The sequence below is a fragment of the Spinacia oleracea genome, chromosome 4 (genome assembly GCF_020520425.1).
Source record: "Spinacia oleracea cultivar Varoflay chromosome 4, BTI_SOV_V1, whole genome shotgun sequence".
Lineage (NCBI taxonomy): Eukaryota > Viridiplantae > Streptophyta > Magnoliopsida > Caryophyllales > Amaranthaceae > Spinacia > Spinacia oleracea.
In genome coordinates this window covers 20,515,200-20,587,288 of record NC_079490.1, presented here as the reverse complement: position 1 = coordinate 20,587,288, position 72,089 = coordinate 20,515,200, and the positions used below count along the sequence as shown (strand labels likewise).

Here is a 72,089-nt window from a genome sequence, read left to right as displayed (position 1 = left end):
AAAAGAGATAGAATTTGCAAGAGGGATCCTATTCCTAGTATAATTCGAAAATAAGAGTTGCGTATTGATTAAAATCCTAACGAGCCTAGAGTTCGTAACGGGCCCAGACGCATTCCGTCATAAAGTTAATACGCACTAAAAGCCTCGGATAAGTCTCAAAGACTCCGTATTCCACGAGTCCAAATCTGACAAGGAAATACGGCCCAGACCCTATTTTCAACGCCTGGCTCTGGGCGCTGAAATTACCTGGGTACGTATTCTCTCCTAATTCTTCTTGGATTAGGGCTCTAAAATTCTATCTTTCCACGAACTCTTCCCTATAAATACAGCCCCAAATTCGACGTGAAAAAAACACACAATTCATATTCTGAGTATTGACTCCAACCCCTAAGCCTAAGCCTCACGCTGCGAAATTGATCCCGCGTTCTGTCGCAATCGATCCAAAAATCGAACAGAACGTATCTTGTCCCTTGTAGCTGAAGAATTAAGCACGGAAACTTGAGATTCGTTAAGTAAAAGGAGAAATAGCAAAGCCAAAGTGGTTAGTTTTCTGAGAACCATGACGCACCTCTCAAGGGTGCGTCGTAATGTGTCCCTTCACATGATTTAATCGCTTTCATCGCCCTTTTATAAAACTGTTAAACTGTTAAACTGTTAAACTATTAAATCTGATTGTTCTATCACGCCTAATAAAGATAATATCTTGGGAAATTGAACTATCATGCTAGGTCCCTTAAATCAATTTAAATAAGATAATCACGATCGATCTAGTATTATGTGTTGCATATTGTTAAAATCAATTCAGATTAGTTTAATAGTTAACGCATGTCCCTTAAATTATTTATGCTGAGCTAGTAAGGATATCCTGCCTCTGGAGTTATCGAAGAGCGAGTACTCCTCTCGGTAGTTACAGTCCCCCGAACCCTCAATCTCCACCCTGCGGGTGTACGTTGAGCGATCCCCACACTAGGGATCACAAGGGAACCTATGGCCGTCATGGTCAAACATAATTGCACTCCCTTTATGTCACGATAACCGGGTTTTGTCAGTTTTTCTCATTGTCATTAAAAACTGAATGACAACTCCTATATTACTAGTCAATTGGGTGTAAACTCACAGGAAATCCAATTACACTTGATTTGACAAAAAGAAACGTTACGCCCACGAGGGACGAGGTCACGCATTAGCCTCGTGCTTTTTCGACCCCCTCACACCTACTAACACACCTACATCCACACTCCCTACAAAAAAACAATTAAAAATCCACACCCCCCACTTACCACTCTCAACCCCTTACACATTTCCCATTAACTATATTAAAAAATACCCCACTATCAACTAACACCCATTAAATTAATAAGTCAATTCAAATGTCTTAAACTCCGCACCGGTCAAACCGGTACGAGCATTAAGGGACAAAGGGAGTACATTTTAAATAATGCTAATCGATTTCGCTTTTTAAACACTAAGTGTTCCGGGGTTGAAACAATGGGCTTCGTATGAAGGCCCTTTTCGTTGGTGTGGAATATCTAGCTTGCTTGAATGAGTTGTGTCCGAATTTACCTGCACAATTGACAAAGTCACTCACCTAGGGGGTGTTTCCGAGGAAAGCCCCTCCGATGCCAAAGTAAGAACGATGCTCAGATCTAGAGAGAGATCACTAGAGAGTAGTCTTGAGGCAATAAATTGGACGTACCTTGAGGTGTGAGCCTTGGCGGCTTATTTATAGTGTTTGTGTAGTAAATACCCCATAGGTAATTTATTACTTGTTGGGCCTTGGGCCTTGTTGATGGCTGAATAGCCTTTGGAGGGGTAATGGCTTGGTATGTTGTTGTATGAAGCCATTGGGATTTTAGACTGCTGGCCCAATTGGTATCCAATTGGGAGCCCAAACAACATGCCCCCCAGACCCGGTCCATTTGGAATTAAATGGGTGGGTTTTCATAAGCAGTTGGAAGTCCAAAAGTTCCCTCTCTTTTTTCAAAAAGGGACGTTTTGAATCCATGCATTGAGGACAGGTGTTGAGAATCTCTTCGGATGTGCCTATGATCGAGTGGATTGGAATAAAGTGGAAGTTGGACGGTTTTCAAAGTGGTGGCCTATAAATATCAGATCCAACTCCCCATTTCAAACTTTATTAACTTTAATCTCTCAAAGTTTCACAGAATTCCGGCGATCTCCCCTTGCGAGTTTCTTCAGATCTTTGCAAATTCACTTGGAGCCTACTTCGGGACTTTCCTCCGTTCGACTTGTCGGCAATTTTCGCTTCGGGGAAGGTAATTTGTTTCCAGTTTTTCTTACTTTTCACATTACCCTGCTCTTTGCTCTTTGGTGCTCTAGATTTAGAGTTTTCTCCATGGCTGGGGGTAGATGGAAAAAGAAGTCTGGTGTTGTGTCTTCTTGAAGTGAAGGAGAGGAAAATAGGGTCTCTTTGGAGAGGCTGAGGGAAGCTTCTCCCGAGGTTGACGCCGAGGAGCGCTCGGGAGAGGAAGTTCGTGCTGAATCAAGCCGGGGGGCTGACATCGATCACTGGTCGCTTTCCCGTTCGTCCTTTCTTTCCGAGACGTTGGGAGGAGGCGGATCCCGCAGGGATACTTGTGCCTCTTTTTAATGATCCGTCCAAGGTCGCTGGTCCGGCCGGCACCGCAGTCGATGGGGCATGGTTGGTGGATGCGAGGAAGGGGCACTATCATCGCTTGGCCGAAGACCTGTATTGTAACACCCTGGTAATTCCTCATATTTATAATTACTTTTTCCCCACTAATATAAAATAATTACCAAGATATTATCGCCACCGTGATAACTGCTAAGGCTATTTAACAGAATTACACAGCGGAAATTAACTAACTTTCAAACATATTAAATAGTTAATGGTCATAAAACAACTTGGAACCATCAAGGCCCAAAACCAACATTAAGTAGTTTAGAAAATCCACTAACTAAGGTTTAAAATCATACTGTAGTAATAATGATAGTAGTAATAGTCATGACTATAAATCAGAAATAGAATTTATAAATACGAGAGATGAAATAGTCACTCATCACTATTCCCATGATAACTTCTCCCGCAAGTTATCTCTATTAACCTGTTTATTGAAATCTACTCCCCAACAATGCAAATGCATTGATGGATCATCATAGGGTCATTAAGGCAAAGGCCATGACCGAAAGACATGAAGCACGAAGTCAGCAAAAGCTGAGTACGAATAAGCTAGAATGAAATCCTAGTCTAACATGCTTCACACAACAATAAAGATAATCCACATGCAAAAGCCATTCAAATAAACCAATTAGTCATGAAGACATACTCAAGACTTGACACGACTCTTAACTCATTGATTAATAAGAATTTAGCTTCGAACGGGTAAGAATATAATAACAAAACCCACTGAGGGAAACAAGACCACTGAGGGAAACTGAGGGTGTTGGGAGCCCACCAAACACCAAATAATATAGAGTCGGGCTTTTTACCGACAGTCAGACCATACCGACGGAATTCCTGCGCATTTTATAAGCGAATAACCAAAAAAATGAAACAACGTCTTGTATCATTCAAGGAGTACGAGTTTCTCCGACGCGACTCCCCCCATTGTTCATACTCAAGGTATATACGTTCCAAGAGTTTTGAAGCTCATTCGGGTTACACTTTACGTTACTTAGTATGTTAAGTTCAAGACTCAACCCAAAGACATAACTCACAAGTAATTCAACAATTACACACATGAATACTTAAACAATGACACTTCATTTTAATCCTTTAGGACTTGTGATCAAACATAGGACTCCGGTGAATTTATTCCATAGTTCCATCTCAAAACACTGTTGAGACGGCCCAACATTGTTCTTTTAACATGCGGGATGTGCCCTTAGCACGAATAGTCCTTAGTTCAATTCACACAAACTCTTTAAATGCATCCTATACTTGCGGTAGAATAAATGATGTAGTGAGGCAATATTCAATAGGCTCATTGTATGCTAGACATCCCGTACAATAGCATAATCATAATAACTTGCATGCGAAACACTAATACATGCATACCAATTGAACAACATGCTTGACATAATTCAACGATTATAAAAGTCCACAACATGATAGTTCAACCAAATCTTTAAAGCATTAATCAATCCATAACATGCTCATTTACATAGATTCAATAACAATTCTCACATGCTTGTTCACACATCAAACATGAATTCACAACACTTAAGTTCACATGATTCACAATCAATATACTTCATAAAGTCCTCATGGGATAGGTGGTCACCCTAGTCTTGTACGTACCTGGAATACCTAAATACGGGGGCCACTCTGCGAATCACTACTCAAACTAGAAATCAACTCCTATAAACACAAAGGAGAAACTTAATTATTATTCATGTTTGCTAAATTTCCAGCAACTATTTTAGAATTTAAAACCCTTGGTTTATTTAGAAATTAATCGTTATTCGTTAATTTAATAGTCTCAAATAGTCAACTCAAGTCCTATCATAAAAACATTGAATTTTGACCTTAAAAATCATTAAAAATCAACAATTTAAGCTTTATAATAAATCTGAAAATTTAAGTTGATTCCCATAATTTAAATCGTCATTAAATTATGTGAATCAATCGCTTGAACAATCGAAATTAAAATCCTACTAATAGGTCATTAATGAAACCATGCTTTGACCTCAAAAATTGACACTTTAATTAACCATTAAATCTGAAAATCATAATTCTTTTGAATTAAAATCAATGTCATCAATTCAAATACGAAATATTAAAACATGGTGTTCATAACCGTTCCCAGCAATTTAAATAATCCAAAATAATTAAATAATCGTAATTAAATAATTTAAAACGAAATTGGAAAAGTTAAAAGTATACGGAGATCAACAAAAACAACAACACACACACGCAACAATGGATATGTTGCGTGTGGGGCAGCGATGCACGGCACAACAGCTCGCAGCAGCAGCCACAACACGAGCAGCGCAGGGCGGAGGCTGCGCGCTGCGGGCAGGCGAGGGCGAGGGCGAGTTCTGGGCGAGAGCTGGGCGATATGGAGTGCGGGTGAGTGTGCGGCAAGGTAGGCACGGTGCACGGGCAGCACACGAGCAAAGGCAACGCTCGTTGCCTTGGGGCCGAAGGAAAGGGCGGACGAAAAGAAGGAGAGAGAGGGTGAGAGGGTTTTCTGAAAAATTAAGTGGGGATCTAATGAAGGGAAGAGGGTATTTATAGTTTTTCCTTCCCTCATGGGCTAGGTTTTAGGGTTTTAGGTTGGGCTTGCTTACGAGCTTAATTAGAATTAATTCCTTGCAAGCCTTGTTGGGTTTGATCATGAAATTGGACTGGGGTTGGATTATAATTAAATTTGTTTTCAAAATATGACCCAACAATTCCCGATTAAATAAATTCGTTGAATTTATTTAATAAAAATTCTATTTTCGTAAATAATTAATAATTAATTATTTAAAAATAAAATACATTTAATTCTTATTAAATGCAATTAAATTCGTAAAAATGTTTATAAATACGTACAATAAAATATATTTATAAATTACGAAAACTACGAGGTATTACATGTATGGTATTCAGTATGCCTTGGGTTATTAGTGCGAGCTCCCTGTTCAGAAGCATGCGAGGGTAACTCGCCCTCCTCCTGGCTTCATCGCTGTATATAGGGGTGTTCAAAAATACCCGACCCGCAATACCTGACCCGTTAACCCGCTGACCCGATTAAAAATAACCGGGTAGCTAAATGATTTTTAAAAAAATAACAATCCGGGTACCCGACCCGGTAAAATATGCGAGTTCACGGGTCGGGTCATGGGCCGGTAAGTTGTTCAACCGGGTACCCGAGTACCCGTTAATTTTCAGTTCAATCTAATCTAAATCGTTGCTTTCCAGCTCTTGTTCCCTCATCTATCATCTTTGTCGTTCATTCCCAAGTATCCTAACTATCTTTTTCTCTCTCCTACCTAAAAAAACTCTAAAACGGTGGAACACCCTCTAATTAAAGGTTGGTATCAAGTGTTGTGAAATGCAGTTCTTTGGATTTGTGTATCCAATCACATTTGTAGTCATCATAACTCATCAACATTCATGATTTCTTTTTATTCATGGTAGTTAGTTCAATGAGATTTTTTTGTCAAAATTTGATGAGTTATTAGATTATGTTTTTTGATTTGTTTCTTATTATTAATTATAGTATCAAATTTATATTAGTCTTTTACTTAAAGTTTTGTTTTCTTTGTACAAGAACGCTGAACAGATCGTATGAAATTGCTAAAGTTGGAATTGTTTGAAATTCCGGGTACCGTATGACCCGACCCGGTAAAGTCGGGTACCCGAAATCCGGGTACCCGATTTTTCTGGGTCGGGGCATGGGCCTCTTTTTTAACTACCCGAAGAAGCGGGTACCCGCTTTTACGGGTACCCGAAAAGCCGGGTACCCGGATATGAACACCCCTAGCTGTATACCTTCATCATTTGGACTACGGGCTTCAATCCCCTATGGATCCCTTCATTGCTCGTGTGTTGGATGAATACAATATCTCACTGGCTCAGTTGACGCCGAAGTCTATGCGTCATATTATTGGGTATCGCTGGATGTGTGACTACCTCGGTTACCCGACGTCCATTGAAGTCTTTAAAGAGATGCATGAGCTCGTGAGGAATGTGAATGCTGCTCATGGTTGGTGGACCATAACTAACAAGAGGTCTCGGAAAGGCGAGGCTTGTTATCCGACTGCATTTCCTTACGTATCCTCGGTCCACGAGTGGAAGAAGCAATGGCTCTTAGTTCTCCGAAGTGGTTCGTGAAGGTGAATCGAGCGATGTCAAGGGTTGGTTCAATTGACCCAGGAAATACGGACCACACTGTTCTGCTGGAATGGTTCCGAGCGAGAACGTCTAGGGAGCTTGAGTTTTGGCTTCCGATCTTGCACTACATCACTCAAGGAGGTCATTCTCGCTGCTGCCGGTCTCAGTAGGATCTACAAGAGGGGTGAGACTTTTATGTGCTGAGATCGTGCTTCGGCTGAGGTATTTGCCTCCCTCTTTATAGTGTTGTAGATCTGATCCTTTTTGTTTTCCTTTCTGAGCAGAGCAAGGTGAAACTGTTGTTAAACCTTGGGTGCTCGGCTATAAGAAGGAGGGCAACGATATTCTTCATTGTTATCCACCCTACGACTTTGTCAAGGGTAACCCTCGACAGCCGAAGCTAGAGAGCAATCAGCTTTCGGATCACGCCCTTGCCCATCTTTACGACGTTCGGGCCGACCATTGGGACGCTAGAAACCCTGGAGAGGCGGTTCCGCTACAGACCATTCTCCCCGAATTGGTAATTACCTTTGATCTGGTAACTTTTTCAGTTTGGTCTTGTCTTTGGATCCGTGCTTTCCATTTCTTGTATCAGGGCTCAGACCTCTATTTTTATTCCTTTTGAATTTCAGGGGCCCGAGGTGAGAGTTGCTGCTCCCATCATCTCGTCTGCTTCATCTCCTCCTTCTCTCGCTACGCCTGAAGTAAGCAGTGCTTTCTTCTTTTTGTTTCCACTTGTTCTTTTTATCGACTAGTTCTGATGCCCTACTTCTTTTCGCGTTTTTACCAGAAGAAGAAGTCGAGGAAGAGGAAAGATTTTTGAGGAGAGGTCTCCTCCAAAGTCGAAGAAGAAGGTTTCTAAGGAGAAGTCTCCTTCGAAACCGAGGAAGAAGGTTCCTTCATCTTCTGGAAAGGTAACGCCTAGTCCCGAGGTTCTTGAGTTTACGAGACAACGCCCTCCCCTTACTGGGGAAGTGATTCGACAGGTTGTCGTTGAGGATCCCAACCTTGCTGAAGCGGGTGAGCGTTATCTTGCTCGACAAATGGATCCTCCTAAGGGTCTTCGACGTCTCATTCCTTTACCTGGGCACAAGCTGAAAAGCGCCATGGCTTCGGTTGCGAGCGAACCTGTTGATCAGCCTGTCGTCGAGGAAACTCATATTCCCTCGCCACTGAAGTCGATTAATACCGACGTGGTGTTGATCGAGGATGAAACGAATGAGGAGGTTCGTGCGGCGACTGAAGTTGCTTTGGCTTCTACTGAGGTTGCCATCCCCGAGGGAGGAAATGCTTCTACTGCCAAGCCTTTTATTCCTTCGAAGGTTTTTGTCGACTTGTCGGCCCCTAGGTCCTAAGTGGCCTTTGCTGCTTCTGCGGAGAAGGTGGAGGAAATTACACAAGGCATGGCTGAAGAGGGGGTACCGATCTGAAGCGTCCCTTCAAGAGACCTCGGGAGACTTTGGGTTCGACCTCCACTTCTGCGTTGGAGAGGTTGGTTCATGCCGACCCTTGCTCCAACGTTCTTGTGAGGAGGGTGCCTGCTACAGTTCGGGAGACTATGGCTCGATTCGCGCGGCCTTCGGTCATGGGCGAGGATCCCTCCGCTCAAGCGAGCTCTATGATTGGTCCCGGAGCTGCTCGGGAGAACATGTTGCGGTCCATCCCTTAGTTCCGCGTTCCGGGGGAGGAGGCGAGTCACCCTACCCAAATGTCTCAGTACCACATGAACGAGGTAAGTGAGAGTTTTGTTTCTCTTCATCCATCGTTTTGTTCGTTTGTTTGATTTTCATTCTTTTCCACTCTTTCTCCTTTCTAGGCCAAATTTTGGACTGCCTTCTCTGCTAAATGTCAATATTATGACGAGGTGGGGCTTCAGAATATTGAGGAGCTTTATGCTCGTGACATCCCCAATCTTGACGAGAAGGAAAATGTCCTCGCTTCCGAGCTTGAGGAGGCTAAGCAATTGGTTGCTGAGTTTACCCAGGAAGGGACACTTGCGCTCGAGAAGATCGGTAACGAGGTTGGAAATCTTCTTGTCTGAATGACGGCTGATACAGAGAAGCTTCATGCTCTTGAGAAGGAGAAAGCCGAGGATAAGGCCAACTTCGAGGCCAAGCTGAAGGAGAAAGAGAGTGCCATCTTAAGGATGGTGGAGAGCGCTTAACTGGCGGACGCTACTATTCAAAGGGTTCCTGTGCTGGAGGACGATATTCGGAAACTGGAAGCCTCGTAAGCTTGAACAAGAGAAGGCCCAAATGTATTCTAGCGAGTAGTGCCAAGATGTTTACTGGGATGGGATTTGTGGCGTTCGTCGGATGTTTGCTTAGAACATGCCGAACTTCAACTAGGCTGAGCATGTGCCTAAGTGGCTTGAGGCTCGGGATCACGAGGTTGAATGCCAAGCTGATCGAGACGAAGCTGCACATGAACGTGAGGAAGCTGCTAAGGAGCAGCAGACTCGGAAGGCCGCTTCTGAGGGTGACACTAATGTGGGCACCTCTTCGAAGGCTACCCTTCAGGGGACTTCCAGTGATGTCCCTTAGGAATTCGGCCAGTCGTCTTCTTCAGAGTCGGTTGATTCTAGTTGAGGACTTCCGAACTTGCGCTCAAGTTTCTCCCCTTTTGGCTTCAGCTCTGCATTGTACTTTAATAATTTTAGCTTGTTTTTTGTTTCTTGTACTTCGGTAGGATGATATCATCTGTTGATGGCTGCCGATTTTAGCTTTAACTCATTTCCATTTCAATTTTTGAGGATTCCTCGGGTAATGCCGATTTAGTTGATGTAATCGTACTTTTCTCCCCCGAATATTGAATGGAAAATGGTTTCGATTTGCTATTCGCTTGCTTTGTTTATCTTTGCCTTTTTTGATTTTTGAGTTTCAGTCTTCGGTTTTACCAAATTTCTTCAAATCCGAAGGTCTGTTCGGAAGCTTGTCTTCGCTTTTAGTTCTTCACATCCGTGGATTTGTTTAGAGACTCATTTTGTTTCGAGTTCTTCAAATCCGTGGATTTTTTCAGAGACTCATTTTGATTTGAGTTCTTCAAATTCGTAAATTTTTTCAGAGACTCATTTTGTTTTGAGTTCTTTAAATCCGTAGATTTGTTCAGAGACTCATTTTGTTTTGAGTTCTTCAAATCCGTAGATTTGTTCAGAGACTCATTTTGTTTTGAGGTCTTCAAATCCGTAGATTTGTTCAGAGACTCATTTTCTTTTGTTTTTCCGACTTCTTGCGGTTCGGGAACCTGGGCAAGAAATCGCTAGTCTGCCTCTTAGTTATGACCTCGGCGATTGGTAGACCTGTTCCGAGGTCTTTATAACTTGATTCGAGCGACCTTTTTGCGAACAGAATTTTCCAAGGTATCGCAAATCCAGGGATTTTGGACGATACCTTGCGCGTTGATTTTCGAGTTAACCATTTCTTGGAACTTTTGTCCAAGGAATGGTCACCTCGGGTTGATTTTATCTTCGGTGATCCAGAGATCATTTCCGAAGTTGCATGCATATAATAAAAATGGTGACAAAATAACATATGGAGATACGTTTAATGAAACATATTGGGGCCAATGGCTTTCCTCTTTTCATTAAACAACTTACTTGGATTACAAGGGGGGGGGGGGGGGGGGGTATTTGCTTATAAAAAATATTTCTTGAGAACATTGGCATTCCAATGGTTCTTCAAGATTTTTCCATCTAATTGCTTAAGCGTGAAGGTGCCATATCTCTTTTTAGAGTGAATGATATATGGCCCTTCCCAAGTTGCCAGGAGTTTCCCATGGATCCTTCCCTTCTGAACCGCAACAACGTTTCTGAGCACCAAATCACCGACCTTCAGAGGTCTGACATTGACTCTTCAGTTGTAGTGCTTGCTAACCCTTTGTAGATAGGCTGCGTTCAGAGTTCTTGCGTCGTTCCAAGCTTCATCTAGTGGATCTAGAGCTTCGGTCAGAAGTTGGTCATTGCTCTCTCCATGGATCCTTAACCTTTTTGTTCCGATTTCTACAGGGATGACAGCCTCGGCCCCGTATACCAAGTGGAAGGGTTTTTTTCCCGGTTGCCTCTTTCTTGGTGGTCCGAAGGGACCAAAGTGTTCCTGGAAGCTCCTCTAGAAATTTTCTCTTTTCATCTTCCACTCTCTTCTTGAGTGCGTTGAGGATTAGCTTGTTCGCGGCTTTGGCCTGCCCGTTGCTTTTAGGGTGGCACACTGCTGAGTAAGCTAGGTGGATACCGAACTACTTGCACCAACTTTGCAGTGGGGTGTTATCAAACTGTTTTCCATGGTCGAAAACCATCAGCCTTGGTATGCCGAACCTTGTGATGATGTTTTGCCAGATGAAGTTACAGACTTGTGTTTCAGTGATGGAAGTAACTGCCTCGGCTTCAATCCACTTGCTGAAGTAATCAACTCCTACGATCAACCACTTCTATGATTCACAACCGAGGGGAATGGACCGATGATGTCCAACCCCCATTGTGAAAATGGTAAGGGGTATAGTGTTGATTGTAGGGTTTGAGCTGGTTGGTGGATAGCCGGTGCAAATTTCTGGCACTTCTCACACTTCCTCGTCATTGTCTTTACCTTGGAAACTATGGTGGGCCACCAGTATCCGGCCCGGAGTGCCTTATGTGCCAAGGACCTACCTCTAATGTGGTTTCCGCATATGCCTAGGTGGATTTCTCTCAGAATGTAGTCGGCTTCAGTTGGTCCGACACACTTTAGCAATGGAGCTGAAAATGACTTTCTCATGAGCTCTCCATTGGCATCGATGATGAACTATCTGTTGATTCTTTTTAACTTTCTTTCTTGCAGCTTGTCTTCGGGAAGTTCTCCCCTCTCCTTGTATGCTATGACTGCGTCCATCCAGCTCGGCTCGGGGCGCAGGTTGCATACTTTAAGGGGTGGCATATCAATGCTTCTTTCCTGGTATACTTCCACATGGACCGACCTATTTAAGTCGATGAGCGTTGAGCTTGCAAGTTTTGACAGTGCGTCAGCTTGTGCATTTTGACCTCGGGGGATGAGGATGACTTCGAAGGATCTTAACTTTGACGTTAAGGATTTAATTTTTGCTAGATAAGCTGTCATGCTTGGCATTTGGCCTCATACTCCCCTCGGATCTGGTTGGCTACAAGCTGTGAATCAGTTTTGAGGCAAACATGTTCGGCTTCTAGAGACAGGCAAAGCTCTATCCCTGCGATTGCAGCCTCATATTCGGCCTCATTGTTGGTTGCTTTGAAGCCAAACTTCAAGGCATACTCTATGCTTTTTCCTGTTGGAGGTATCAGCACAACCCCGGCTCCTCAGCCGTTGACTGTGGAAGATCCATCAGTGTAGACCTCCCATGTTCTCTTGGTGTCATCCAACATTTCTTGATATGAGCATTCGGCCAAGAAATCAGCGAGTGCCTGAACCTTAATGGCTTTCCTCGGCTGATACTTGATGTCGAACTCTGAAAGCACGAAAGCCCAAGCAGCCAATCTTCCCGACCTCTCTATTTTGTCTAGCACCTTTTTGAGTGGTTGGTCGGTTAACACCAAGATCTGATCAGAGTAGAAGTAGGGTCTCAGTTTTTGTGCAGCTACCACCACTGCATAAGCTACTTTCTCGATGAGCGGGTATCGAGTTTCGGCACCCGTTAGAGTTCGGCTGGTAAAATAGATTGGTTGTTGCTTCTTTTCTTCTTCCCGAAGGAGTACTGCACTTACAGTCCCGGGACTAACTGCGACATATAAGTATAGGGTCCCCCCTTCTTTCGGTCTAGCAAGCGTCGGCAGTTGGGCCAGGTGGGCCCTGAGTAGTTGGAACGCATCTCTTTGCTCTTACTTCCATGTCAGCTCGGGATCCACTTTCCTCGGGACACCTTTCTTTTTTACTGGTTCTGCTTCTCCTCCTGGGAGGGTTTTTGGTTTGAGAGCTTTGAAGAAGGGAGCCCCTTTGTCCGAAGCTTTTAAGATGAACCTTGACAGTGCGGCTAACCTGCCCGTTAGTCTCTGCACGTCTCTCTTTGTCTTCGGCTCGGGCAGGTCCAATGTTGTCTGGACTTTGTCCGGGTTTGCATCGATCCCCCTTCCGCTCACCATGAATCCGAGGAATTTCCCTAATTTCACCCCGAAGACGCATTTCTTCAGATTCAGCTTCATCTTGTACTTCCTCAGATTGCCGAAGGTCTCGGCCAGGTCCTTGACGTGATCTTCTTCCTTGACGCTTTTCGCCATGGAATCGTCCACATAAACCTCGACGTTCCTTCCCTTCTGATCAGCAAAGACGTGATCAACTAGCCTTTGGTAGGTTGCCCCGGCGTTTTTCAAGCCGAAGGGCATTATTCTGTAGTTGAACACTCCTGCAGTTGTGATAAATGCAGTCTTTGCCCTGTCATCGGGGTGCATGAACACTTGATGGTACCCTAAAAAGGCGTCCATGAAGCTCAGCAATGCGTGGCCACTTGTAGAATTTACCAACTGATCTATCCTCGACAGAGGGTAACAATATTTGGGGCAGGCTCGGTTCAGATATGTGAAGTCTACGCACATGCGCCATGAGCCGTTTGCTTTTTTTCCCATCACCACATTGGCCAACCACTTGGGGTACATGCATGGATCGATGAAACCTGCCTCTTGCAGCTTCTTCACCTCTTCGGCGATGGCTTTGTTTTTCTCCGAGGAATAGTTCCTCTTCTTCTGTTTGATTGGCCGAGCTTCGATATTGACATCCAGCTTGTGACAGATCATCTTCGGATCTATGACTGGCGTGTCAGCCGCCGATCATGCAAAAATGTCTTTGTGATCCCTTAGCAGTTGGATCAAATCGATTTGGAGTCCCGAGCTTAGGCCTTGGCCTATTCGGACACTCCTGTCTGAATCATCTTCGAGGAAGATATCCTCCATTTCTTGATCTGGCTCGGGAGAAGGGGTTTCGTGCCGAGCATCAACCTTTGCGGGTTTCACCAGACTGCTCGATCCGGCCTTTCTCCTCTTCGCCTCTTTTTCCCATCTCGAGGGATCTTGCTTTTCTTTTTCATCTTCAGAATCGTCTCCTAGCCTTGGCTTTCGGATGGCGGTGTGGCAAGTTCTTCTTGCGACCTCTTGATCACCTTTGATTCGCTCCGTGAAGCCTGCGTCCGAGACATATATCATCATCTGATGGTAAGTGGATGGAATTGCTTGCATTTTGTGGATCATGGTTCGTCCCATGATGACGTTGTATACTGAATTGCAATCCAGCACTAAGAAGTCCTCTCGGACATTCCTCGCCGCTTGGCCTTGCCCAACTGTGACTGGCAGGGTGATCTTTCCTCGGGGAATTTCCGCGGAGCCATTGTATCCGATCAGTGGGTAGCTGACCTTCGTTAGCGACTCCTCTCCTTCCTCGAGTATCAACTGCTCAAAGCAGTTTCTGAAGATGATGTTCACGGCGCTTCCCCTATCGACCAATACTCTATGAACATTGTGTTTGTTGAGATCAATGGATATCACCAATGGATCCTCGTGTTTGTATTGGACTCCGAGGCAATCATCAGCGGTGAAGGTCATGTTCGGAGGATGGGGTTCCTTCTCCCCTACAGCGCTGAAATTGACTAGGTGGGAGAGTGCTCTTAAGTGTTTCTTACTGACGTAGTTGGACCTCTGCCCCCCGAACACCACTAAGATGTCATCCTTCTTTTGCCATGTGGCCTCGTAGATCCTTTTTTGGGGTTGCTCCCATGGCTTGCCATTTGAAGCTTTTTCCTTTTCCTCCCTTCGGTCGGCAAAGTGATGTTTGAGGTGGCCTCGGCGGACGAGGTCCTCGATGTTATCCTTCAGCTGATTACACTCTTCTGTGTTATGGCCGAAGTCATCGTGGAACTCGCACCACTTGTTCTTGTTCCTGCGAAGGGGGTTGGTTCTGAGTTTCGTGGAAATTTCCACTTCTCATCATTCTTTTGGAGGTTGAAAATTTCTTTTCGGGGAAGAGTGAGCGGGGTGTAGTTGGTGTACTTGGGTTGAAGTTCACCCTTTCTCCCGTCTTTCTTCGCGCTTTCATTTCTTACACCTTGTTTCTCTTTCCCTTTTCTTGAGCTGCTCTCGGGCTTGCTCTGGTTTTTTTTTTGTGTCTCTCGAATCCGAGGAACCTTTCAACCTTGCAGCAGCTTTGTTGAATTCTTCCGTTCTTATGAACGCGTCTGCCATTTGGAGTATTGAAGGAAATAATGCCCTTGGTCCAAGTATGCATTCAATGTTAAGTCTAATAAATGCGGTTCAGTATTAATTAACAAGTTAATAATTCAGTGAGATCAAGTGAGCTGAATGCCTAGCTAGAGGCCGCTTCAGTTCAAGTGGAATTAATGATATTAATCCACAGCTTACTCTTGACTGAACCCGTAGGGTCACACAAATAGTACGTAAACGGATCAAGTATTTAATGGCATTAAATACTCCATCTATTGATATTCGGAATCGACGGATCTTGGTTTCAGTGGGAGCTGAGATCGTCACTGACAAGAAATGAATACTCCGGAAACGATGATATTGCCGGAAACGGAAATATGGATCGTATCGGAAATATAAATATTATCCAAGTCGTAGATGTTGCCGGAAACGGAAACATGGTATGTATCGGAAAATATTATCGGAAATAGAAATATTGCCGGAATCGGAAATATTCCGGAAACGGAAATATTGTCAGAATCAGAAATATTATCGGAATCGGAAAATAATTCCGGAAACGGAAATATTAAATATTTCTTCGAAACGGAAATTAATTCCGGAATCGGAAATATTAAATATTGTTCGTATCGGAAATGAATTCCGGAATCGAGAATTTAATCGGAAGCGTATTGTACGAATTAGCATCGGACGAGGCCTGCCAGACGAAGGCCCAGCACGAAGCCGGGCCATCGCCCAGCAAGCCAAGCGCAACAACCACACGCCAAGCATGCGACCAGGCCCAGCGCAAAAGCCAGGCCCAGCCGAAGCTTGGGCGCGCGCGGGGCTGCGACGAGTGGGCTGGCGCTGTGCGTGGGCCGCAAGGCATGCGTGCGGTGCTAGCGTATTACTCGAAGTGTGTTACTCGAATCCTAAAGCGTATAGAATTCGTTTAATGATTAAATTCCTAATCCTAAAAGATAAATTAATTAAATAAGAGTTCCACTAGGATTCTAATTTAATTAATTCGTATCCTAGTAGGATTCCGATTCTCTTTCCATACCCCTATAAATATGTGGCCTGGGTTCACAATTTATAACGAGTTTTCAAGTATTCAAAGTGAGTTTTTGAGAGAAAAATTCAGTCACATACCTTGCCTAAAAGTGCCGAAATTATTAGTACCTTAAGGGCGATTCTAGTTGGTCAATCTTAAGGCGGATCCGGACGTGCTGTGGACTATCTACGGAGGGACGACACTTGGAGTCCTAAAGACTTGTTCTTGTTCGGTTCGGGCGCAGCTAGGGAAGGCACGCAACAAAGAGTATGCATCTAAACTATGCTAAATGATTATGTGTAAATAATATGTATTCCTGGCTTAATGGTTGTTTCCGCATGATTTATGAATTGTCATATGTATCATAACCTAACAGTGGTATCACGAGCCTCTTATTATTTTCATAATCTAAATTGCATGAACATGGTTAAATATTACAAATTTGCAAGAATTAAAAGGGGTGATTAATTTTCGTAATTGTTAATTAATTGCAAATTGCGTTTATTTAATTATACGTACGCAGTTTTTCGGCAGTTTCTTCGTTACTCATCCAAATCGAGTGATTTTTGTGTCAATTCCGCATGTAAAAGGCATTCTAAAATTTTGAAAAAAATAATACTTTTCGGCCGAACCTAGAATTCTCAAATTCGAAGCCTATCTATGACTTTTCGGAGGTTTTAGTTTTTCGAATGCAAAATTTCGTAAATTTAAGATGTTAAATTAAATATTTGCAATTCTTGTTGGTAATTATGATTAATTTGTTGAAAATTAGAATAATTTAGAATTAATTTGATTTTCATAATTAATTATAATTTAATTAGATACCTATGATTAAAAACCACCATAAAAATTGTAAATTTATGATAAATTTTAAATTTTTATGACCTAGGCTTGAATCCATGTTAATCGGAAATCAATTGAATAATAAATTTTCGATTTTTCGCCCTAAAATTATGAAATTAATATTATTTATTATTTGTCATTAATTTTAAATATAAATTTTCAAATTTTATGCGATTCGTTCATATAACTTGCACGCACAAAGCAATGGACGCTACGTGTTACCCTTAAGGGGTGTTGTATAGTGCGGGCATGTGACGACGAGCAAGGGAGCTCGTCGCCCATGCGGCACGAATGCAATGAGCAAGGCCATGGTGCACGAGCATAAGGCAGCAGCCCTGCCTTGTGTCGTGGGCTATGAGCAATGGACGAATGGGCATGGGCGAAGGCAAGGCACGGCAGTCGCGTGTGGGCAGCAAGCGAGCTGCGCCACAACGCGCACTGCCTCGCACAAGCGTGCGCAGCCTCGCGCGCAGCGAGCGCAAGCTCGCGTGCCACGAGTGCTGCGCCCAGCGTCGATGCCTCGCGCAGCGAGCGCTGGCTCGCACAAAGCGAGCGCTGGCGAGCGCGCGCAGCGAGCGCTGGCTCGCATCAAGCGAGCGCTGGCGAGCGCGCACAGCGAGCGCTGGAGAGCGCGCGCAGCGAGCACCAGCTCGCGCGATGGCTTGCGAAGGGTAGAAGCAGCAGCTATGCGACGCAGCGCATGGGCTGCGCGCACATGGCCAGCGATGGCTGTGTGCGTGTGGCCCATGGGCGTGCGATGCGTAGGGTGTTTGCGTTGCGATTAATTCGTTTTGAAATTTTAATTTAAAATTTTCAGTTTACGTAATTTTAATTAATTTTAAAATTAATAATTTAAATTATTTTCTTGAATTTTAATTTTGAATATTGTAATTATAATAAATTTTATTTATTCTAATTATTTTACTAAAAATTAAAATCATGAATTAATTTAAAAACAACTGAAATTAAATTAAATTTTTTGGATTCAATTATAAATTTATATAAGCTTTAAATTTTAATTAAATTTGTATGTTTCCGGTTAGACTAGAAATACATTTTTATGTTTAAAATTAGTAAAACATATGAATTTATTGGTTTAAGTGGGAGCGCTTTTAGTCATAAACTCTTGATTAGGTCTACAAATCCTTAAGGTTAAAACAACTTGATTAGAATTAATAAGGACTGAATAATTGGTAGATTATTGGTGCCCTTGATTAATTGCTGCAAATGTTTACGTGATGCATAATGTGTTTTACTAACCAACTATGTGGGCCATTCATGATAATGAATGGGTGAATGGTATATATTGTATATGTACTGTTTTGTAGGTTATGAAGTGACTAGTATGGCCCAAATAGGATAGAAAATATGGTCTGCGTACCATTAATTTGAATGTAATTGGTCTAAAGTACCAAAGTCGTTTTTCAATTCAAATATGGTCTGCGTACCATCAAATAGTTGTAATTAGTTTTAATTATAGCTTATCCTATTTGAAGAAAATGGTGCCTCCCACGGAGATTTTCAAGACGGACTTTGAAGTTAAAGCTTCAAGATGAAGTCGGGCCATACTAGATCACATTTATCTTATGCATGCTTTAAGTTATTTATTGCTTTAAATATGTCTTAATTATGCATGAGATTGTGGCTTGATTATGTTGCATGATTAAGGATTTTAGTTCACTTAAAATCTAACCAACATAGTAAGAGCCTTAAGTTCCAAACTTAAAAATTGAGTTATAAGGTGCCATGCCAAAATATACACTTGCTTGGATATCCTTTACATCAATCTAGTAATAGTTTTCACTCAGCGAGGTGTTACTTATTGGTCCTAAAGGGGCAAGGTACACAAATAATTGTGAGTACATGTTAGTTTTGGTGAAACTCAACGATATAAGTAAGGAGTCCTTTTATGTCGTGGCAAAATCGATAGGTTTACCTAATAAGTTCTTAGACGTACCTATCAACCAAGAATAGTTTCTAGACTATTAGCAAAAGGCTTTTGCTTACCTAAGATGTTTTAGGATTAAGTCGATAAAACTGTGCTTAGTTCTTCAATGATTTTAGGATCTTGGAATCATTTTATTCACACCTGCCGGAACACATAACTTGAATAAAATGCTTGATAAACGTTGAATTATGCATGTATGCTAGAATTTAAGTTTATTAAGAGAAACTGTGAATGGTTATTTATTTGTTTATTCTTTTCAATTGTAGTTTTTAATATGGCAAACAACAATTCATTCAACATTCGATCAATTCTCGAAAAGGAGAAGTTGAACGGGAAAAACTTCCTTGACTGGCAAAGGAACTTGCAAATAGTTCTTATGCAGGAAGAAAAGGAGTATGTCCTAGAAGAGGCGATGCCCGAAGCCGCAGGCGACGGGGTCACTCAGGCAGCCCTCAATCGTTGGATTGATGCCAACAAGGATGTGAAATGTCTAATGCTCGCCACCATGAGTGCGGATCTGCAGAAAACGTTCATCAACTCAGATGCTTTCACAATCATCAGTGAGTTGAAGAACATGTTCCAAGATCTGGCTCGAGTCGAAAGATTCGAGACTCATAGGCAAATTCTTGAGACCAAGCTTAAGAAAGGCGAGCCCGTAAGTCCACATGTTCTCAAAATGATTGGACTCATTGAGTATATGAGTCGGCTGGATCAGCAATTTTCTCAGGAAATGGCTATAGACACCATCCTCCATTCTCTTCATAGCGGGTATGATCAGTTCAAACTGAACTACAGTATGAATAGTCTGGACAAAACGCTCACTGAGCTTCACGGTATGCTGAAGACCGCTGAAAAGACGCTCAAAAGTGATAAGCAGGATGTGCTTATGGTGCGTGGGGGCAAGTTCAAGAAATCTGGAAAGAAGAGGAATGCTAAGAAAGGTGGCAACAAGGCCAGCCCAACTAAGCAAACTGGCGCCAAATCTGTAAAGAGGAAGGTCAGTCAACCCACTTCTGAATCCGAATGCTTCTACTGCAAGAAGAAGGGGCATTGGAAGAGAGATTGCTTGAAGCTAAAGGAAGATCAGAAGAACGGAACAGTCGTTCCATCTTCAGGTATTTTCGTTATAGACTGTATACTTGCTAATTCAACTTCTTGGGTATTAGATACAGGTTGTGGCTCACACTTATGTTCCAATCCACAGGGACTAAGAAGAAGTAGAAAGTTAAGCAAGGGTGAAGTCGACCTACGAGTGGGAAATGGAGCACGGATTGCTGCATTAGCTGTAGGAACTTACTATTTGTCGTTGCCCTCCGGGCTAGTTTTGGAACTGGAAGAATGTTTCCATGTTCCAAGTCTTACTAAAAACATCATTTCAGTTTCTTGCTTAGATGCTAAGGGATTTTCCTTTTTAATAAAAGACAATAGTTGTTCGTTTTATTTTAAAGAGATGTTTTATGGATCTGCTAGATTAGTCAATGGACTTTATTTATTAGATCACGACAAACAAGTATATAACATAAATACCAAAAAAGGCCAAAAAGGATGATTCAGATCTCACTTATCTGTGGCATTGTCGATTAGGCCATATAAACTTGAAACGCTTAGAAAGACATCAAAAGGAAGGAATTCTAGAACCATTTGACTTAGAGGATTATGGTAAATGCGAATCATGTTTACTTGGCAAAATGACAAAGCAACCTTTCTCTAAAGTTGGAGAAAGAGCAAATGAACTATTGGGTTTAATCCATACAGATGTATGTGGACCAATGAGTACAAATGCTAGAGGTGGTTTCAGCTACTTTATCACTTTCACTGATGACTTCAGTAGATATGGTTATGTCTACCTAATGAAGCATAAGTCTGAATCCTTTGACAAATTCAAGGAATTTCAGAGTGAAGTAGAGAATCAATTAGGCAAGAAGATTAAGGCACTGCGGTCTGATAGAGGCGGTGAATATCTGAGCTATGAATTTGATGACCATCTGAAAGAATGTGGAATTCTATCAGAATTGACTCCTCCAGGAACACCACAATGGAACAGTGTGTCAGAACGGAGGAACAGAACCTTGCTAGACATGGTCAGGTCAATGATGGGTCAGGCCAAACTTCCATTAGAATTTTGGGGACATGCACTAAATACAGCTGCACTCACTATAAATAGAGCTCCGTCTAAAGCTGTCGAAAAGACTCCATATGAGTTATGGTTTGGAAAGCCTCCAAATGTGTCTTTTCTTAAGATTTGGGGATGTGAAGTATACGTCAAACGATTAATTTCAGACAAACTTCATCCAAAATCTGACAAATGTATCCTTGTGGGCTATCCAAAGGAAACAAAGGGGTATTACTTCTACAATACATCTGAGAACAAAGTGTTTGTTGCTCGAGATGGTGTCTTTTTGGAGAAAGATCACATTTCCAAAATGACAAGTGGGAGAAAAGTAGACCTCGAAGAAATTCGAGTCGAACAACAAACTCTAGAGAATGCTCAAGATGACATTCAGGATGAAACTCAGAGATCTTTAGAAGAATCTGGTGAGAATCATGGTCAATCTAGAAATGTTACCCCGCGTAGATCGCAAAGATATAAATCTCAACCGGAAAGGTACTTAGGTATTTTGACGAACGAGAGCTATGACGTTCTATTACTTGAAAGTGATGAACCTGCGACTTACAAACAAGCTATGACGAGCCCTAGCTCCAAGCAATGGCAAGAAGCCATGCAATCTGAATTAGACTCCATGTCTGAAAACCAAGTATGGGATTTGGTCGATTTGCCAGATGGCTACCAAGCCATTGGAATCAAATGGGTTTTCAAACTAAAAAAAGACAAGGATGGGAAACTTGAAGTTTTCAAAGCTAGATTGGTTGCAAAAGGTTACAGGCAAGTCCACGGTGTGGATTACGATGAAACCTTTTCACCAGTTGCAATGCTAAAGTCTATTCGGATAATGTTAGCAATCGCTGCATATTACGATTACGAAATATGGCAGATGGATGTCAAAACTGCTTTCTTAAACGGTGTTTTAACAGAAACTGTGTTTATGACACAGCCTGAAGGTTTTGAGGATCCAAAGAATGCTAAAAAGGTATGCAAGCTAAAGAAGTCAATCTACGGATTGAAGCAGGCATCCAGGAGCTGGAATATACGTTTTGATGAAGCAGTCAGTGACTTTGGTTTCATCAAGAACGCAGACGAATCTTGTGTATACAAGAAGGTCAGTGGGAGCAAAATTGCTTTCCTAGTATTATATGTCGACGACATATTACTTATCGGAAATGACATTCCTATGTTGAACTCTGTCAAGATTTGGCTTGGGAAATGTTTTTCGATGAAAGATCTAGGAGAAGCACAGTACATATTGGGCATCAAGATTTACAGAGATAGATCTAAAAAAGATGATTGGACTTAGTCAAAGCACTTATATCAATTAGGTGCTTGATAGGTTCAAGATGGCGGACTCCAAGCGAGGCTACCTACCCATGTCTCATGGAATGACTCTAAGCAAGACTCAGTGCCCAAAAACACTTGATGAGCGTAGACGAATGAATGGGATTCCATATGCATCATTGATTGGTTCAATAATGTATGCTATGATATGTACACGCCCGGATGTTGCGTACGCACTCAGTGCTACGAGCAGATACCAGTCAGACCCAGGAGAGGCGCATTGGACTGCTGCCAAGAATATTCTGAAGTACCTGAAAAGGCACAAAGATGACTTCCTGGTCTATGGTGGAGATGATGAATTAATTGTTAAAGGCTATACGGACGCAAGTTTCCAAACCGACAAAGATGATTTCAGATCACAGTCTGGGTTTGTCTTCTGCCTCAACGGAGGAGCAGTAAGCTGGAAAAGTGCTAAGCAAAGCACCATTGCGGATTCTACAACTGAAGCGGAGTACATTGCTGCACATGAAGCAGCAAAGGAAGCTATATGGCTAAGGAAGTTCATAGGTGAACTTGGTGTAGTCCCCTCCATTAAAGGACCAATAGCCCTGTATTGTGATAATAACGGAGCTATTGCACAGGCAAAGGAGCCTAGACACCACCAGAGAGTCAAGCATGTACTTCGTAGATTTCACCTTCTACGAGAGTTCGTTGAAAGTTTTAGAGTTTAAATCTTTGTAAAACATTATTGGTTAATCATTCACAATAAATGAAAGGAATTCATTTTTCCATTTAATTTGTGGTTTATTAAATGATGAGTCCCTTCAATTTGACGATATATTCAAGATAGACTGTCAGGACCAGTCCTGTGACTAAGAAATGTCTATCAAGTGAACTTGAATGTCAAAGGTTGAAAATGGTCCCTAGTCGGAGTTTTCTATAAAATTGGACGCATAGAAAACGTTAGACGACTAGAATGCAAGATGACTAGTAGTTCTGTTTCTTGAACTATGTGGACATGGCAATGTCATAATCATTTGCATAGATACTTACTTTGGGAAGACTAGTATCGGACAAGACCTATGAAACTTTACTGTAAGAGATGAAAATCTGTCATAAGTAAATTTCATTAAAATTATTAGACACTAAATCCTCAATACCTGAGTGATTTGAGATTACTTGTTTGAGAACTGGTTACTTTGACGTTGACCAACCGTCGCACCGTAAAAGGAGGCTATAAAGGCAACGCTCAGGTAATCACCTATCAAACGAAGTCTAATCTCAAGATCGCAAGATTTGGATTGTCCTCCCATAAATCGGGATGAGATGCTTAAAAGTTGTACAAGGCCACTCGGAGAGCTAGAAACTGTGAAATGCATGGCCGTGCTCGGATGAATCATAGGCTATGATTATCTGTTTATTTGATCAGTTGAACTCTGAAACCGAGGAACACCTCTGGACATAATAAGGATGACAACTCTTACCTTATGTTCAAGAGCAAGCATCGAGCGACAAAGGAATTAGGAAATGCACACTTGTCCCTAAGGACAAGTGGGAGACTGAAGGAAATAATGCCCTTGGTCCAAGTATGCATTCAATGTTAAGTCTAATAAATGCGGTTCAGTATTAATTAACAAGTTAATAATTCAGTGAGATCAAGTGAGCTGAATGCCTAGCTAGAGGCCGCTTCAGTTCAAGTGGAATTAATGATATTAATCCACAGCTTACTCTTGACTGAACCCGTAGGGTCACACAAATAGTACGTAAACGGATCAAGTATTTAATGGCATTAAATACTCCATCTATGGATATTCGGAATCGACGGATCTTGGTTTCAGTGGGAGCTGAGATCGTCACTGGCAAGAAATGAATACTCCGGAAACGATGATATTGCCGGAAACGGAAATATGGATCGTATCGGAAATATAAATATTATCCAAGTCGTAGATGTTGCCGGAAACGGAAACATGGTACGTATCAGAAAATATTATCGGAAATAGAAATATTGCCGGAATCGGAAATATTGCCGGAAACGGAAATATTGTCAGAATCGGAAATATTATCGGAATCGGAAAATAATTCCGGAAACGGAAATATTAAATATTTGTTCGAAACGGAAATTAATTCCGGAATCGGAAATATTAAATATTGTTCGTATCGGAAATGAATTCCGGAATCGAGAATTTAATCGGAAGCGTATCGTACGAATTAGCATCGGACGAGGCCTGCCAGACGAAGGCCCAGCACGAAGCCGGGCCATCGCCCAGCAAGCCAAGCGCAACAACCACACGCCAAGCATGCGACCAGGCCCAGCGCAAAAGCCAGGCCCAGCCGAAGCTTGGGCGCGCGCGCGGGGCTGCGACGAGTGGGCTGGCGCTGTGCGTGGGCCGCAAGGCCTGCGTGCGGTGCTAGCGTATTACTCGAAGTGTGTTACTCGAATCCTAAAGCGTATAGAATTCGTTTAATGATTAAATTCCTAATCCTAAAAGATAAATTAATTAAATAAGAGTTCCACTAGGATTCTAATTTAATTAATTTGTATCCTAGTAGGATTCCGATTCTCTTTCCATACCCCTATAAATATGTGGCCTGGGTTCACAATTTATAACGAGTTTTCAAGTATTCAAAGTGAGTTTTTGAGAGAAAATTCAGTCACATACCTTGCCTAAAAGTGCCGAAATTATTAGTACCTTAAGGGCGATTCTAGTTGGTCAATCTTAAGGCGGATCCGGACGTGCTGTGGACTATCTACGGAGGGACGACACTTGGAGTCCTAAAGACTTGTTCTTGTTCGGTTCGGGCGCAGCTAGGGAAGGCACGCAACAAAGAGTATGCATCTAAACTATGCTAAATGATTATGTGTAAATAATATGTATTCCTGGCTTAATGGTTGTTTCACTACTACAAAAAAGGGCAAAGAAACCCTTCCAAAATGGCTTAAGAGATCTCCTTTCAAGGGGTCTCTATCTCACAGGTCTCTTTGATAAAGAGACCCCCTCATCGAGAGGGGGTCTGTTTGTTAAAAGTTAGAGACCTCCACGTAAGAAAGGGGGTCTCTTCTGTAAACGTTGGTGAAAATATTTTAGAAGGGAAAGAGACCTCTTATTAGAGATGTGAGATCTGTTTGTTAAAATGTTCAGACCCCAAAAGTAAGATAGGAGGTCTCTTTGAATATTTTTATTTTTATTTATTAAAGCAGTTAAGACCTCATATATAAGATAGGGGGTCTCTTTGTTATTTTTATTATTATTATTTTTTACAAATTAAGACCTCGTATCTTAGATATGGGGTCTCTTTGAATTTTTTATTATTATAACTAGAGAGCCTTTATTACACCTGACGGGTCTCTTTGCAACCCTTTTTTTTAAAAAAAAATCGATAATAGCAGAATACAGGCCAGCAACGACAATTCAGAATTAACATACATATTACACCTGCATTTACACCTCTATAAATATCGGGCAGCAGGAATCAAACGCACAAAACCACACCTGCTATAATACATAATTTGTAATAATTCGAGAACAATTCCATAATCCATATATTACCAAAAAAAATATTTCCCACAAGTAATGCTCAAAACGCAAGCTTTACATAAATTGTAATTTGCATAAACGTCAAAGATTTACATCGCAATTTCCAAAAACGTAAAACAAAAATCAATTCCAAAATATAATCATTCATGCCAATTTTACCAACAATTGGAACCAAAACTCGTGGAGTTATTTTCATACCATCAACTTGGTTTTCTTCATCTGCTTCATGCTTGAGAAAATACTCGACCCACATGTCTCTAACCTCATCCTCATTTTCTGATGAATAAGTTTCTTTATAAAACTGTAATAAGTAGCATAATTAGTAGTTAAACAAAGGATAATTTAAGAAAATCGACTCATTTACCGATTTACGATAACACGAATGATGAGAAAAATATAAACAGCTGAATGAAACTTTGAATACCAACCAGCAATATATTAAGGGCAATTTATTTGGTTGCCTAAACTAAAGGGCATCAACATTAAGGCACCAAGAAAACTCCAAAAAAAATAGCAGGTAGCCATCCAACAACACCAACCAACTGAAATTCTAACAAGACTGCAATCCCACTTATCCACAAAAAAAAAAACACCACCAGAGGCCTGTTGCAGCAGCAAACCCACATAACATCACTTCATACCCCATTCGGAACTCATAGAACAAACTGGATGTCCATTTATAAGTTTTCAGAGCCTGGTTTTGAGGTTCATAATTGGACTGTTGGTGGTCAAAACAATTGATGATTGAGGATCAGTGGATATCAAAGTTAACTTTCCAAAGAACAATTTATTTCACAGGAAGTCATCTAAAACGAGAAACATGGATATCTTGTTCATTCACCAGACACTAATTCACACAGAATGGAATACGGCAAATAACATAATCTTTCTACTAAAACAATATCGTATCAGGATTCAGGGGATAATATTGCAGAAATAAGACATTTATAATACTGAGCACTCTCTTTTCAGAAGCTTTCAATACCCCGAGTAGCTTGCACTATTAAAAGTTCCATACTTCAGTTTACTGTATCCAAGTAAGAATGACAGTTAAGGAGTAGAATTACAACAACAGTGTAAGATTTAAGATGTACATGTTTGCAATTCGGTAATAAAAGACAAACCTTTATGAACATGGACGGTAAATTTATTATAAACAGAAAAGTTCAAATTCAAAATTACACAGCAACTATCAAAAGAAAATCAGCTAAAACTCAGGAATTACGGCAACACAAGTATACTTGAACAATACCCAAAGATCTTGCAGAAGCTCCACAAATTAGTTGTCATTTGGCTACAGGAATGACAGGGAATATGTTCGACTCGCTTGCCAAAAGACAAGATAGCAAGCAGTCTTGCAACTAAGTATGAAGAGATACGCAGAGAAACTAGCAGATTCTTCAAACCTACCTTTTACAGTGAAAAAACGCAACCACAGTGTTGGTGCACAAGTCTGCCATAATATATGCCCAAGTGTGCATGGTCTAGGTGGGTATGGAGCAGTTTTAACATCCCCAAGCATTCAATTATTTCCTGGATTGCTGTTCAGGACAGTTGAGAACAAGGGACAAACTGCATAATCTAAGTGTTGTTTAAGTCTGGTATTACACTGATTAAGTTTGGTTTAAACTGGTATTACACTAATTAAGTGTTGTTTAAGCCTTAACTTCTCTGATTATCTGTGAGGTGCAAATAAATTGAATCACAAATCATGTATTTATTCAGAACTGTAATACTTAGTAAGAGGCAATAAGAGCAGATAAGTGATCACATCACTTATCAGTCATGTGTTTTGCAGTTTACACCCAAGCCAGTTGATAATAATAATTGAACATTTACACAATTACCCAACAAGTTTCGGCTTGTGTTTGCAAACTGCAAGGCCAGGATAAACAGGATGAAGGCAAATCGGCAAAAAAAAGAAATATAACCAGTTACTAAACTATTCATCTTCCCTCTGCACATTTGATTCCCAATTCTATCTATCACTTAAAAGTTAAAACCCCAAATCCAAGAAAAACAAAAAAACTGAAATATAAATAAGTTACTAAACTATGCATTTTCCCTCTAGACATCTGATTCCCAATTCTATCAATAAATTAAAACCCCAAATCCAAGAAAACCCAACAAAAGACATATGTAGGAATAATCCCCTCACTCGTGCTACAGAACTAAAACAGTCGGCCGGCCATGGAGTCCAACAATAATGTTAATATATGCCCATCACACAACGTACGCCGCGATTAAAACCTCTCCCGTGGAACAATTCTCCTACTTTAATACGAATTAAAAAGTAATTTAAATATATCACAATATAGGCTAGTGTATTTCCGATAATAAAGAACACAGTGGCAAATCTTCATAGCAATTCATAATTCAGCTCACAAGATGTCAGACAAGATAAATGAAAGAAAACAATGTAGTCAAAGTATTAGAAAGAAAAGTGATCAAATACCAATAAGTCGCATACACACAAACGCAGACCACGCAACATACCATTCAGTAGCCAAACTCTGAGGCTCCGAGGCCCAATAGTAACGTTCTTAACGTTCTTAAAACATGACATTCTTAACTTTCTCTTTCAGGCCAGGAAGAGGTCGCACAATTTAATTAGAAGTAGGAGATCTTGTACTTCTCCCGCCTACTGAAGCGATACCTCCACGACCACCAGCAGCCCCAATTGTCATCGAACCACTATCTGAGGTCTCTGGCTCCATGTAGAAGTGAGCATGAAATGCAACAAGATGGGTATACTATGTTTGTGGGACTGTGTTAATCAGAGGAAAAAAAATTAGAACCAAGACATTGGAAAACTGTAAATAACCACACAATCCAGGACAAACAGATCGGCTACAAATAATCATAAATTGCAGTCACAAATGTTTGGATAAAAATCAAATACTCTGTTTCTTTTAGCATTAATGTGAAGGCTAAGTTACTCGAATTCTTCATTTCCACCTAAAGTACTGGTGTGTTGGATCCTTAACACTAGATATGGCATGGATTCTTGATACTTCATTTCAAACAAAAACAATGGACTTTTTCATAACATAGTCGAGTCTGATACTTGGACTTTTACCCATTTATGACTGAGTTACTTAAAGTGGAAGTAAAACACACAAGAGGATCTCCAGATTCAGACACCAACTTAAATTCTTTACAGGTAAGTTCAAGTATGAAAAATGTATTGTAACTATACAATAAAAGAAATCAGATGCTTATTTTACCATCGAAAGTGAGTTAGTGTCCTTTGTGGGGGTGGAGGAATGGATTAACAACCACAAAGGAAATAGTATGTATTTAAAGCAATATAGTTTGAAGTAATAAGTTTGGCTACATCACTAAGGATATGAAAATTTTAGTAATACCTTCTGCTATTAAGTGACCAAAACCAGTTCCAATATCATATTTGTCAACTCCATAGTCTGTAACCATTGTTTTAATTGCAACACCTTGTTATTTAAGATTCACTACGCACAGAACAAAAATGAGCAAGTATATGGTAGCAAAGGGAAGTCAACAAAATGATAGGTCTATATGTTCATTGAAAAAAGATGGATTTAAAGCCAGAGAGCTTACTGTATGAAAGTTCAACCGTAAAATGTGACTCTTCGGGTCCAAAACCAAGAAAGGCATTTGAAAATCTCTCCTCTGGGATGTCTCTTTTCCGCAATACCTTCATGCCAAGGCACTCCGTATAGAATCTACATTTTTCCCACAATAATTAGTCATCTGCTTCATAATAAGCAATCTGAAATTTGCAGATGTTAAAGTTGGAAATGTACTTTATCGTCTTATCTAAATCTCTAACGCTATAAACAGCATGAAGTAATCTTCTCTTATCATTTTTAGCCCACTGTACAACACTTTCCTCCGTAACAGAAGGCCTTGCTTGAGCTATATTGCCAACTGTACCAGCCTCCAGTGTATTCCTGTCTGGGCTTGGCTGTGTAGATTCCTTTATACCAACTAAATGCGGCTGTGAGACAGCTGTAGAATATGAAATACGTATTAGTGCAAAGTTGATAATATTGACATTAACTTCATGAGATCAACATACATTTCTCCATATTCTTCATAAGATTCCCTCCAACACAAGAACATATACCAAAAGAATACTAAAACATAACACGTATTAAACTCCTGGCAGAACCACATTCTTCCGCAGAAAGTCAGAAACCAAAGTACAGTTATCCACCTAAGCCTTTCTCATACGCAGTTCTACGTCATTGATAATGGATATGAGCTTGCTTAAGAAGTTCTTGTTACCCTTGGGTTTCATCACACAATCATTTGGGAATTTCATCAAACACTTAGTTTGCAACTCAAATAATATAACTTCCACTACTTATTACCAATCAAAATAATCATCTACAATAATTAACCCAAGAAATTAACAAAATTCAGTAAATCCCGAATCAATAAACACACAATGACAACCAATTCGTCCTAATTAGAAAACAATACTCAATAACACATACTGAAACCCTAATTTTCAAAAAAAAACTAAAGCAGAAAACGCATTAAACTTAAATCTATCAGCAACAAATATAACATTAGAGCTAAAAATATCCACAACAATCACAACTTAACTAGAAATTCTGAAAAAATGAACAGATTTTTGCCCTAATTAACAAACCTACACCTCCAACAAATAATACCGTCCAATTGTAACCATAAAGCCTTAAAATTATGACATAACCGGAAAAAGTCAGCAAAAATTGAGGAGAAAGAGAAATACCGGTGATATTTGAAATAAATTTGAGAATGGCAAGGAATTCCTTGGATTAAGAGCGTGGAAAGAAGGTGACCGATATAGAGTTTCTATTGGTACTTCAATTTCTCGATAAATTGCTTCTTTCAATCGCAAATCTGCACCAACATGTGCACAATAGTCTGCCGTTTTTAGGGTTTTTTTTGCTGAAGCTCCATATATTTTTTTCTTGTCGAAGATTATCGAAGATTGGGGAGGATAGAGAAATTAACCAGAGGTTTTCCTGAGAGATTGCTTGCTCGCGTGCAGGGGAGGGAGATTGAAGTAAGGAGATGTGTAAAAAAGAGACCCATGTTTTGTGACAGAAGGTCTCCTTCTTTTTCTTTAAATGGGCCCACGTGATATAAGAGATCTGTGTTTCATGATAGTAGGTCTTTTCTTTTTTTATAAATGGGGTCACGTGATATAAGAGATCCGTTTTTTGGGATAGGAGGTCTCCTCCATCAAAGAGACCCAATATTTAAATAAGGGGTCTTATTTGAGGGATCTCTTTGTCACTTTTTGTAGTAGTGTTTCCGCATGATTTATGAATTGTCATATGTATCATAACCTAACAAGTATGTCATCTATCTTGGTGGGGTTCTTCATCGACAGTTTGTCGCGGAACTTCCCTTATTGAAGCGCGTGCTTTAAAGCAAAGATTGCCACATTGGGCTGCAGATTTGGAATGTAGGTTGATTCTTTCATGAACCTGGCCATGAAGTCTCGGAGACTCTCGTCTCTCTCTTGTTGAATGGAAGTCGGTTCAGCGGTGGTTCGTTCGGGGCGGTTGTTACTCACGAACTGCACGCAGAATTTGTCCTTCAGATCTCTCCAACTGTCAATCGATCCTTTCGGAAGCGATCTGAACCATTCTCCTGCCACTCCAGTTAGTGTAGTTGGGAAATACTTACTCCAACAAGCTTCGGAATAGAGGCTCAGGAACATCTGCTGCTTGTCGGAGATGACATGGTCCCTTAGATATGTGGTTCCGTTGTATGTTAGGTGCGCTGACAGCCTAACCTTTGAGATTTCCTCCATGATCAGCTCTTCTATGAACGGGGAGGATGTTAGGGTCATGATCCTCTTCCCCAGCCTCGCTCTAATGCCTCCACTTGCCGAGGTTCCTGCATTGGAACGCTCGGGGATGCGTAGGGGCTAGGGGTTCGATCATGCCTCCTTCTTCTCCTCCTCGCCGATAGGCTGCTGACTTTGGGTCGATCACTGGATCTGCTTGACTTACCCAACCTCTCGTGAACCGATGGTCTCAACCTGCTGAGTACCGAGCTTCGGATCCGAGTATGCTGACTGGTCGTTTTACTTCAAAGAGCTTGTGGAGTGGGCGATGGCGCTACGAACCATTCTGGCTACTGCTGAGCCCTTTTCTGTGTGTCCCACGTGCTCTCCACCCACCTTGACGTTAGATGCGTTCCTGTCAAATGAGGGAGTGTTCGGTCAGATCTCGCGACTTCTTCACTAGGGGGTGGCATGTTCAGTCGTCGCCTAGTTCTCCTTTCCTCGCGGCGGTCATTCGCTAAGCCTTGCTCCTTCTCGTTGAAGAGGAAGTTTTGCATGATAGTTATGGCTGCGGTGAGCTCTTCCCGAGTAGGGATTGGAGGTCTAGTAATCACTGCGGTGGTAGCCCTGCTCGACTGCGACCTTGCCTCTGACCTTGGTTGCGCCTCTGCTTCGGACTCTGAGTCCGTGTGGACGCTGACATTGTCGCTAACGATGTTGTTATCCATTTTTAGAGCAAAAATGGCTGATTTCTCAAGGCTTTGAAGTGTTTTTCCCCACAGACGGCGCCAAATTATTCCGGGGTTGAAGTAATGAGCTTCGTATGAAGGCCCTTTAATTTTCGTTGGTGTGGAAGATCTATCTTGCTTGAATGAGTTGTGGCGAATTTACTTGCACAATTGACAAAGTCACTAGCCTCGGGGGTGTTTCCTAGGAGCCCCTCCGATGCCTAAGTAAGAACGATGCTCGGATCTAGAGAGAGTTCTCTAGAGAGTAGTCTTGAGGCAATAAATTGGACGTACCTTGAGGTGTGAGCCTTGACGGCTTATTTATAGTGTTTGTGTAGTAAATGCCCCATAGGTCATTTATTACTTGTTGGGCCTTGAGCTTTGTTGATGGCTGAATAGCCTTTGGAGGGGTAATGGCTTGGTATATTGTTGTATGAAGCCATTGGACTTTTGGACTGCTGGTCCAATTATTATCCAATTGAGAGCCCAAACACTAGGTATAGAGGTATAGATTTGTATCTAACACTCGACCTCTGCGTTTTACTACTAATGAATTGTGACACATACAGTACCGTATTAGTACAAACAAGCGAAAATTTGTTATCTGTATTCGACAAACTACCAAAAAAAGTTACTACTCGAAGTTAAGTTTCATCAAAATGGTTAGGCTTTAGATACAACATGTAATTCCAATCACTATTACATATGACCATCTTTCATTCTTTCAACATACTAGAAGTGCAATAACAACTACGTAGTACTCCGTAATAAATTAAATTCTTAATATCACTACTTTTATTTTGATAAATTACATTTTAGACAAAGACGTCGTTAACTTTAATATAGATCAAGAGGAAGAGAAAGAAGAAAATAACTCCTGTCCTAATAATAAAAGAATATATTTTTAATATAAGATACTTGTGTATATATTTACTAGGGTTTGTTGTCTTAAAAATTCTCCTTGTGGAAATCAAACTTGGTGGGAGTTTTCCTCGAAAAATCTTGTGATAAATGTCTCAGTTGCTGTGTCAAACCAGGTGCACCACAATAGAACACTCCTGCAATACATAACACAAAAATTAGCATTACAAAATACATCGAAACGATCAAAACTATAGGTCGTCAATGGACCGGTCCACCCAAGGGCCGAAACAAGCTGGTAGGCGATGAACCATGAATGGCTCACTATACCAAGCTCGAAGTTGGAAGTTATAAAAAGTGTAAGTGTCCTTTAAACTTATTGACCCTTATGTTATCTTAATTATCTTAATTTATTGACCTTTATTTTATTTTATATTGTATTATATTATCATATCTTATTAGACCTGAAATAAATAAAAACAAGGTAAAGAGAACAGGGCCCTAGAACCAGGTTGGTGAGGTGGAGTTCGACCCACTAGTCACCTCGAACCCAAACATTAAAACTCAAGGGGGGAAATGAAATAGAACTAATGCAGGAAATGCTTACCAACTCTCTTCTGAGTGTGGTTAACAGCAACATGCTTGAAAACAGCTCTCCAATTAGGCCTAGCAAAATGAGTCTTCACCCGAGTCCCGGACACAATATCCATACCATTCTTCGCGTGGTGCAAGGACTGAAGCATAGCAATCAAAGCTGATCTTGCATCTCCTTCTTCGTAGACACTTGTGCAGTAGTTATGGAGTTCGATCACATGGTCTCGGTCATTCTCAGCCACCTCATTCATCACACTCCTAAACCACTCGAAAGATCCTTGTTCTCGGGTAACCCAATAGAAATATGCCCGTTTCACAAGGAACGGTTTTCTCCTGTCATCCGGACTTAATCCACTCTCAACCTCTTTTTGTTGCTTGATGTGGTATAGCACATCCTTCACTATACTGATCAACGGTGTTGCCCCGATTCCAAGACCTACTAGTAACAGGACGTCGTATTTTTTATAGTCTTGGGCTGGTGCTCCATATGGACCATCAATCTTGAGCCTTGGCATTCTACACAAACATGTCAGGCAACACTTTTCGTCATTGTCTTGTTTCGCAATTAGCACTTAGCATAAGATTATAGGCTTAATGAATTTTGTAGGTTTGATTAGCATATGCGAATAACTTTGGTAAATGTATGTGATCTTATTCGCCCTACCAGAACTTATTTAGCTACCTGAAATATATTTTGGTTATGAATTGAACTTATTGAGACTTATCTGAACTTATTAAGTACAGAGTATGAATCTTTTAGAAGAGTGGAACTTGAGATTACCTTGGAATAGGTCCGCAGTTTATATCAGCTCTGAGAAGACCACTCTGATCACTGCTTCTAGGAGGCTGACATAATTTGGAGAAGAGTGTTCTCAGCTGAGAAGTCCAGTCACCCGCTGCTCGAATGTGAACACTTATGTAATCGTCCCCAGGAGCTGAAGTCAGAGAGAAGGGATGCCTATATATTTCAAGATCCATATTAGAACGGAAATGTACTAACTCCTTTTACTAAGGTCAGTCAGTTCATTTTATCAAAAGCAAAACTTCTTGAAGTTATATATATATATATTAGTACCATTCGAAAGGAGAAACATCAGCACAGTTAACAAATATGTACTGTCCACTGGTGTATTTGAAATTCTGAGGCTTCGTCATCTGTAACGTCAGTACATTACCGGGGTAGACCGCCACCTGAACATACAGAAAAAAAGAACATTAGTTATTTTGAATAGCGAATTCAGAATTTCAAATTAGTCAGAGTACTGCAGAACACTATCAGAGTAAGAGCATGTCACAAACCTTAGATATCTGTACTGTCTTGTAACCAGACCTGAGTGCCCTGATCAGCCTCTCAAACGCGTACAATAGGACCGGCACAGCAAGATACATCCATGTCTGCATCAAAGCCACCATATCAGAATATATACAAGTTAATTCCGAAAAAGCTTCTAGAACAACATATTAAAAAAACACATTTGTGGCAAATAAATAGCTTACCGATTTCTTGTACCACTCCTTGCTAAGGTACAAGAACCACCCGTGGACTAACAAGAGGGTATAGACTATGACAAACAGATGGTGAGAATACCAAAAGGCATTGAACCCAGTAAGTTTTTTGAGGGCCTTAGGTAGCTTGAGTTTATTCCTTCGAAACCAAGGTTGTGCTAAAATAAACGCGATAGTCATTAGGACTACCATGACAATCCCGGTCCAGCCTTCAGTTCCCCTGACAAACCACCAATAGTTTGGAGGCCTCGGTACCCCAAAATACCTGCCTAACGGCTCATAAGCTTCATCAGTCGCATGTAGCAGCCTCGGAAAGTCGCATGTAAGATGGCAAATCACGTGGATAGCTGCCCCAACCCCGACACCAAGAGCTACAACCTTATGAAAATTGATGTTATCATCAAAGGGAACTGCCATACCTAGCTTAGTCCTGCTCCTAAGCCAGGTGATGGTGTTCCTACAAACAGGTAAAAGGATGAGGGCCATGTTGAATTTAAGGGTCTCGGCTGCACCCTTAGCGAATGTGACACAATATCCCATGACATGGAACACGTAACGATTCTTGTATTGCATGAACTTCCAAGTGAAGAGACCAGCACAAATGCAGAGCCATAGGATAATGACCCATATTCTCTTCCAGTTGTCCTCTACGAAGTAAGTGAACCTACTGACACCGCGCTTGATGGGGTTGGGTTCCTTGGTTGGAACTAGCTTTTGGCTAAGTAATTTGCTCAGGTTACGACTATCTGTGACTGTGTTGTTTGAGTGTGTTGGCGCTTGAACCAATAGCATTTCCAAGTTATGGATCTGCACATCAGGATACATGATAACAACAACATTGATTAGTACTCTATGAATTCCAAGAGAGTAAAGCTTATCTAAGTGTTAGGTACATAACATTGTAACATGTTAGGTTTTTTGCGTTTGAACAACCGCAACGGAAATAGGGAAACGAACCGGGTTCTAATCATAATCGAAAATGATAAAGGTCGCAACATGCGACTTTTAAGCCGTGTCACAACGATGACATGTCATGCTTATGTGTCATGATTTAAATTGGAATCTAAAATATTTAACTTATATATCCTATTATACATGTTTAAAATAAAGGTAGGAAAATCTGAATGTTCTAATTTGTTTCTATCTTTATATCGATTACCTTATTTACATGTTTTCATAGTAAAAATTTTGGATTGATAGTAAAAATATTATGATGACACATAGCATATGTGGCGCCTATATGTACCAATTAAATTTCGACACGTGAGATTGCGACAACTAAATATTGTCGCAACTTGCGATCTTTATCATCACCCAATCATAATTGGGCTAGGCCTACAAATACTTGGGCTGAGATTAAAGCTTAAACTGGGCTTGATCATAACTTTTGTAACTGAAGATTATAAAAAAAATGACCAACCTCAATGAAACCAAGGTCATCAGGATCAAGCTCTTCCATGATGAGGGCAGCATATTCCTCAGCATGGTCTTGAATTGTCTTCAGCTTATTGGCTGTCGCGCTTAGTGAGATAATCTGAATTAGTAAAAAAGAACAGTTCAGTTATCAGAAGATTAATAATTACTTTCTCCGCTTCTTAATATTGTGGAGTCTTGTTAGATTCGTCTCAACGTGTAATTTTAAAATTAAGCAAGTAACATGGCTTAATATCATACCTCTTTGACTTCTACTTCTGTAATCCTGCCATCTGCATCCTTATCCACCCTGTAATTTAGTCATCAACATAAGCATCTTTGTCTAATAACAACTCATTTCCTAATCCAAAAACAGTAACTTTAAAAAATAAAATTGATTCCAAAAGTTAACATTATTACAATAGATGCACGAGCTAGCAGATATATCTGGTCAATTTCTTGATCCAGTCAAGTCTTACTTGAACGTTGGCAAACAGGTCATCCAAATCCATTTCAATTTGAGTTCAAATCAAGTTATCGAATATCGAGTAAAATCCAAACGATAATTCAGGTCGAGTCAATTTTGTCATATATCGAGTAAAACTAAACGTTGCAACTAATAGAAAACTGAGGAACTATATCCTTGAAATTATCTGACATGACATGATAATATGACGAAACCGACACGACCCGATCCGACACCAACCCGAATATGACCCATTTAGCTCATTTTTGTTATATTGTGCTAATATGCTACATTTTGCAAAGTTTTGATAGATTTTGTGAACGACACTAGACACTGGACCAAATATGAAGCATTCCGACATGACACGTTTGTCAGCTCTACTACGGACTTACGAAATACTCCTTCTGTATTTATATAAGGGATACACTTGCCTTTTCCGGCCGTATTTATTTAAGAGATACACTTGTCATTTTTAGTAACTTATCAATCCCACCATCTAGTTAAATATACTCCGTATATCTACACCTACCCCCACTCCCTGAAATGACATGGTCCCCAATTGTTTTTCTTATTAAAATATCTACTCAACCCCACTTGTTTTATTACTTTATTTCATTCAATTCTTTTTCTTAATACTCGTGTCCGGCCAAATATATCTCTTAAATAAATACGGGGGGAGTAATCGACAATTCGACACGTCTTCCTTATCTTTGTTTGTGTAGCGACTATGTATGTACACGAACAACCCTCCCAAAAAATCTAAGGACAGAGAAAAAGGATGGACCGACACATATGAAAGGTGGGTCTTAAATTATCACATGCATGTAACTTTACACTCGTTATTTAATAAAGATGACAACCATTTATGGTGTGCTACAGACTCACAGACTAGAAAGTACAGACTGCATAATTCCGGGCTAAATTTAGTGCCATTTTTTGGATCTTTCTTTCTTGAAATCTAAACATCCTACATGTGCGTCTACATATTCCCATTACTTCTCCTTTTGGCTTAAGGTGGTTAGGTATAACTGCCTGTTAATCAGGTCTTTTTTTAAGGTTAATCTCCATTAAGAATACTAATCAATTCATTTCAATTCCTACTTGTATCAGTTTAGCACCAATGCACCATGAGGCATGATGTTAAGATGTACAATCATATTACTCAATAAATGGGTTTTTTCGCGCAAATGTGTCAGGAGGGACAATACAAGTTACAGATGGAGGAGGTAGGATGTCGTATAATAGTACATGGTAGTCTCAGATCTCTCAGTCATACCCGCTATTCTGTATTATATTATATTCGAGGAAGTATTTTCGGATATCTGATATGTGCTTGCAAATGCATATCATATCAAAAGACAAAATAGGAAAAGACAAAAAAGAAAATTAAATGGTACTCCCTCCGTCCCGGAATACTTGACCTGTTTTCCTTATCGGGCCGTCCCTTAATACTTGACCTGTTTCTAAAAATGGAAATATTATAACAATATTATATTATTTCTCACTCCACCCCTATTAACCCACCTACCCCTTACTCTATACAAAAAATAATTAAAAATTCAACCCCTACTCTCCCCCAACCCCACCTCTTAACCCACCTCCCACTAACTACATTAAAATAATACCCCACTATCAACTACTACCTATTAAATTAAATAAGTCAATTCAAGTCTCTTAAACTCTGTGCCGGTCAAACCGGGTCGAGTATTCCGGGACGGAGGGAGTACTTTTTAATACAAAAATGGTACTTTTTTGTCAGAATGGTACTGTTTTTAACATGAATGGTACTTCTTTTTTCCCTATTTTATCTTTTGGCTATTTATCTTTACTCTGATATGTGTGTTACCAGACATATCAGATATCGGAAAATACTTTCTCATTATATTCTGGATTATAACTTGACATCAACGTACAATCATGAATGTATTAAATGTGACAATAGCTTACTAAAGTACTACTCGTATAAGTTTAGTCAACTTCTATATGCCCATATACCAAACTTTATTTTGACCAATCTAGAACATCTTTGAAAGGTTCTAATTTCATTCACACATATTCGGAATGGACTCATACAATAAATTTTAACAAGTCAACAAGATCGTTATTATCATATACTTGTCAGAATTATTTATGTTATATTGACCAACATTCTATTTATACGTTACTTCTTCTTATGTTACAAAAAAAAAACATTTAGGTCAACATTACAAATACGTATTAACTCTATATTCCAACTTAAAACCGTCACGTCAATGTTATTTTTCCCTTCTAAAAATAGTTAAGGTTCCCATTAATGAATATTAAGTACTACGTAACACTTTAAGGTTGCATGTATCAAAACCATTGATTAAAGATATCGGTAACTTACATGTCGAAAAAAGTTTGGATACGAGCATCAAAACTCTGATCAGCTAACTGCTCCCAAAAATCACGTAATTGTGTTTTGGTAATAGTTCCTGTAACAATGCCTCTCCTACGTGCCAAAGCATCAAATAATTCCCCCGCAAACTCTTTTTCATTCATCCCTGTTGTCCAATTAAAAAAAACACGTTTAGTTTATACGTCGCCTTCTAGTCGGAAAAAATCAAATTCACCTATCAATTCTTTTGATAATTACAAGTATATATGATTGATTTTACGTTACATGACTATTTCAACATTATACTCCCTCTGTTTCAAAAAGTTCTTTACGCTTTGGAAAATGTGTCCAAAGTATAAAAATTTTGACCGTAAATTCTCACCACTATATACATCAAAAAGTTACATGTAAGATCTTGTTAAATTGGTCTCGAAATCTATTTTCAGAATATCAAATTTTTATAATTTGTTCCCATACGACATTGGATATATTAGTAGTTAAATATTGCATTGGATTCCGTGCAAATAGTAACTGTAAAGATCTTTTTAAAACGGGGGTAGTATTACCATTAGAATTGCATGAAAATAGTGCCAATGTTCAATTTTAGAGTAGTAGAGTAGTTGGGAAAGCAAAATTTGTTACTACTATTAGTAGTAGTGTGAATATATGAAAATTGGTAATCCGTAGTAGGTACATGAATATCATGTCATTAGATTTATAAAGTTACACCAAACATATTTCATGACATAAGTTATAAACTAGGGGAGAAGGATTCGAACCTAAGACATATAGTCAGTCAGTCTTAATCTCTAGTTTAATATCTTATTGGTTTTCTTTGACCCTCGATTAGTATTAGGTAGGTAACTGATTCGATTGAAACCCGATAATTATTTGACTGAAAGATAATCGGTTACGTCAAGTATAGATATAATATGGTTCGTATAAGGATAGCGCGCACTATGTACCGGATACGTTATGCACATTAGTACCCACCACTCAATTTTGTTTGTGTAACATATCATTCTATCCTAAGTGATCATAGACCATAGACGTCCAAAAATCATGATTTTTTCAAGATAAAATTATTGAAATATACACAAGCATGTAGCCAAATTGCAATATATTAAGCTCAATATAATCCCTACCAATAATTCCAATATTTAGAATAATGGCATATTACTTTCATGTTATGTAAAGCACCACCTTTTTATATTTTACTCCTACAAAGGCATGTTATATCTTTTTGGCATTATTATAATTATGGATATATTCTGAGCACTAGAAATGAACACACCAAATTTTAGTGATGATATTAGGTGCGCGTGGTTACTTTACCAACTGAGCTGGAAAACGAAATAGGAAAAAAAGGACGTACCTATACACTTGCCGAACCGGGACCGAAGTAGCAAGCCATCAACCTGAAGCTCATTAAACCGGGTCTCAACCTGAGTCCAACCCTCATTACCAACACTCTTATTAAGAAACTGCAACCCTTTAAGAGCACGTGCGGCGGTGGTCTTAGACCGATCGAGCTGCTTAAACCCGGTTCGGTTCGAGGAAGTGACACGCTTGAGCTCGCGTGAGACTTGTTTAATTTTAGCCGAAAGCTGAGAAGTGAGCGTCTGAGGGCGTTGTCTTTCCAAGTGACTGGTAAGTAAAGCAGCCTCTTGATCACCCACAGCACCCTTTATATCCTGTACTGAAACGCTGTCGTCTCGTACATCAAGGGTAATTTCAACATACTCGTTATCATCTTGATCTTTATTAAATCTCCGGCTATTGTTGTTGCGCTTTTTCGGTGATGAATTTAATGGACCGCTGAATGTGACCCGGGATTGCGAGTGTACACTGCTCCCTCCCGCATCTGATCCAACCTCGTTTTGATGACTATTATTATTATCTTGGATCTCCATTGGTTTTCTCATTTCTTCCCTTTTTGCTAGCTTTGCTTGTGTCTATGGCACTCTAGCCTTGCTTGTGTCTTTAAAAAAATAAAAAATAATTAGGAAAATTAAATTTAATTTAATTAATACTCTAACTTAATTGCACACAAGTATTAAGGAGCGTTAAAATCTAGAATACTCGACATAAATGAAAATCCGATAATAATATCGGTTAGTCTCCTATCAGACCGTCTTACACTAGAAACTTACCAAAAACAAAGGCGGTTTTGGGAGATGTTTAGTTTAGGGAGAAATTTAGAGGAGAAAGAATTGAATTCGAATTGAATTGAATGTAAAGTTTGGGGGAGAAAAGTGTGGAATGAATGAGAAGAGAAGGGTGGGAGGGGGAGCTAAGAAGGGGTAATAGTTATATGAGTGGGGTTGTTGAAGAAATAAACAAGTGGGGGGAGAAAAGAAAATGAAGAAGAAAAGGGGAGATAAGTCAAAAAAGGATGAAGAAATAATAAGAATCCAAGGGGCGTTTTGTTTTTAGGGGAAGCATCTAACATAACATTAATACTTTGTTATTTATTACTTTAATTCGTTATTATGGTCTAACTATTTATGCCAATCAGCTAAATTTTATGAGTGGTTTTTTTTTATTTATTATTAATTTATTTAATTTAATGGTTTTGGTCTAAAACAACGTTTTTCAAACATTTTTGGAGAAAAGTCAAAGTGGAAATAGTAATTGATGTTTCTATTGTCAAAAACGCGGGATAGAATTAGAGGATGGTGGGAAAGTCATTCTTGGTCCAAGCTTTAAGCTTTTTACTAGTTAATTGATTATGAATTTTATGACCGTGATTTACCTATGTTTTTGCAAATAAAGTGAATTCGTAATCGGATATGGTAAGAAAATGAAAGATGTAAAGCTCCACTATTTTAGGATTTGTGTATCATTTATCTGTTACCTCTTCTTCTTATTGATTTATATTTGTAATTAGTTAATCACATTTATTTTCATTTCTGAAACTATATTGGTACTAACTAATTAATAGGAAGAAGTAGCATACGAGTGATACATAATTGTAGGATAGAAGATTCAGACTCAAGTATTGGAATGAGAAAAAGCTATGCAAAGCATATTCTGCGCAGTTGATTGATTGACAAAGACGTCGTACTGCTCCAACTTGTAACCTTAAGGTGAATAAGGTCACAACTTTTGCATTAAAAAAAAGAAAAAAGGTCACAGCAGTTTAATTTTTGTTATTCGGAAGTTCTTGTTGATGGATCTCGTCATATATTGCTCTCATCACTTCTAAGGACCTAACTTGGAGATGGTTGCTAGATTGAGTCAATACGCGATCTTTTAGGTGATCTCACAAAAATGTAGGAGTAACTATTTTGTAATAAAAACGCCAAGTATGAGAGTTACTCTCATTGCACTCATCAAATAAAGCGTTACTTAAATGTAATTAATCTCTCTACATGTTGTCTATTCTAAATGTTTACATGCGCCAAACACCAAGTACTTGTATGATACTTGTCATCTCAAATATTTGTACACACATAAAAGGATCAAATGAGTGAGTCAACTATATATTGAGTACCAACTAAACTATGCATTTTATTGTTAATTTGATCAAACTGGACATCTCTATGTACAAAAAGAGTAGAATTCAAAGGATATAGTATGCATAATAATCGTTAATATTTAAGATAGAAGAGCGTTAATTTCTTAAATGTATCTAGGCGGTATTCACAAGAACCAGAGAAAATTTTCGATGTGTCGAGAATGAGAGAAAGTAGTCCAACGTAGTAGATAAAAGGGTTACATCTCACCATCAATATCATGTATTCTTGTGAGTAAGTTAATGAAACTAGTAGCTCTTTAACCTTGTAAATTAACTATCTCTCCCTTTCTTTTTAGGAAAAACATTTTACTTCTTAATGCAATTTTACTCTGAAAGTGCAACTTTTTACATGTGCTTCTTATTTTTTCTTCTTTATGAATTTTAAAAACACCCAAATAATGACCAAAGTCTTGCATTTTTTTTTTTGGGGAATTTTGGTTTTGATTGTTATTACGGAGTATTATTAAAAAAATTGATTAGTTATGTAGACCCGTATAATCTCCGTCTGCCAGTTCACGTACGGTGGTCTATCCAATAAGAAAAGTAAAACCCGATTGGCTAATTTTAAACAAGTCCCAAACTCCCAATTGCATAACAAATAAAAAAAAACAAGATAAATATCGTTCTCACACCTTGATCCAAAATTGAATCAAATTTGGCGTTTGTTACCTTCCTCATGCTCAACGAGGAGGTCACATGTAACCCTCTTATTTGTTTTTAAAAGAAATTAAGAGAGGTTATACTCTTAATTAAGGCCTGCTTAACATAAATATTGTGAAATCGTTGATAAAGTTGCTTTAAAATGTTTACAAGTTACATATATACCATTTAAAAAGTTTATCTAATACTTTATCCATTGCTAATGTTCCTCGGTTTTTCATAATGTGACGTCTTTAATGCATTAATTTGACCATTAATACTCCGTAGTTGTGATTTTGCATTAGTAAAAATTATGAAATATAAAAAATTGATATTTGGAAAACTTATATTGAAGAAATCAATGAGATCCCACAAGTTAATAATTTTTATATTATTTATACTACTGATTATGGTCAAAATTTTAAACTTTCGCAATATGAATAATAAACATGAGGAACGTTAGGAAAAATAGGAAATATAAAAGTTAATCAAAACATGTTATAAGTTAACAAAACTGAATAAAAGCTACCCCGAAATACAATAAAGCGATTATATACCAGACACACATAACACGAGGAAGTATAAATCAATATCTGATATGTATTTCACAAATACATATCACCAACTAAGCGACAAAATAGAGATAAGACAAACGCTAAAAGACAAAATTAATTTTTTTGAAAATGACATCCGTTTTTGGAAAATGACATCGGTTTTTGAAAAATGGCATTCATTTTTCCAAAATGGCATATGTTCTTTGAAAAATAGCATCTGCTTTAATTTTTGTCTTATTTCTATTTTGTTTTTTAGTGGGATGATATCTATCTTAAAATACATATCAGATATTGGCCTCTCCGCTTTCAATACCACATACCACCTTTTATATAGATTATATATGAATAACAGCTTTAAGTGGAGCATCATCTTCAGTAACAGGACTCCCATATGTGCATATTAGTGGACATTAGTTTAAGAAGTTTCAACAAATAGTTATTAAAACAACAGTTTACACCAAAAAAAAAATTAAAACAACAGTAACTTAACTAAAAGAGGGGGGAGTGTCAATTATCTCTATTATATAAGCCAAGAGGGGAGGGTTATTTTCGTAATCACACTTTTGGTGTCCACCAACTAAAAGACGAAAATACCCTCAGCTCTTCACAATTACGTATTAATGTAAATCTGATTACTTATTATTTTAAAAAACTGATTAATTAAATGTTTATTACTTTGATTATTATTTACATACATAGATTTTTTTTTGATTGATGCAATAGTTGTGATTAGTTAAATATGAACTTAGATTGCAAAATTGACCTATAGCATGACCTTCATGTTTTTAAATATGAACTTGTGAATATTTTTGTGCCTAATATTTGTTGTGATTAGTTGTAAGGATGATGATAAAGGTCGCAAGTTGCGACAACATTTAGTTGTCGCAATCTTACGTGTCGCAGTTTCATTGGTACATATAGGCGCCACGTAGGCTATGCGTCATCAAAATATTTTTACTATCAATTCAATATTTTTACTATAAAAATATATAAAAAAGGTAATCAATGTAAAGAAGGAAACAAATTAGAATATTAAGATTTTCCTACATTTTTTTGAAAGGTATATAATAGATTATATAAGTTAAATATTTTAGTTTCCAATTTAAATCATGACACATAAGCATGCCATGTCATCATTGTGACACGGCTTAAAGGTCGCATGTTGCGACCTTTATCATTTTCGTAGTTGTAATAATACAATTTTAAGTTTTTCAAATAATTTCGCACGCATCGCGTGCATATAAGACTAGTGAGAATATATACAAACCCTAAAACGTAACTTAGAATTGTTATTGAAATTGGTATTGATTTTGCCTTTTTGCGCGTAAATGGTATGCAAAATCAATTGATGATGTAACGTATTTACATAGCTGACCCAATAAAGGAGCTCCCTGAAAAGGCCTAATTCAATGCAAAAATATATTACTCATAATTAATTTTTTTTGAGTGCAAATAAGTCATAATGGCATACATTATCATAACTGTATAAGTAGAATAATATAATGGGGAAATGATAAATCCAAGGAATAATTCACTTCTTCCAAGGAAATCATCTTTGAAAAAATGTGAAATTTTTTGGAAGAAGTAAAAATTTCCTTGGATTTATCACTGTACAACCCTCCATTACTATATTGCGATAACTTTTGTGTAAGACCGCCTTACCGGAAAGACCACTTTGATTGCTTAACTAATTGTTTCCTTTGCTTAACTAATTAATTCTAGTGTTTAACTAATTAGTTTCATTGCCTAACTAATTAGTTTCAGTACTTAACTAATTGGTTCGAGTGTTTAACTAATTGATTTTATTACTTAACTTATATGACACCAAGAGAGTCTTTTAGGGTTTTTTGTGTAAGACCTTCTTATATAAAAGTTTGTAACTATACTGTACGTTTTTGGATTGGATTAGTGGTAAGCGTACCAATATGAAAGCTACCTTTTTATCCAAAATTGCGGGTTCAATACCCATTCTTGACATATTTTGGAACATTGTTGTTCTTTATTGTAGGAAAATCATATTTTTATCGGTCTTATTATATCTTATTCTATTCATCTTATTTTTACTTTTAACAAGTTAAAAATCAAGATTGATAAGTTAAGTATGTATCACATCCCCGTAACTTTATCATTTAAAATACCCTTCTCAATCATAATTTATGGGATGATAATTCAAACATGTAACCTATAATATTATATACAGGTCCCCATTATTTACAATTGGACCAAAAACCTCATTGATCTTTTTTCCCCTTATTATATATCGTGGCTGAGTATGTGGTGATAGTTGTTGGAATAGAAATGCATGTCATACATTAAGGTTTTATCATGATCTTATTTTAACTCTAAATCGTCTAATCTCCAACTTTATTACCCTAGTGGCCTAGTCAAATGTTTTAATTGATGTCTCATTATAGTGCTACTCAAATAGAAAATATGCAGACCTCGTAGTGTAAATTCGAAGCACAGTATGAAGTATATAGACCACGTAAGCAATTAGTTGTCGATTGTCATGCATATACACATCGATCATACACGAAGTATATAATTTGCAAAAACATATACTCCTTGGTCTCCCTTTGTCCTTTAATACTCGACCTGTTTTCACCGGACACGCTTGCCAATGCACAAATTTGACCACCAATTTCTTTAACTACACATTATAAAAACTTATCGGAAATGATAAAGGTCGCAACATGCGACCTTTAAGCCGTGTCACAATGGTGACATGGCACGCCTATGTGTCATAAATGTATTTGGAAACCAAAATATTTAGATTTTATAACATATTATACATGTTACAAAAAAGGTAGAAAAATCATAATTATATTCCAAATTTACCTATTGAATAATATAATTTACAAATGCATTGGAATAAAATATTAGGAAAAGTACTTCGTCATTATTGGTTTTGTAACTTTTATTCATCCACCTTCGTCTTTTCCATTCACCCAAATTATAATCAGGCAAACCAATTTCAAATTCAAGCTAAAATACATTAAGAACTGCAAAAATTCGCAGAAATTCATGAACTTTAATAGACCCACATGGAATTTATAGACATAATTTCACACAAAAAAAAAACTAATTTTTAAATCCACTTTCAAAATCAAGCGAAAAACAACAAGAAATACAGGAATACAAAGCACCCGGATGAAATTAAGAGTCATAAATTCACAAAAAAAGCTATAGAAAGAGTGAATTTCAAATTTTAAAATTGTTCTTCAATGGACGTATTGCTAAAGTGCCGTTCTTCCTCTCTAGATGAACTTGAGAACTACTGGCTCGTGTGGCTGGAGAGACGAACGGCATTTTTACTATGAAAAAAACCTAAAACTAACCTAATCATTAAAATTAAAATAATATTTTAAAGTAATGTATAATTATGAATTTTTATTTACATATATTATTAGATTATCATTTAGTGTATTTTTTAAATTAATTCGATTTATTTTTTAATTACACAAATAGATATTATTAGATTATAATTTTTTTTTTTAATTTGTAATTTATAAGATAAAAAGAAATATATATTTACTATAAATATAATAAATATTTATTTCCTTATTTGTATTGACTACCTTATTTATATATTTTCATAGTAAAAATATTAAATTGATAGTAAAAAAAAATTGATGACGTGTAAGTGGTGCCTACGTGTACCAATGAAACGCCGACACGTAAGATTGCGACAACATTTTGTTGTCGCAACTTGCGACCTATATCATCGTCCAAAACTTATAAAAATATTAATATTTTGAAAATTTATATTAAGATGAAACCAACAATATATTATATGCTAACATTTGTTTTCATATACTACAAATAAAATTAGGTCAAAGTAAATTATGTGAATAGTGCAAAAAGTCAAAACAGGTCGAGGATTAAGATAAGAAGGGATTATTATATTATTCGATGTATTTGCGCAAAATAAAAAAAGAATAGATGTAACGAGCACTAAGAACTCGTACGTACGTATTGACATTGTGTCATTGTGTATTAGCTTTGTGGTGATCAAGAATATATAGTTGATAAGGTTAATCAGTGTAGGCGTAATTATCCTTCTTTTTAAGGATTATCTAAAAATATAAAATGAGGGGTCTGTCAAATTTATCATTGTGTTAAATTTAATTTACATATCAAACTTTTCTCCATATAATATGCAACGACTTTGGTTTATATCTCAGACCATTCTGGTGTAAATGAATCACTTGTATGCATACGAAAGCGAAGCTCAAAGAGCTTATCACCCTTTCTTTACTTCCTACTCCATACTCCCTCCGTTCCTAAATAAGTGTCACTTTTTCACTTTTAGCGTTCCATTATAAGTGTCACATTTCTATTTTTGAACATGTATTTTTCCTCGTCTTTTTCTATGAGGGAACTACGTCATGATGGCGTAGCAACAAGCTAAAACAAACAAATGAGTTCACCATCCCAAAGATATGGAGAAGGATAGATATTTTATTATTCATGGAATAGTTATTTGCTGGCCATGGCTCAAAGTTACGGTTAAACATCAACTTATTGTCATTTGTGATTATTTTATATGGTACAAATGTAGGTCCTTAAAAGCATACAACTTTTATTTGCACATGTTAATAATATAGGTCCTTGATATCATAGAAACTTTGCTCACACTCACCATTATTTGGTAAATGTACAGATGTACTGGAGTTAAGGTATCAAAAGCTCTAATTTGCAAAACCTAATTTAACTCACTGCGATGGTTGATTGAAAAAGTGATACGTGATGCCATTTTTAATTATATATTTTCGGAGAACTGAACATGGTAAAAATTACTCCGTAACAAATAAGTAAATGTATTATTCCACTAAGTTTTTTCTCTTTCCGTTTAAGTTTGTTTCATTAAGTTTCTTACTATGTTGTTTTACGGAGTATTCATTTTGTGACAATTGTTTTTACAATTTTAATCTCAAATAAAATGATCCACCACTTAAACCACATCTATTTGTGTTCTAATGAAGCAAGAAATGTTATAAATAACGTAAATAAAGAACACAAAGATTAACCCGTATGGTTCACTAACAGTGTGTTAGCTTTGTCCAGAGGTAGAGGAGAGGAAAATTTTATTGATCTTGAGGTACGTGTATAGTTTACACAATACAACTAGTTATGACCTTAAAAGTTTATATAGTATTCTCTAAACATATGCGGAAAGCCCAGAAAATAGGCCCAAAACAGATAACCCTAGTGTCAATGAGATCCCCGTACTAGGACGTACGTTGTAGTAAGGGGCTTGACCGATTCAAGGCATACTCTAACAATTGGTTTACTTCGTAGTTTGTTTTCTAATTTATTTACGCACCGCTAACTCACATTTCATTTGTCTGTTGTATTTCAGTTGTCTCCCTCTTGCATATGGGTAGACGCCTACATTTGACCCCTTTTGTCCCGTACCATAAGTTTCAACGATGAAACTGTTAGGTTATGATACATATGATATTACATAAATCATGCGGAAACAACCATTAACCCAGGAATACATATTATTTACACATAATCATATAGCATAATTTAGATGCATACTCTTTGTTGCGTGCCCTCCCTAGCTGCGCCCGAACCGAGCAAGAACAAGTCTTTAGGACTCCAAGTGTCGTCCCTCCGTAGATAGTCCACAGCACGTCCGGATCCGCCTTAAGATTGACCAACTAGAATCGCCCTTAAGGTACTAGAATATTCGGCACTTTTGAGCAAGATGTGTGACTGAATTTTTCTCTCAAAAACTCACTTTGAATACTTGAAAACTCGTTATAAATTGTGAACCCAGGCCACATATTTATAGGGGTATGGAAAGAGAATTGGAATCCTATTAGGATACGAATTAATTAAACTTAGAATCCTACAAGAACTCTAATTAATTAATTTATCAAATAGAATTAGGAATTTAATCATTAACCGAACTCTGCACGTTTTAGGAATCGTGCATGAACACAAACTCACACACACACACACACGGCAGCCACGATGGGCCGCCCATGCGCGTGCGTGCGAGCAGCAGCCCACGCAGCGAGGCCCACGCTGCCGCGGCCTTGGCGCGCGCTGGGCCTGCCTTGCGGTAGGCCTGGGCGCTGCCTTGGCTGGGCTTGTGGCGCGCGTTTGGCTTGCTGGGCGATGGCCTGGCTTATCGTACGATGTTTATTCGTACGATACGCTTCCGATTAAATTTCCGATTCCGGAATTCATTTCCGATACGAACAATATTTAACATTTCCGATTCCGGAATTAATTTCCGTTTCGAACAAATATTTAATATTTCCGTTTCCGGAATTATTTTCCGATTCCGATAATATTTCCGATTCTGACAATATTTCCGTTTCCGGCAATATTTCCGATTCTGGCAATATTTCCATTTCCGATAATATTTTCCGATACGTACCATGTTTCCGTTTCCGGCAACATCTACGACTTGGATAATATTTATATTTCCGATACGATCCATATTTCCGTTTCCGGCAATATCATCGTTTTCGGAGTATTCATTTCTTGCCTGTGACGATCTCAGCTCCCACTGAAACCAAGATCCGTCGATTCCGAATATTCATAGATGGAGTATTTAATGCCATTAAATACTTGATCCGTTTACGTACTATTTGTGTGACCCTACGGGTTCAGTCAAGAGTAAGCTGTGGATTAATATCATTAATTCCACTTGAACTGAAGCGGCCTCTAGCTAGGCATTCAGCTCACTTGATCTCACTGAATTATTAACTTGTTAATTAATACTGAACCGCATTTATTAGACTTAACATAGAATGCATACTTGGACCAAGGGCATTATTTCCTTCAGTCTCCCACTTGTCCTTAGGGACAAGTGTGCATTTCCTAATTCCTTTGTCGCTCGATGCTTGCTCTTGAACATAAGGTAAGAGTTGTCATCCTTATTATGTCCAGAGGTGTTCCTCGGTTTCAGAGTTCAACTGATCAAATAAACAGATAATCATAGCCTATGATTCATCCGAGCACGGCCATGCATTTCACAGTTTCTAGCTCTCCGAGTGGCCTTGTACAACTTTTAAGCATCTCATCCCGATTTATGGGAGGACAATCCCAATCTTGCGATCTTGAGATTAGACTTCGTTTGATAGGTGATTACCTGAGCGTTGCCTTTATAGCCTCCTTTTACGGTGCGACGGTTGGTCAACGTCAAAGCAACCAGTTCTCAAACAAGTAATCTCAAATCACTCAGGTATTGAGGATTTAGTGTCTAATAATTTAATGAAATTTACTTATGACAGATTTTCATCTCTTACAGTAAAGTTTCATAGGTCTTGTCCGATACTAATCTTCCCAAAGTAAGTATCTATGCAAATGATTATGACATTGCCATGTCCACATAGTTCAAGAAACAGAACTACTAGTCATCTTGCATTCTAATCGTCTAACGTTTTCTATGCGTCCAATTTTATAGAAAACTCCGATTAGGGACCATTTTCAACCTTTGACATTCAAGTTCACTTGATAGACATTTCTTAGTCACAGGACTGGTCCTGACAGTCTATCTTGAATATATCGTCAAATTTGAAGGGACTCATCATTTAATAAACCACAAATTAAATGGAAAAATGAATTCTTTTCATTTATTGTGAATGATTAACCAATAATGTTTTACAAAGATTTAAACTCTAAAACTTTAAAACATTAAATAGAGACATCAAAGCCATTCTCCAATATGCTTGATTCCCATAGCTGCAGTGTGCGAGTTGTGCTTCGCTTGCGGCAGAGGTTTAGTTAATGGATCTGATATGTTGTCATCAGTTCCAATCTTGCTTATCTCGACTTCTTTTCTTTCAACGAACTCTCGTAGAAGGTGAAATCTACGAAGTACATGCTTGAATCTCTGGTGGTGTCTAGGCTCTTTTGCCTGTGCAATAGCTCCGTTATTGTCATAATACATGGCTATTGGTCCTTTAATGGAGGGGACTACACCAAGTTCACCTATGAACTTCCTTAGCCATATAGCTTCCTTTGCTGCTTCATGTGCAGCAATGTACTCCGCTTCAGTTGTAGAATCCGCAATGGTGCTTTGCTTAGCACTTTTCCAGCTTACTGCTCCTCCGTTGAGGCAGAAGACAAACCCAGACTGTGATCTGAAATCATCTTTGTCGGTTTGGAAACTTGCGTCCGTATAGCCTTTAACAATTAATTCATCATCTCCACCATAGACCAGGAAGTCATCTTTGTGCCTTTTCAGGTACTTCAGAATGTTCTTGGCAGCAGTCCAATGCGCCTCTCCTGGGTCTGACTGGTACCTGCTCGTAGCACTGAGTGCGTACGCAACATCCGGGCGTGTACATATCATAGCATACATTATTGAACCAATCAATGATGCATATGGAATCCCATTTATTCGTCTACGCTCATCAAGTGTTTTTGGGCACTGAGTCTTGCTTAGAGTCATTCCATGAGACATGGGTAGGTAGCCTCGCTTGGAGTCCGCCATCTTGAACCTATTATGCACCTTATTGATATAAGTGCTTTGACTAAGTCCAATCATCCTTTTAGATATATCTCTGTAAATCTTGATGCCCAATATGTAATGTGCTTCTCCTAGATCCTTCATCGAAAAACATTTCCCAAGCCAAATCTTGACAGAGTTCAACATAGGAATGTCATTTCCGATGAGTAATATGTCGTCGACATATAATACTAGGAAAGCAATTTTGCTCCCACTGACCTTCTTGTATACACAAGATTCGTCTGCGTTCTTGATGAAACCAAAGTCACTGACTGCTTCATCAAAACGTATATTCCAGCTCCTGGATGCCTGCTTCAATCCGTAGATTGATTTCTTTAGCTTGCATACCTTTTTAGCATTCTTTGGATCCTCAAAACCTTCAGGCTGTGTCATAAACACAGTTTCTGTTAAAACGCCGTTTAAGAAAGCAGTTTTGACATCCATCTGCCATATTTCGTAATCGTAATATGCAGCGATTGCTAACATTATCCGAATAGACTTTAGCATTGCAACTGGTGAAAAAGTTTCATCGTAATCCACACCGTGGACTTGCCTGTAACCTTTTGCAACCAATCTAGCTTTGAAAACTTCAAGTTTCCCATCCTTGTCCTTTTTCAGTTTGAAAACCCATTTGCTTCCAATGGCTTGATAGCCATCTGGCAAATCGACCAAATCCCCATACTTGGTTTTCAGACATGGAGTCCAATTCAGATTGCATGGCTTCTTGCCATTGCTTGGAGCTAGGGCTCGTCATAGCTTGTTTGTAAGTCGCAGGTTCATCACTTTCAAGTAATAGAACGTCATAGCTCTCGTTCGTCAAAATACCTAAGTACCTTTCCGGTTGAGATCTATATCTTTGCGATCTACGCGGGGTAACATTTCTAGATTGACCATGATTCTCACCAGATTCTTCTAAAGATCTCTGAGTTTCATCCTGAATGTCATCTTGAGCATTCTCTAGAGTTTGTTGTTCGACTCGAATTTCTTCGAGGTCTACTTTTCTCCCACTTGTCATTTTGGAAATGTGATCTTTCTCCAAAAAGACACCATCTCGAGCAACAAACACCTTGTTCTCAGATGTATTGTAGAAGTAATACCCCTTTGTTTCCTTTGGATAGCCCACAAGGATACATTTGTCAGATTTTGGATGAAGTTTGTCTGAAATTAATCGTTTGACGTATACTTCACATCCCCAAATCTTAAGAAAAGAAACATTTGGAGGCTTTCCAAACCATAATTCGTATGGAGTCTTTTCGACAGCTTTAGACGGAGCTCTATTTATAGTGAGTGCAGCTGTATTTAGTGCATGTCCCCAAAATTCTAATGGAAGTTCGGCCTGACCCATCATTGACCTGACCATGTCTAGCAAGGTTCTGTTCCTCCGTTCCGACACACCGTTCCATTGTGGTGTTCCTGGAGGAGTCAATTCTATAGAATTCCACATTCTTTCAGATGGTCATCAAATTCATAGCTCAGATATTCACCGCCTCTATCAGACCGCAGTGCCTTAATCTTCTTGCCTAATTGATTCTCTACTTCACTCTGAAATTCCTTGAATTTGTCAAAGGATTCAGACTTATGCTTCATTAGGTAGACATAACCATACCTACTGAAGTCATCAGTGAAAGTGATAAAGTAGCTGAAACCACCTCTAGCATTTGTACTCATTGGTCCACATACATCTGTATGGATTAAACCCAATAGTTCATTTGCTCTTTCTCCAACTTTAGAGAAAGGTTGCTTTGTCATTTTGCCAAGTAAACATGATTCGCATTTACCATAATCCTCTAAGTCAAATGGTTCTAGAATTCCTTCCTTTTGAAGTCTTTCTAAGCGTTTCAAGTTTATATGGCCTAATCGACAATGCCACAGATAGGTGAGATCTGAATCATCCTTTTTAGCCTTTTTGATATTTATGTTATAAACTTATTTGTCGTGATCTAGTAAATAAAGTCCATTGACCAATCTAGCAGATCCATAAAACATCTCTTTAAAATAAAACGAACAACTATTGTCTTTTATTAAAAAGGAAAATCCCATAGCATCTAAGCAAGAAACTGAAATGATGTTTTTAGTAAGACTTGGAACATGGAAACATTCTTCCAGTTCCAAAACTAGCCCGGAGGGCAACGACAAATAGTAAGTTCCTACAGCTAATGCAGCAATCCGTGCTCCATTTCCCACTCGTAGGTCGACTTCACCCTTGCTTAACTTTCTACTTCTTCTTAGTCCCTGTGGATTGGAACATAAGTGTGAGCCACAACCTGTATCTAATACCCAAGAAGTTGAATTAGCAAGTATACAGTCTATAACGAAAATACCTGAAGATGGAACGACTGTTCCGTTCTTCTGATCTTCCTTTAGCTTCAAGCAATCTCTCTTCCAATGCCCCTTCTTCTTGCAGTAGAAGCATTCGGATTCAGAAGTGGGTTGACTGACCTTCCTCTTTACAGATTTGGCGCCAGTTTGCTTAGTTGGGCTGGCCTTGTTGCCACCTTTCTTAGCATTCCTCTTCTTTCCAGATTTCTTGAACTTGCCCCCACGCACCATAAGCACATCCTGCTTATCACTTTTGAGCGTCTTTTCAGCGGTCTTCAGCATACCGTGAAGCTCAGTGAGCGTTTTGTCCAGACTATTCATACTGTAGTTCAGTTTGAACTGATCATACCCGCTATGAAGAGAATGGAGGATGGTGTCTATAGCCATTTCCTGAGAAAATTGCTGATCCAGCCGACTCATATTCTCAATGAGTCCAATCATTTTGAGAACATGTGGACTTACGGGCTCGCCTTTCTTAAGCTTGGTCTCAAGAATTTGCCTATGAGTCTCGAATCTTTCGACTCGAGCCAGATCTTGGAACATGTTCTTCAACTCACTGATGATTGTGAAAGCATCTGAGTTGATGAACGTTTTCTGCAGATCCGCACTCATGGTGGCGAGCATTAGACATTTCACATCCTTGTTGGCATCAATCCAACGATTGAGGGCTGCCTGAGTGACCCCGTCGCCTGCAGCTTCGGGCATCGCCTCATCTAGGACATACTCCTTTTCTTCCTGCATAAGAACTATTTGCAAGTTCCTTTGCTAGTCAAGGAAGTTTTTCCCGTTCAACTTCTCCTTTTCGAGAATTGATCGAATATTGAATGAATTGTTGTTTGCCATATTAAAAACTACAATTGAAAAGAATAAACAAATAAATAACCATTCACAGTTTCTCTTAATAAACTTAAATTCTAGCATACATGCATAATTCAATGTTTATTAAGCATTTTATTCAAGTTATGTGTTCCGGCAGGTGTGAATAAAATGATTCCAAGATCCTAAAATCATTGAAGAACTAAGCACAGTTTGTCGACTTAATCCTAGAACATCTTAGGTAAGCAAAAGCCTTTTGCTAATAGTCTAGAAACTATTCTTGGTTGATAGGTACGTCTAAGAACTTATTAGGTAAACCTATCGATTTTTCCACGACATAAAAGGACTCCTTACTTATATCGTTGAATTTCACCAAAACTAACATGTACTCACAATTGTTTGTGTACCTTGCCCCTTTAGGACCTATAAGTAACACCTCGCTGAGCGAAAACTATTACTAGATTGATGTAAAGGATATCCAAGCAAGTGTATATTTTGGTATGGCACCTTTTAACTCAATTTTTAAGTTTGGAACTTAAGGCTCTTACTATGTTGGTTAGATTTTAAGTGAACTAAAATCCTTAATCATGCAACATAATCAAGCTTTTGATCTCATGCATTTTAAGACATATTTAAAAGCAATAAATAACTTAAAACATGCATAAGATAAATGTGATCTAGTATGGCCCGACTTCATCTTGAAGCTTTGACTTCAAAGTCCGTCTTGAAAATCTCCGTGGGAGGCACCATTTTCTTCAAATAGGATAAGCTATAACTAATTACAACTATTTGATGGTTCGCAGACCATATTTGAATTGAAAAATAACTTTGGTACTTTAGACCAATTACATTCAAATTAATGGTACGCAGACCATATTTTCTATCCTATTTGGGCCATACTAGTCACTTCATAACTTGCAAAACAGTACATATACAATATATATACCATTCACCCATTCATTATCATGAATGGCCCACATAGCTGGTTAGTAAAACACATTATGCATCACGTAAACATTTGCAGCAATTAATCAAGGGCACCAATAATCTACCAATTATTCAGTCCTTATTAATTCTAATCAAGTTGTTTTAACCTTAAGGATTTGTAGACCTAATCAAGAGTTTATGACTAAAAAGCGCTCCCACTTAAACCAATAAATTCATATGCTTTACTAATTTTAAACATAAAAATGTATTTCTAGTCTAACCGGAAACATACAAATTTAATTAAAATTTAAAGCTCATATAAATTTATAATTGAATCCAAAAAGTTTAATTTAATTTCAGTCGTTATTTAAATTAATTCATGATTTTAATTTTAGTAAAATAATTAGAATAAATAAAATTTATTATAATTACAATATTCAAAATTAAAATCCAAGAAAATAATTTAAATTATTAATTTTAAAATTAATTAAAATTACGTGAACTGAAATTTTCAAATTAAACATTCAAAACGATCTAATCGTAACGCAAACACCCTACGCATTGCACGCCCATGGGCCGCACGCACTCAGCCATTGCTGGCCATGTGCGCGCAGCCCATGCGCTCGTCGCATAGCTGCTGCATCTCCCATCGCAAGCCATCGCACGCTGTGGTGCTCGCTGCGCGCGCGCCAGCGCTCGTCGCACGCGAGCCATCGCTCGCAGTGCGCGCTCGCCAGCGGTCGCTGCGCGCGCGAGCCATTGCTCGCTGTGCGCGCGAGCCATCGCTCCCTGTGCGCGCGAGCCATCGCTCGCTGTGCGCGCGAGCCATCGCTCGCTGTGCGCGCGACATCGCTCGCTGGGCGCGCGACATCGCTCGCTGTGCGCGCGAGCAACGCTGGGCGCAGCGCTCGTGGCACGCGAGCTTGCGCTCGCTGCGCGCGAGGATGCGCGCTCTTGCGCGAGGCAGTGCGCGTTGTGGCACAGCTCGCTTGCTGCCCACACGCGACTGCCTTGGCTTGCCTTTCGCCCATGCCCATTTGTTCATAGCTCGTGGCCCACGACACAAGGCAGGGCTGTTGCTTTGTGCTCGTGCACCATGCCTTGCTCATTGCATTGGTGCCGCACGGGCGACGAGCTCCCTTGCTCGTCGTCGCATGCCCGCACTATACAACACCCCTTAAGGGTAACACGAAGCGTCCATTGCTTTGTGCGTGCAAGTTATATGAACGAATCGCATAAAAAATTTAAAATTTATATTTAAAATTAATGACAAATTAATAAATAATATTAATTTCATAATTTTAGGGCGAAAAAATCGAAAATTTATTATTCAATTGATTTCCGATTGTTATGGATTCAAGTCTAGGTCATAAAAATTTAAAATTTATCATAAATTTACAATTTTTATGGTGGTTTTTAATCATAGGTTTCTAATTAAATTATAATTAATTATGAAAATCAAATTAATTCTAAATTATTCTAATTTTCAACAAATTAATCATAATTACAAATTAGATTGCATAATTAACAAGGCTAGGCATTCAAACTTGTTAAACATATACAGTAGGTCAATCAAAAATTCAAGATTTATCAACAAGAATCGCAAATATTTAATTTAACATCTTAAATTTACGAAATTTTGCATTCGAAAAACTAAAACCTTCGAAAAGTCATCGTTAGGCTTCGAATTTGAGAATTCTGGGTTCGGCAGAAAAAAACTATTTTTGTCAAAATTTTAGAATGCCTTTTACATGCGGAATTGACACAAAAATCACTCGATTTGGATGAGTAACGAAGAAACTGCCGAAAAACTGCGTACGTATAATTAAATAAACGCAATTTGCAATTAATTAACAATCACGAAAATTAATCACCCCTTTTAATTCTTGCAAATTTGTAATATTTAACCATGTTCATGCAATTTAGATTATGAAAATAATAAGGGGCTCTGATACCACTGTTAGGTTATGATACATATGATATTACATAAATCATGCGGAAACAACCATTAACCCAGGAATACATATTATTTACACATAATCATATAGCATAATTTAGATGCATACTCTTTGTTGCGTGCCCTCCCTAGCTGCGCCCGAACCGAGCAAGAACAAGTCTTTAGGACTCCAAGTGTCGTCCCTCCGTAGATAGTCCACAGCACGTCCGGATCCGCCTTAAGATTGACCAACTAGAATCGCCCTTAAGGTACTAGAATTTTCGGCACTTTTGAGCAAGATGTGTGACTGAATTTTTCTCTCAAAAACTCACTTTGAATACTTGAAAACTCGTTATAAATTATGAACCCAGGCCACATATTTATAGGGGTATGGAAAGAGAATTGGAATCCTATTAGGATACGAATTAATTAAACTTAGAATCCTACAAGAACTCTAATTAATTAATTTATCAAATAGAATTAGGAATTTAATCATTAACCGAACTCTGCACGTTTTAGGAATCGTGCATGAACACAAACTCACACACACACACACGGCAGCCACGATGGGCCGCCCATGCGCGTGCGTGCGAGCAGCAGCCCACGCAGCGAGGCCCACGCTGCCGCGGCCTTGGCGCGCGCTGGGCCTGCCTTGCGGTAGGCCTGGGCGCTGCCTTGGCTGGGCTTGTGGCGCGCGTTTGGCTTGCTGGGCGATGGCCTGGCTTCGAGCTGGGCCCTCGTCCGGCAGCCTCGTCCGATGCTTATTCGTACGATACGCTTCCGATTAAATTTCCGATTCCGGAATTCATTTCCGATACGAACAATATTTAACATTTCCGATTCCGGAATTAATTTCCGTTTCGAACAAATATTTAATATTTCCGTTTCCGGAATTATTTTCCGATTCCGATAATATTTCCGATTCTGACAATATTTCCGTTTCCGGCAATATTTCCGATTCTGGCAATATTTCCATTTCCGATAATATTTTCCGATACGTACCATGTTTCCGTTTCCGGCAACATCTACGACTTGGATAATATTTATATTTCCGATACGATCCATATTTCCGTTTCCGGCAATATCATCGTTTCCGGAGTATTCATTTCTTGCCTGTGACGATCTCAGCTCCCACTGAAACCAAGATCCGTCGATTCCGAATATTCATAGATGGAGTATTTAATGCCATTAAATACTTAATCCGTTTACGTACTATTTGTGTGACCCTACGGGTTCAGTCAAGAGTAAGCTGTGGATTAATATCATTAATTCCACTTGAACTGAAGCGGCCTCTAGCTAGGCATTCAGCTCACTTGATCTCACTGAATTATGAACTTGTTAATTAATACTGAACCGCATTTATTAGACTTAACATAGAATGCATACTTGGACCAAGGGCATTATTTCCTTCAGAAACTATAACCCACTTGTTAACAATGCACTCGACTGACTGAAGAGACCATCCGGAGCAGAACCTGTTAAAAATAGTAACTTTCATAAATAGTAAGCTTCCCAAAATAGACTGGTCACGTACTTAATCCCATTTGCATCCCGGTACATCTTTGATACGTGGTTTCACATCATTAGAAAGATTGAATTTAGTTATTCGCGTGCAACAAACCTACACGCGCCACACTGTTCTAGTGCTTGCCTTCAGACCTCTAGAATAACATAGCTTGGATGATAACATTTCCCGGACTCATAGTTCTTGGGCACAACACATGTAAATGTTAACCCAAGTTACTTAAACATGCTCACGAGTGCTTAGAATTCGCTCGTTAGCTCATTAGCAAATGATACATCCTTACAAAGTCAAAGTTAGTCTTATAAATTATTTAAATAATGGTGTAAGCCTTGCAATAAGCTTTCCATAGACTTATCATAAGCCCAAATCCGATTTAAAACAAATTGAGTTATAAGACTTTTACTTAGGCTTTGCCAAAACGTACGAACGACCTCCACTCTTTGGGCCATAACTCGATATTTACTTAGCCCATTGATGAAAGACCAACGACATTGGAAGGCTGCTTTTCGTAACTTTCCAACAAGATATTATTTTCTAGAATCCGTGTTCGTATGTAGAAGTTAGGAGCTATTGAAACACGAAGTTTATGAAATCCGCGAAATAAACCTGCCAGCGCTAGACTTTTCTAGCGCTGACAGGCATGCGACATTTATTTGTAACGCTTACCATGCAAGCGCTAGTTTTTTCTAACGATTGATACATCCTCCGTCGAATTCAAATACGTTTCCGCATACAATTCTATCGGACCTGTTACATTTTTCGTCAGGTGCAAATACGATTCAACTTATAATTCTATCTGGAATAGTAATCATAATTCTATTTGATTTTTACCAGTCTACGCTATAAATATATACATCCCTTCTCCACCCCAAAATATTTATTAACATTCAGTCTCACTCATATGATATCCAAAACTATATTGTAATGTGCATAATATTTTAACCATTTTCCTCACCTTCTACAAATTGCTAACATAATTCAGTTATATTAATCACACCTAACAAGATATTCTGGAAAAATCGGATCTTGCTAGGTACCTTGAATTAATCTAAATAATCATTCGGCACATTGATTAGTTAATTACTTGTGCATTAAAATCAACTCAGCTTAGCAATGTAGTTATGATGCATGTCCCTTTCCTGTTATTTGTTACGATGTTTTAGACTAGTAAGGACCGGTGCATGAGCTAATATTGCTCACTCTCCATATTATTAAATGTCCTTAGAACCCCCAATCTTTACTGGGCACGTGGATGGGCGATGGGCTTGTGCATTAGGGAGCAGGGGCATGCAACGAGCGTTGGGCCCTGCTGCTAATGATCGTGCGTGCGCAAGGGACTGCATGAGCGATGGGGCGATGCATCAAGCACTCAGTGCTGCTTCTGCTCTTGCTACACTGGTGCACGGACAAACGAGCAAAGAGAGAGGGGAGTGCTGGGCAAGGAGAGAGAGCGGAAGAGAACTTCAGGGCTTAGAAAATTGTGAGGGGATTTGTGAGAGGTCATCTAATATTTATAGGTTTCGAAGCCTTAATGGGCTAGGATTTGAGTTTCCCTTTTAGGGCTTTCAATAAACATAGATTGATCTTGCATAATTTATTTGGACTTCAAAATAGAGTTGGACTGGGCTAGGCTAGATAAAATTATTTTTTCTTTTAAACCTAATTAAATTTCCCGAACATAAAATAAAATTATTTTCTCTCTATTTAAAATAATTAATATTTTTTATTATTAAAAATACATTTAAATAAATATTTAAATGCAACCTAAATTTACAAATTCTATAAAAATGCTTTATAAACATAATAAATATATTTATAATTTACTATAAATATGGGGTATTACATGCATCTACCATATTATTTAGTTAATAGTCTGACATAAAACCTTCTCGAATCATATACACTTCCTGCGTTTCGTATTATATGACACCATTTGATTTGGACACTATATACACATGCTGATGTGCTTGTAATTTGCACATCTTTAGGAGCCAATTAAGATCTCTTTTGTGTACATATTAGCGTAGTTTTGTTGCATTTAGAGCTACTCCTACTCTATTGCCTCTCTTTGCTTGTTTTCTATGGAGAGCTCATATCTCTCTATTTTTAGGTCAAGCTACAGCAACGCACGGAGTATGGATGTCCCGTTAATCCATAAGAGAGATTGAGCACACTAATAGGGCTCAAGTTCAAGTTTCACGGCATCCTTGTCATCTCATCTCATCACTATCATTGAAGGCTCCCACGAGAGAAGGAGAAGTATGAGTGGAAAGCTTCCACAACCTAGTGCCTAGCTATGCACTTTAAGTACGTAGCACGATGTTTACTCAACGGAGAAGTGAAGAAGAGAAGAAGGGTATCCAGGGGAATCATCGATGCATGGGTGATGCTGCCCTTACATTGCATTGGGAAGGAAGAAAGCCATGGGAAGCAGCCTTACATGAGTCGTGCATGAGCCGACTAAGGTCGTGCAGTTTGTGGTGCACGACCCTGGAACGGGTCATACAACATTGCTACCCAATTCTAGCTCGGGACCATGCACCATTTGCACGGGAGGTGCAGAGATGAAGAGACGCGTGCGAGTTCTGGCGCCAACCCCACTTTTTGGACACATGTTCCCCTTAGAATAAATAGAAGCCTACCCTAAAGTGTAAGGTGTAGAGTGTGTCTTTAGGTTTAATTTCAGTCATTTAGTTATCTCTCTTAGTGAAACACTCTCACCAACCTTTATTGTTTTCTAGTGAGATTATATGCTTAATTGTCTTTAGATTTCTAAATTTTTGGAGCAAGATCTCCATTTTCGTTTCAAGTAATTGTTTTAGCTTCCATGCTTTTTCATTACAAATTTTATTACCTTGCATTAGTTTTAATTTTTGAGCTTTAGTTCATGATTTTTGGTTGAAGTTCTTTACCAAAAATGGTATATTCTTAGTGTTAATCCTCAATTCCATATCTTAGGTTGAATTTCTTTACCCAAAATAGTAAAATCAGGTTTTCATGTGTAGTTTACTTAGATCTACTTGGTTTAAGTGTAGCTATGGGTAAGTAGTTAGCATGGGCCTAAGGGTTGGGTGACCCCTGGTAGAATTATGGCAAGATTGGTGTTTCACTCTTCTTGTGTATGTAAGTTTGGTGTTTGTTTGTCTTTACTAGTTGTTGTGGTATTATGTCCTTGTTTAGGTGCCTTAGGTTGACCCTTGGTTGGTAGATACCTTAAGTTTGATCGTAGCTTGCATGATATACTCCTTAGGATTGTGCCTTTCTTGTTTGTTTCCTTGTTCCAAAACCCAATGAAATGAGCGATTTATGTGCTATAGTTGTTCTCCTAGATAGGCATTGAGCATGGAGCCGTTGACACTCAAAACGCCCCCTATTGACACGGGAAAGCGCTGGTTCTTCGCGTTGACCCAAGGAGCATGATTATAGTGTGTAATAGGGTGATTAATTATCCTAGAGACAACGAGGAAATCCAAGAAGCTAAAGGAAGTATTGGAGCAAGGATAATATGCCGCAAGGTAGGTGAGTCCACCATCAAACATGGGGGAAGTCTCGTGGAAATGGCATCTCCTAGTTCCCCTCCCGACTAGGTAACTGAGTAAGTTAGGTCAAGCTAATGACCTTAAATAAGCGCTTCATCGGAGGCAACCCATGGTATTTAATGCTTTCGTTTTATAATTTAGGGAATTCATCGTTTGTTGAGTGTTTTGTGGAAGAAACAAGCTTGATCTATGATAGGGGCGTTTGGCACGAACCATCAATGATGCACAGGCCGGGCAAGGAGAATACGCGAAAGAGAGTAAGGAGAAAGAATTTTTCACGCCCCGTGTAATTCCCGTAAGGGGTGTTTCTATAAAGTTTCGAAGCTAATGCCAACACGGGGATAATGAATTTGGCACGGACTGTGCCGTTGTGCACACCCTCATAGGTTCTAAGGAAGCACTGTTATTTTCTCTCTCCTCCTTTCACTTCAACTTTACACACATAGAAGTCCGAGAAACCAAGAGCTTCCTCTTCCTCTCTCTCATCCTAAAACCCCATTATTTATGACAACCCATATCAACACATATTTCCTTTCCCCAAATTCCTCACCTAATTCGTGAAATTCCACTTCAAAGATCCGAACCAACCCCAATTTCCCACGCACGCCTGGATCCCTCTCAACGCACCGCCGAGGAGACTCGTGGGCACCGACAGAGAAACCAATGGTGTAGGGGTGGGTTTGAGTCTCAACTAGTTAGTCTTAGGGAAGGCACAATTTGTTCATTTTATGATTTCAATAAGCAACCCTATGTATTTCTCCACTCTTTACCTTTTCTGTTTGGGAGATTTTGCTAACCAACTCTTTAATCTCACTTGAACTTGTCAATTTGGTGTTGCTATTGTTGTGGTGTTGCTATTGTTGTGGTGTTGTATTGTTTTGGGAAAGAACATGTACTGTGTAGTGTTTGGGGGTGTGAATTTAAGGGGTTCGAAGGATGGACTGAACGAAGTAAGGAGAAAGGACACTCTTTAACTGGTGCGGATTGGGAATTGGATCCCACTAAGTTGCTCGTGGACGACGTGCGAATGACTATCAAAGAATCACTTCTCGCCCCCACAATGTGATTCAATGAAGTCGGTCTTGAGTTAATGGGAATTCTTCAGGAAGTCAAGGATTTACTTAGTGTGGTAAACCTCTGGAAATACTCCATGCTCCGCACAACCACCTTCGATCGACTCACGATTGAGTTTTTTTGGAACAATACACTTCCAATCTTTCGATGAATCTCAAACCCCCTTAGCATCTCCTTTTTCCTAACTAGTGCTTCCTACACAAAGACCAAAACAGAGCTCCAAAACATATTCGGGTGGGAAACCATAAATTTCAGCCCAATTTTCCCTAAACATCCACAATACAACAAACACACCTTTCGGGAAAAGCTCACAAAGATTCCTTACTACAACCCAAACACAACATGTACAACAAAAAATCACAACGCATCCATCCATATGGAATTCAAAATCATGGCCACCGCTTTCTTTCCAAGAGACCTTGAAATAGACTTGATTTATGAAGAAGACCTATACAATCTCTTTCTAATGGTACAAGGCGGTATCCATCACACCAACGGAAAACATGCATCCATCACACCACCGGATAACATGGCTTGGCTACTTGCCTACCTCAATCAACTTCAAGACATGTGGTATAGTGAGCAATGCAGAGGACCTGGGAAAGGCTAGAAAAAAGTAGTATATTGAGCCGTATATCACGAAGTTTTCATGCTTCCACTGAGTATTCAATGAAACTCTTTCCGGCGTCCCCCAAATTGAACCTAACTGCTATCCAACACATATCCTACTTAACATATGGGATAGGTGGGAAGATCATGTGGCTAGTCAATTTAGTAGCCTACTACTCTCTCCCGGATCCTAAAATCACAACCATTTTTCCTAGATGCAGCTTCACTCCTCCTCCTAACCTTATCTGTCTCCGCCAAAAGTTGGAGAAAGGGGAGGAGTCTGGAAGGAATGATATGTGAAGGTATGCCACACTAAGAGAAGTTTTGAGGAAAGGGAGAAGAAAAGACAGAAAGATGAAAGGATGGAAGAGGGTAAAGAATTGGCTCATCCTGAGTACCCCCATGATGAGCAAGATGTTAATGATGACACTCTACTGCGATGGATAGAATTATTTGACGAAGAAGAGGATCGGCACCATCGCCCTAGCTGATCATCTACCGAAGCTCCCCACTCCCCGCTCCCCATAGTGAGGTACTTTCTCTCTACCACCTGGCTAAACCACACCGGGATGATGCTCTAAGTTTATCTTGGGGGTGTTTATATGTAGCATTTTTATTTTTTCATAATGGTAACCGGCTAATCTGAGCTAGTTATTCATGAATCATGAATGTTAAGTGGTATGCAAACTCATTTTTAAGTTGAAAAGAGTTGTCATGCATATGAGTTATATCGAAGCTACGAAGTTTTGTTGGGAGGTTCTATATGGCCAACAAGCTGCAATAGGGCTCCTTACAGTATGACTTGTATCAATCCATTCAATTGACCCGAAAGTCGCTAATTCACTGTTCGAAATAGCAAATCCACCGATGCTAGTGAAAGTTATGGTATAGGACAATGTTGGTTTATTGGCGTTGAAGACGAGTTTTCTAGGAAAAAACTTTAACTTTGACATATCTTAGTGCACTCACACTAACTCGGTATACTGTATTCTTTGATCTCCCAACGTTTTTGACTACCCTTGTGTATCTTACAACGTCGTTAACAGATTTAAAGATAAAGATAACAGACAAGGATGGATAATTCAAGTGACCAGGAGTTGAGAACCTCTTATAATAAGTGCGACAATCAATGGTTGTTGGGTGTTGGACGAATTGAGAAATCTTTCTGGAATCGTATCCAATGGAACATAGAAATGTCACATAGTCAGTAGTATCTAGATCATAGACTTGACCAGGATGAAGAGCCTTGTTAGGGTCAATATGGTCGGATCCTGTAACAAACAAGGAGGATTTGTTCAAAGGTGCTGAGAGATCAGAGATGTTATTACCAGAATTGTCGAGGTTATAAGCAGTAGTTATGATTGCAGATTTGATAGCAGCAGGGGTCCAAGTAGGGTAAGCTTGTTTTAGCATAGCAGCCAAGCCACTTACATGTGGACAAGCCATGGAAGTACCAGATATAGTGTTGTATATCTCAGAGTTTGAAATTAATATTCTTACCATGTTGTCTTGTAGCTTTGCAAAACCAGTCGGTATTCTCTTGAGGAATTCCATGGTATATCCCGCACGAGTGGCTCGTCCATAATCATCTTCCATGACGTCTCCAGGTATCAAGTAAAAGGTATACAATCATATGTATGCATGATGCCTATTAATGATCCATTAAACCAACCAATTTTTCGATAGATCTTTTTTTCAACCCCACTTTTCCTCCATGTGCAGTCAAACAGTATTACCTCCGACGACGAGATCAAATCTTTGAGTTAAATCTGGTACCTGTTTGGAAGGATGAGACAGGAGATGGTAGAAGAAGTAGAGAGTACGGTCAATGTGTGTTTTACAAAAATGAATTATATATTTCGTTTATATATTTATATTACAAACTAATAAAAGAATGTTATTCTTAATTGTTATATCATAGCTTTCCATGATTTTTTCCTTGTGATGCATCACATTGTCAAATTTATCTAATTTTAACACTCCCTCTTAAACTTGATCTACTCACTATACCAACTTATTTTGACTGAAATAAACTTATTTGTGTGTTAAAAAGTTTGAAAAAAAACTTAATTTTTTTTAATTATTTATTTAGTGAAAATGAAATCAATTGGTGTTGATGAACTCATTTACGAACATATTTTATTTTATGAACTTTTCTGTAAATAATTATTAAAATTATAAAAAAGTATTACGTAAAAATATTTACGGAGTGGTAATAATCGTGCGCTGCACGGGTACTATACTAATACAAATCTAAAAACGACATTATTTTTATTTTGTAGTAATCTCAATTAACCATATTGAGTAAAGTTTAACGTAAAAGGAGAAAAAATTATTGCTCTATAACTCAATTAACTTATATAAGTTTGAAATCAAAATCTCTAATTTGTAAAATCTAATTTAACTCACTGCGATCCAGGTAGAAAGTAAGGGGTATACAATCGATATGTATGCATGATGCCTATTAAATATCCATTAAACCGACCAATTTTGCGATAGGTCTTTTTTCCAGCCCCAAATTTCCTCCATGTACAGCCTAAAACAACATTACCTCCGACGACGAGATCGAATCTTTGAGTTAAATCTGGTACCTGTTTGGAAGGATAAGACAGAAGATGGTAGAAAAAATAGAGAGGACGGTGAATGTGTGTTTTACAAAAATGAATTATATCTTTCGTTTATATAATTATATTACAAACTAATAAAAGAATGTTATCCCTAACAGTTCTATCATAGTTTTCCATGATTTTTTCCTTGTGATGCATTACATTGTCAAGTTTATCTAATTTTAACATTCCCTCTTAAACTTCATTTACTCACTATACCAACTTATTTTGACTGAAATAAACTTATTTGTGTGTTAAAAAGTTTGAAATCAATTGCTATTGATGAACTCATTTACGAATATATTTTATTTTATTAACTTTTCTGTAAATAATTATTAAAATTATAAAAAAGTATTACATAAAAATATTTACCGACTAGTAATAATCGTGCGTTGCACGGGTATTAAACTAGTACAAATCTAAAAACGACATTATTTTTATTTTGTTGTAATCTCAATTGACCATATTGAGTAAAGTTTAATGTAAAAGAGAAAAAAAATTATTGTTCTATAACTCAATTAGCTTATATAAGTTTGAAATCAAAAGCTCTAATTTGTAAAACCTAATTTAACTCACTGCGATGGTTGATTGAAAAAGTGATACGTGATGCCATTTTTAATCATATATTTTCGGAGAACTCGACATGGTAAAAATTACTCCGTAACAAATAAGTATATGTATTGTTCCACTAAATTTTTTCTCTTTACGTTTAAGTTTGTTTCATAAAGTTTCTTACTATGTTGTTTTACGGAGTATTCATTTGTGACAATTGTTTTTACAATTTTAATCTCAAATAAAATGATCCACCACTTAAACCACATCTATTTGTGTTCTAATGAAGCAAGAAATGTTATAAATAACGTAAATAAAGAACACAAAGATTAACCCGCGTGGTTCACTAACAATGTGTTAGCTTTGTCCAGAGGTAGAGGAGAGGAAAATTTTATTGATCTTGAGGTACGTGTATATTTTACACAATACAACTAGTTATGACCTTAAAAGTTTATATAGTATTCTCTAAACATATGCGGAAAGCCCAGAAAATAGGCCCAAAACAGATAATCCTAGTGTCAATGAGATCTTCGTATTAGGACGTACGTTGCAGTATGGGGCTTGACCGATTCAAGGCATACTCTAACAATTGGTTTACTTCGTAGTTTGTTTTCTAATTTATTTACGCACCGCTAACTCACATTTCATTTGTCTGTTGTATTGTAGTTGTCTCCCTCTTGCATATGGGTAGACGCCTACATTTGACCCCTTTGTCCCATACCATAAGTTTCAACGATGAAACTATAACCCACTTGTTAACAATGCACTCGACTGACTGAAGAGACCATCCGGAGCAGAACCTGTTAAAAATAGTAACTTCCATAAATAGTAAGCTTCCCAAAATTGACTGGTTACGTACTTAATCATATTTTCATCCCGATACATCTTTGATACGTGGTTTCACATCATTAGAAAGATTGAATTTATTTATTCGCGTGCAACAAACCTACACGCGCCACAATGTTCTAGTGCTTGCCTTCAGACCTCTAGAATAACATAGCTTGAATGATAACATTTCCCGGACTCATACTTCTTGGGCACAACACATGTAAACGTTAACCCAAGTTACTTAAACATGCTCACGAGTGCTTAGAATTCGCTCGTTAGCTCATTAGCAAATGATACATCCTTACAAAGTCAAAGTTAGTCTTATAAATTATTTACATAATGGTGTAAGCCTTGGAATAAGATTTCCATAGACTTATCATAAGCCCAAATACGATTTAAAACAAATTGAGTTATAAGACTTTTACTTAGGCTTTGCCAAAACGGACGACCTCCACTCTTTGGGCCATAACTAGATATTTACTTAGCAAATTTGTTGTGGGATCTTTTACGGTGATGATGTGTCACGCGTTCCTCGGAGGTATCAAGTATGAGCTGGCACGAACCTCTAGCAACCTGCAAAACAAGAATATTCCCGTAGGAATATTCCCTCCGATGCCTAAGTAAGTATAGGCTAGAGAGAGAAGTAATTCTAGAGAGAAGGCAGAGCAAAGATAGTTTAAGGTAGGTGGGAATGAATTGATTGCCCCTCTTACCTTGGGATCTGAGCTATTTATAGGGCTAGGGTTTCTAGGGAATTGATCCCTCAACCCTAGCTGCCAGTTATGTTACTTTCTTGGAATTTGGGACACGTGTCCAGGGGTGAAAATGGATGGGCCCTTTGTAATTTGGGTCTGGCCATAAAGAAAGTGGGCTTTGTGCATGTTGGGATTCCCTGTAAGCTCTGGGCTTTCAGACATGTTTTAACCAGGTTTTTCTGATGGCTTAGCATGTGTTGTGGCGATCCACGAAAGGACCTTTTGCCTTCCAGATTTGGCCCTTGAAGCAAAGCCAGGTGACAGTCCACTATTTCTGGCCACATCATTTACCCCTCAAGGAGGGTGCCCCTTGCCTATATGGGGGAGCTTCCTTGTTATGGTGCCACGCGTGGTTGCTTCTTGGGAGTCTGCTTTTTGCCTTTAAAATGTTTCAGAAATCGTTGTTTTTCCTTCATTTGCCTTTTGTTAAGTTTTCCAAGAGACTTCTAGAGAGAGAAAGAGCAATTTTCCTGTGTTTATGTTGAGTGTTCTTGGTTTCTTCGTTCGTTGTTCTTGGGGTTTAGTCAGCTTTTCGATCATTTCAGCAGTTTGATCACTTGTTGGTATGTATTTTCGATAACTTCTTGTTTCTGCATATTTCTGAAATTTCTTTACTCTTGATGTTTTAATTTCTTGGGGAGGCGTTGTAACACCCCCAAATTTCTCTCTTTTTAAAACCAACATTTATTTGAATAAAACCAACATGGAGAGAACTTAGGAGTATTACCGCCACGTGATTACGTTAAAGGCTAATTAACTCAACTAATGCAGCGGAATAACTCAAATACTTTTTCTTTATTGAATAATAATAATCGAAATGATAATAGTGTATATTCGATAAACCCTTAAAATTTCTATACTAAAATCTGAACTCATTAATGAAACCAACTTAGAAAAGTAAATCCTAACTAGTGAACTCTCGATTAATCCCGTATGCAAGCATGTCACATCATCACATCAAGTTCCTGAAAACTGCTCACCAAAAGGTGAACAGGGCCAAGCCAAAACAAATAGGAAATACGGGTTAGCAAAAGCTAAGTACGAATATATGCAAGACATGTAAAATATTTATATATAGTTGAACATACTTTCACAAACCATTTAATTCAAACTTGCTTAATTGAAATCATAGAAAATTCATTTTCTAAAATTAGTAACTTTCCATAAATAGTAACTTTCCATAAATAGAAACGTTTCAAAAGTATAAGCATTTCAAAAATTAAGATTTCCAAAATAGAAACTTTCCAAAAGTAGAAACATTCCACAAAAAGAAATATTCCAATATATAAACTTTCCAAATATAACAATATTCCAAAAGTAGAAACTTTCCAAAAAAGTAGATTCCAATTAGAATATGGAAATCAAAACACCTCTTCTTATCTCCCCTTCCTAAATGTGCACACCCCCAAGCTTGTATTCCATCACAAATCTATACATTGGGATACTAACCAAATAATAGTCAACAAGTGACCCTCGACTTACACAACAAGTGATGCGTATGAACATAAAAGTTCCATGAAATCCATTCCACCTTGATACTTTATAAAAGTATAATAATGTCATGAAAGACCATCCAGTTCCAAGCATATGATAAACCAACAATCCTCCTTTTATTTAATCAAATTTATTTTTAAAGAAAACAATGTATTTTGAAATAAAGATTTATAACTCATCAAAACTAAACAAACTACTTTAAACACCACTTGAACAAATCCATCATCATATTAAAATAAATAAAAATATTTAACCTTTCAAAAATCCTCAAACAATTTTCACAAATCAAGAAACAATTCAAAATCACTAATTCACAATTTTCAATTTGAAAACAATTAATAGTTAATAATCAAACCATACATAGATTTCAATTTATAACAATCTAGCCACATACACGTACCTTGATTAAATAACACCTCACACAAAGATTAGTTTGATCCTGCTACGGATCACTCACGAGTTCCTAACAATTAATAAATAAAACCCTAATTAATTCATGATTAAACAATTAAATTAATAAAAATAGA

The 72,089-nt window shown here is 38.6% G+C and overlaps 1 protein-coding gene and 2 long non-coding RNA genes across 4 annotated transcripts; 1 reads left to right on the top strand and 2 right to left on the bottom strand.

Moving 5' to 3' along the window:
- Positions 1-5,979: 5,979 nt before the first annotated feature.
- Positions 5,980-10,319, top strand: LOC130459287 (uncharacterized). The gene is made up of 5 exons (XR_008918582.1): positions 5,980-6,989; positions 7,090-7,325; positions 7,438-7,509; positions 7,599-8,537; positions 8,622-10,319. It is a non-coding gene; the product is annotated as an uncharacterized lncRNA (long non-coding RNA).
- Positions 10,320-25,689: 15,370 nt separating this feature from the next.
- Positions 25,690-29,929, bottom strand: LOC130459991 (uncharacterized). Of its 2 annotated transcripts, XR_008919790.1 has the most exons (4): positions 29,482-29,929; positions 29,276-29,400; positions 28,193-28,463; positions 25,690-25,997 (listed from the first exon to the last, which is right to left on the bottom strand). It is a non-coding gene; the product is annotated as an uncharacterized lncRNA (long non-coding RNA). The 2 variants fall into 2 exon arrangements; XR_008919789.1 differs by lacking the exon at positions 25,690-25,997 and having other exon boundaries at positions 27,983-28,463; positions 29,482-29,914.
- A 3,020-nt stretch (positions 29,930-32,949) lies between these two features.
- On the bottom strand, positions 32,950-41,785 carry LOC110794672 (respiratory burst oxidase homolog protein B). Its single transcript, XM_021999636.2, has 11 exons — positions 41,547-41,785; positions 40,769-41,374; positions 39,403-39,559; positions 36,830-36,878; positions 36,576-36,689; positions 35,147-35,962; positions 34,949-35,044; positions 34,725-34,840; positions 34,431-34,607; positions 33,663-34,165; positions 32,950-33,252 (listed from the first exon to the last, which is right to left on the bottom strand). The coding sequence occupies exons 2-11, from the start codon at positions 41,316-41,318 to the stop codon at positions 33,143-33,145; spliced, it is 2,688 nt and encodes an 895-aa protein (XP_021855328.1). The 5' UTR covers positions 41,319-41,374; positions 41,547-41,785; the 3' UTR covers positions 32,950-33,142.
- Positions 41,786-72,089: the final 30,304 nt, after the last annotated feature.

What these genes read in the sequence shown, in the direction of transcription:
- LOC110794672 (XM_021999636.2), bottom strand. Translation starts at nt 41,318, where the DNA reads ATGAGAAAACCAATGGAGATCCAAGATAATAATAATAGTCATCAAAAC. An exon ending in ATCCAAACTTTTTTCGACAT is followed by an intron (nt 36,879 to 39,402) that starts GTAAGTTACCGA and finishes ACTAAATTACAG; the next exon opens with GGTGGATAAGGATGCAGATG. An exon ending in AGACAGTACAGATATCTAAG is followed by an intron (nt 34,841 to 34,948) that starts GTTTGTGACATG and finishes CTGTATGTTCAG; the next exon opens with GTGGCGGTCTACCCCGGTAA.